Source organism: Henckelia pumila, chromosome 3 (assembly GCF_033568475.1).
Source record: "Henckelia pumila isolate YLH828 chromosome 3, ASM3356847v2, whole genome shotgun sequence".
Taxonomy (NCBI): Eukaryota; Viridiplantae; Streptophyta; class Magnoliopsida; order Lamiales; family Gesneriaceae; genus Henckelia; species Henckelia pumila.
In genome coordinates, this window is record NC_133122.1 from 29,433,266 (window position 1) to 29,505,354 (window position 72,089).

Genomic DNA, 72,089 nt, shown 5'->3' on the forward strand with positions numbered 1-72,089 from the left:
CATTTGGAGATATCCCAACTCATCTCTTCTCTCCTTTGCAAGCAATGTCTCACTATCAAAGTGTTTGTGTGATATATTTGAGAGTGTTTATAAAAATAGTTTGTGAGTTGGTTGTGCTATTGTTGTAAACGCTTGAGTGTGAAGCCAAGTGTGTTGTGCTATCATTGTAAGCACTTGAGTGTGAAGCCAAGTGTTTGTGTTGAGGCTATCCTTGAAACCCTTAAGGCCAAGAGTATCGAGTTGTATCGGTGCGGTGATCGTGTCAAGTTTTACGGCTATCCTTGGAGCCATCAAGCCCAAGAAGTTGAAGTGCTAGTGAATCCTTGGTTAATCGATCTTAACCAAGAAGGGGAGACATAGACGATTTATCGTCGAACTTTCATAAACATATCCTATCTCATTTATCGCTTTATTTCTTTTACGCATTTATTTACCGCATTTATTTTTGATTGTTTTAAGTCTTCCACTTGCGTATTTGCATAATCGCTTTAAATTGCTAAAGTTGCCAATAGAACCTAAATCCCCCCCCCCCCCAATTAGGTTCTAACAATATTTATTAAATATTTTTCAATTTATTTAGATTTTTGTTAATTAATACTATATAGTTCTAAATCGGAAAAGTAATATGCGTGAACTTATCATTTTTATTCAATATTTTGGTACTTTTAGATATTTAAATCTTTGTTTATGATACATGATAAATAAATTAGAAACACGAAGTGAATTTAATAAAATAATATTGGGATCGGTTGAAAGTTTAGCGGTGGGGGAGGGGGGTGAATACACACTTTTAAAACATTTTGAGCTACAATAGCTCGGTTCTTGAAATATTGAGCACCGATGAATTAAATCGAGTTTGGTTTTCAAACCAAGCGGAAGACACTCGAAATAATTTTTCGTAGAAACTAATTTAACATTTTGTAAATCATTTTAAAAAGATGCAAGTTAAAGTAATGAAAACGATTTAGTTGAAGCATTTTATCAAACACTTTGAATGCAATATTTGAGTATTTTATCAAACACATAAAATGTTTCAACAATGTAATCCAAAACAGTGGCAATTAATAAATGCAAGAAATAAAGAGACACGGATTTGTTTATGGATGTTCGGAGATTTCAACAACTCCTACGTCACCCCTTCTTCCTTCTCGGAATGATCCACTAGAATACTTTGATTTATACAAGCCATTTGTACAAACCCAATCCAAGACTAGGACTTACCATTGCTTATCTTAGAACTCCTAGCCACCACTCTATTGTAGGCCGCAACCTCACAATCTGCATATAGTTTTACGTCTTTATTCCAAGACTACAAATACAATCTTTAACGTCTATGTGTAAAAGACTCTCATTCAACTAATCTATGAAATACGTCTCTCTTTTATATGTGAGTGAGTTGGGTGTGAAGAACTTGACATTTCATGCTCAAGAATTTGGATGTGTTCTTCACACCTTGGGTTTTGCTCTCAGCTAGCTGATTTCTTCAAGTAGGCTGCCCATGCTTTTAATCTCCTTAAAAAGCTTGTGTTTGAACTCCAAGATGTTGTATTTATAGGCTCTAAGAGTGATATAGCCGTTAGACACAGAAATAGAGCCGTTAAAATATTTTTGTATTGTTTTTGTACTTTTTCTGGAGCTAAACTGAACTTCGGGGTACTGTAGCAGTTGAGCAAACTTCGGTTTGGGTAGGTAAACTGATCTTGACAAATTTCAGTTTAAAAAAGCGAGAATGATTTTGGAGCAGTTTAGTAATCATATAATCAGTTTAGTATCATATATCTTGATTCGTTGATTTCTAGGCAAAGTGATAAACATGAAAATTGTAGCCCTTGATCTTAGCTTTCCACGGAATCAAGAATCACTCCATTTAGAGTTTATATGCAAACGTTATGCTCAAAATACCAGAGCTGCTCAAACTTCGATTGAGCACAAAATCAGTTGAGTGCATATGATCAGTTTAGTGTTTTATCTCTTGATACGTTGATTTGTGGGCAAAGTCATAAGCATAAAAGTTGTAGCCCTTGTTTTTAGCTTTCCTGGGAATTAAGAATAACTCAATTCGGAGTTCATATGTGAAAGTTATGTTTAATAAACCAGACTGTTGCAGAATTTCACTTCCGCCCCACTAACTTCAACTCCGTTTAGCATCTACTTAGGATCCGATTCAGTTTTAAACTTGTGAATATGATTTGTAGATCATTCTCTTATCTTTCATGGTGAATCGTTCCATTCAGATAATTGAGCTGCAAGATATGGCCAATATACCAGAACTGTTTGAGGTAAACTGATGGTGCAGTTCACTTTGGTATTGCGACGTTAGTTTGGCCAAGATAACAACCGTTTTTGCTCAACTGGCGTGAAATACAATATGTTTCAAATTGAGTTTTCTTTGCATTTATGTTGGCGGATAATCATTAGCATCTTTGATCTATGAGATATCATCCAAAAAGTAGAGCTCGCCAGAGATTTAGTTTTGCTAACTTTGAGTTTTGGCTTTCAACTTGAGTTATCAACTTCACACTTAGAGTAAATATGTTAGAAACACAATAACAAGTTTTGATATCATCAAAATTAGGATTGCTTGTGTTCCAAAACCCAACAAATAATAATAGTAAGATGAAGTAATAATATTTTCTTTTAGAAACAATTAATTAAGAACAATAAATTTAAAATAAAAATTAACAAAATGAAAATTGTTGATAAATATTTTATAATTAGATTTAAATAAAAATTATTTATGAATAGAATTAAAAATTAAATTATCATGGGGTCAAGTATGTTTTTTAATATTTCACAAGGTTATATTTGATGAAAAAAAACTTCAAAATGTTTGTCAAGTCTTATGAGCACTGTGTGCTCAACCAATCACTCATATGACCCAAAAAAGTCTAGGCGCTAGGTGATGGGCCCGTGACCGCCCGCCTAGGGGTGATATACCGAATCAAAATACCACGTTTTTGGCATATCTTATCGAAATTTTTTCGATATATAAATATTTTTCAGTATATCGAATTTTTTTCAGTATCGATACGGTATCAATATGGATTTTTTTTTGTACCAAAATTTTAGAATTCACCATCGGTATCGGCATAAATTTTTTTCATACCAATATTTTTTATGTGCTATACCTAAAAACTATCTCCTACGCCCGCCTACCATCCAACGCTTTTTAAAACATTGGTTTTTAATAATTTAAAATTTTAAAGTAATGATTTAAAGTTTTTTTGTTACGAAGTTATAATGTTTTCTAAAGGATGGTTTTGAGGCCATTTATAGAGAGAAGTACCCTGAGCATGATAAACGTAAATCATGATTTGAACGATGAAAAACAATTTCTAGAAAGTATCGAAAAATTAAATATATTGGAGAACTTAATAAGTGAGATAAATTTTTACGTACTTTTAATTTTTAAAGATCACTTTTACAGTTTTACACTTTTACTACAGATTTGACACTTTTCAAATTCCAGCACTTTTATTATTGTAATAATTCTTTTTTAAATAGATCTTTAGCATGGTTTAACACTTTTGATCGCTAAAAGCAAATTTTAAGTTTTCGAAAAGAAAAAAATTTACTTTTTTATTATGAAATTATGGGCATTAACATAATATTATACATTTCATATTCATTGATTTTATTTCACTACTTTCAAATCTATATAAAGCCAAATAATTTGCAATTCTGTTACACAAGTGAAACGAGAATTATAAGAAAATGACCCAAAAAAATGTCTATTTGCTTATTGTTTCAATCTTCTTCATTGTCATTGCATTGAAATGTCATGCTCAGCAAAACTCTGTAAGTTGTTATTGGTTGACGACGATTTCTTGGTATAATATATTTTCTAAGCGCATATTTTTTTATCTTTTTATATATATAAGTAATCTCCTTTTTAGACACCACCTTTTCATTTTTCAAAATTATATTTATGTAATATAAATATTACACTTTTATTTTTATTTTCTTTTTGAAATTTTGATAATTAAATTTTCATATTTTTCTCAATTAAACATTATAAATAAGATAAATTGATAAATAAATTTTAAATTTATTTTTATATTATTTTATTAAATGAAAAAACTAAATTTAAATATTATGGAAAAAATAATATTTACACATAATATACAATATTAAATGATTTTATACACAAACAATATAATGCAAATATATTAAATATTATATAATATATAGGTTCAATTAGTGATATTCCTAATGAAAATTTTTATTTCAGTACTTTCCATGGTGTCAGGCATCCCCCGATGCCCCCTCCCAAGATTTGCTTGTATTTCTAAACCTCGTTTGTGTCTCGGACGTAGATTGTAACCCGATCAAGCCAGGTGGGTTAGCGGCGAAGCCATAAATATGACTAATTAATATTCATATTAATTTCGATAGCTCATCAAATAATTAAAAGATTTTAGATATTAATTTTTTAATTCGAGTAAAAAAATAATCTTTGTTTTATCTTTATAGGTGGCAAATGCTATATACCTAACACAGTGCACAATCATGCTTCGTTCGCTCTCAATTCCCTCTATCGTCGTACTGCTCAATGTTTGACCGGGCTTGGATTCAAAACTTTTTCAGATCCATGTAAATTAAATGTTTCTTTCTTTATAGATTTTGTCATTATCTTTACTATGTTATAATTGATAAACCCATTAAAGTAACTAACTTTGATCATTTTAATAGATTTCCAAATTTATCCTTATAATTTTTTCAAATATATTCAATGATTAAAAGATAAAAACGTAATTTAGGATTAAAAAGCTCTCACATCTTATCCCCACTATCCCACTATCTTAATTTTTAATTATTATTTTTATAAAATTATATTATGTGCACATGCAATGCATGTGCTTAGTGTACTAGTACATATTATTTTTATATAAAATATAAAAGCATATTGAAATAATTATAATATTTGGTACATAAGAAAATTTCAGACATTCTTTTAATAATAATTAATAACTCAATATTTTCAGTAATATTATATATTTATAAATTTTTCAAGAGAACCTAATTTTATTTTTATTTTGATGTTTTGCAGCTTATGGTGATTGCATGTTTGCATGACAGTGCGGTGGAAGCTGGAATGAAGAATTGATGTACAAAATGGGCCGCAAGTTATTTGCACATGTCAATAAAAACTCGTTCGATTATATTTGTTAAGATTAAGATAAACGAATAAATTTTCAAATTTTATAATATTCTATTTATTAGTACGTGAAAATATTCATAAGTAAAGCTCATGGGTATGCTATTAGAAAAAAAAACTATATTTTTAATATTTGGTTTATAAATTCTACACTTTAAATTATAATAATATAACAAAATACTAAAAAAATCTATTAAATTTATTTGATAGAATAAAGTTATAAATTTAAAAACAAAAAAAATTAGAGTTGTTTGCACCAATATGCTTGTGAAATATTAAAAATACACATTTTATTTTTGTGAAATTTTAATATGCATCTCAAATTCCGACCTTAAAATTAGCATATGTATCTCTTCATATACGTGATTGACTGAGAACGTACTACGTTTGCGACAAATTTTGCTTAAAAAATAGTTGAATGCATTACTTAATTTAATATAATGATAAACTTTACTGTTATAATATATTTTTTGTATAATTAATATTAAGATAAAATAAATAATATTTTTCATAGTTATTTAGTTAAAATTATATTATTTTATTTGATTAAATATAAAATTATTAACAAAACAATTTAAATATTTATTTAAATGGGTTAATTATCTATATTTTTTTATATTTCATCAACTCATGATATATAATTTTCTTTGGAACTAATTATAAAATATTTATTAAATATTTTCATTTTATTTAGATCTTTATTCAATAATACTATATAATTCTAAATCAAAAAAGTAATATGCTTGAACTTATTATTTTGGTTCAATATTTGAAAACACGAAAAGAGTTTAATAAAATAATGACAGAAAGATGAAGTAATAATATATTTTTCTTGTATAAACAAATTAAGTAATAATAATAAATTTAAAATAAAAATGTTGACAAATATTTTATAATTAGATTTGATAAGTGCATTTTATGCACTAAATTTACATATGATTTGACTTGGCTTTTGTGAAGTTTAAGATGTTTTAAAGTTGCTTTCAAAATTTCAGCTCGATCCGACGGCTAGAACTCAAGTTATGATTTTTTCAAGAATATTGCGTGTGTTGGATGCGCTGTAGCGCTCCCGCGCCCTGGACCAAAACAAACGCGGCGCACCTGCGCCCGAGACTAGCACACCCGCGCCTGATGTGTCGTATTTTCGAAAACTTTTAGTCTCGAACTTTAAAAGGACTCTTAAGCATTTATTAGTATTATCAAGGGTTTGCATCAGTTTTTGAAGGCTAGAGACCAAGGAGAAGGGAGAAGAAGCATTCTTGGCACGAAGACGGACGCTTCGACTACCGGAGACGGAGAAGCACCATCTGCCTTCGTTTTCTTTGGTAGCGCTAAGTCGTGTCACGCCCAAATTACCCAACTCAAATCAGATAACAAAATATGCAGTAGTGCGAGTAGGGATCGTTCCCACGAGAAAAGTAAAATCTAATGTGTTCTAAAATAAAATAAAGGGGGTTTGAGATTTGAAAATTATCTACTAAAAATTTAAAAGAAATATTTAATGAAATTCTATCAACTATAATGCAAGATTAAATTATAACGAAGAAATCAATGAAAAACAAGTCTTGGTATCGGTCGACTACACCCTTGAAATCATTCATTTGATCATCGATTACCTAAAAATAATTTGTTACGCCTTAAACGCATACAAATCTCGTGTAATGAGATTAATATTTTTAATGCATTAACAATTCTCATAATTAAATTGTTTTGATGATTACAAAACTCGGTTAATCGTTACTAACAGTTTAAAGTGAGAAATTTGCAGGTAATAATATTTTTGAGTATAGACAATATTGGAAGCAAGAACCGATAATCAAAAAATTGGGAATAAAAATTCAAAAGTTCGAATCTGTCCAGGTTCGAACGACCCGAAGACAACTTCGGATGCTCCGAAGTATTTCCAGAATTTAATAAAGATCGGAGGACAAGTTCGGAGACTTCGAAGACTACTTCGAACGATCCGAAGTGAGTTCGGACGACCCAAAGATTTTCCAGAAATTAAATAAAGATCGAAGGCACTCTCGGAGGCCACGAAATGACTACTTCGGATGACCCGAAGACAGGTTCGGACGACCCGAACTCCTTTACGGCCATGAAGATTTTGTCGGAAGAAAATTTGCCGGAATGAATTTAATGTCGCCGTTCGGATGACCCGAAGATGACTTCGGACCACCCGAACAGTACACCAGCCGTAAGAATTTAAATTTCAATCAGACAAGGTTCGGACGACCCGAAGGCCCGTTCGGACGACCCGAACCCGTTTGGATTGGCACCTATAAATACATGTCATTTGAAGCCTTCTCAACTCATCAATTCACTCTCAACTCTCTTTGCAAGCAAGTTCCTCTCCTACAAGATTTAAAAGAAATATTTGTGAGATATATATTCAAAATCGAGGGTTGTTTGTATAAGTTCATTCGTGAGTTGGTTGCTCGGTTATTGTAAACACTTGTGTGCGAAGTCAATTGTATTTACGAGTATTGTGGCTATCCTTGGAGCCCTTAAGGCCAAGTGTTGAGTTGTATCGGCGCGGCAATCATGTCAAGTTGTAAGGCTATCCTTGGAGCCATCAAAGCCAAGTTGTTCGAAGTGCTAGTGGATCCTTGGTTAATCGATCTTAACCAAGAAGGGGAGACGTAGACGATTTATCGTCGAACTTCCATAAACATCTCTTATCTCTTTTACTGTTTTATTTACATTACGCATTTATTTACCGCACTTATTATTAATTGCTTTAAGTCTTCCACTTGCGTATTTGTATAATCGCTTTAAATTGCTAAAATTGCCAATAGAACCTAAATCTCCCCCCCCCCCCCCAATTAGGTTCTAACAAGTGGTATCAGAGCCATCTTTTTCAAAATATTTTCAAAAATGTTCTTATGGCAAATCTAGCGAGCGACTATGCTCAAGGGCAATCAACAAATCGTCCTCCTCTTTTCAACGGCATAAACTACGGATATTGAAAAAACCTAATGTTCCTATATATCCAATCCGTAGATTATGATCTTTGGAAAGTAACCGTGAAAGGTCCCTATATACCTTTGAAAGAGGTTAAGGGAGTCAAAATTCCTAAGGGAATGGATGACTTTTCCAAGGAGGACATGCGATTAATTTCTCAAAATGCTAAAGCTATGAATATTCTTTATTGTTCCTTAGATATGAATGAGTACAACCGGATCTCAATGTGCTCATCCGCTAAAGAGATATGGGACAAGTTGGAGATATGCCATAAAGGGACTAATCAAGTCAAAGAAACGAAGATCGATCTACTCCAACTCAAATACGAAACATTCGAGATGGAATCAAATAAAGATGTAGATACTATGTTCCGAAGGCTTACTCAAATTATCAATGAGCTAGCCCAACTCAGGGAACAATATCCAACCAAACAAGTATGGAGGAGAGCTCTACGCGCCTTATCTAAGGAGAGGGATGCCAAGAGGACGGCTATCATAGAATCCAACAAAGGCGACACCGCTTCCTATGACCTTGATCAACTTCATGGGACTCTAAAAACCCATGAGTTGGAACTGTCAACAAGGAAGAAAATAAAGAAAGAAGATATCAAGGCAAAGGGGATTGCTCTATCTAGCCAATTCAAAGAAGATGAAGATGATGATATGGCACTCTTTGCAAGAAAATTCAAAATATTTATGCGAGGAAACAACTTCAAAAAGAAGACGGACAAAGAAGTTACCTGCTACAACTGTCAACAACAAGGCCACTATGCAAATGAGTGTCCTCTCAAGAAGAAATTTGACAAGGGAAAGAAGAAAGCACTCATAGCCACTTGGAGTGATAGCGACGATGACGAGGAGGAAGCAAACATCTGCCTCATGGCTAAAAGTGATGACATCGTCTTCGATGACGATGACGAGGTACCTTCCTATGACGAACTACTTCATGCATATAAAAACATGTTTGATATGGCTAAATCTCTTAGAAAAGAAAATAGAAAGCTCAAACATGAATTAGAGACTAAGAAGCATGAAAACCTAAGATTAAAGGATGACATAGCTCACTTAGAAAAATCGTTTGATAAGTTCAATGTTAGTAGTAATAATTTGAATAATTTACTTAGCATGTAGAAATGTAGTTTTGATAAGGGTGGACTAGGGTATGGTAAGAAATCAATTGACTTTACTAGCCTAATTGCTAAGGCAAAAATGAGATTACCCCCTACATATTCTTATTGTTGTAAAATAGGTCATGTTAGACATAAATGTAGATCTTTAAAATTTCAATGATCAAAAGAGCTATATGAAATAGAGGCCTAAGAGTACTTAACAACTCATTAGTCGGCATTATGAGATCATGATCCAAGGGAGTTCATCATAGACCGGTTTAAACTGCCTTGACTTGCGACTGGTCTTCCTGATGAACGCTGCTCTGTCCAAGAAAATAGGTTTTTAAAGAGGTCATAGCCCTACCTACTACTGGGAGCACTCTTGGAAAGTGGCGATGATGTCGCTATGAGAGACTGAACTCTTAGAAATCTATTTTGTATTTTTCTTTTCTAACTCTGTGGACCCAAAAGAACTAAAGGGTACCAAAATAAATTTTTGCAGGGAAATAGGAAAGCTGTTCTTCCAAGCATATGGTATCTAGACAGTGGATGTTCTAGACATATGATCGGGAACAAAGAGCTACTCCAATCCATCAAACCAAAGGAGAAAGGAACTGTCACATTTGGAGACAACAACAAAGGAGTTATCGAAGGAATCAGCTCAATAGGTATATCTGAATCCTGCTTGATTGATGATGTACTCCTAGTGAAAGGGCTTAAGCATAACTTACTAAGCATAAGTCAATTGTGCGATAGAGGTTATGAAGTCAAGTTCACTCCCCAACACTGCATTATATCACTCACAACTGACAAATCCATAAATTTTAAAGGATATAGAAGTGAAAATGTGTACAAGATTTCTTTAAACAATTTATCTTTATCAAATATTAAAAGCTTTGTATCCTTGAATGTTGATGACAACATTCTTTGGCATAGACGACTAGGTCATGTTGGTCCTAGTATCATAGAAAAACTTTTTAAACTTGATTTAGTTGTTGGTATGCAAAAACTCAATTTAAAATTAGATTCTGTTTGTGATGCGTGTCAACTTGGCAAACATACAAGAGAATTTTTTAAAAGCAAAAATTTTGTATCTACTTCTATGCCCCTTGAACTTTTTCACCTAGATCTATGTGGTCCCTCGAGGAACGCTAGTATAGGAGGAAAGCTTTATTCATTTGTCATTGTGGATGATTTCTCAGGTTACACGTGGACATTGTTTTTAGCCCACAAAAATGATGCCTTTGATTATTTTAAAACTTTTGCCAAACATGTTGAGAATGAGAAAAATCTTTCAATAAAGCAGATCCGTAGTGACCACGGAACTGAATTTCAAAATGAGAGTTTTACAAATTTTTGTGAAGAGAAAGGCATCGGTCACAATTTTTCTTGTCCTAGGACTCCTCAACAAAATGGGGTCGTTGAGAGGAAAAATAGGACACTTGTGGAGATTGCGAGGACCATGATATGTGAGCATTCTCTACCAAAATATTTTTGGGCTAAAGCAATGAACACTGCTTGTTACATCATCAATCGCGTATCAATAAGGCCAATTCTCAAGAAAACTCCATATGAATTATGGAGAGGGAGAAAGCCTAACATTTCTTACTTTTGAGCTTTCGGTTCCAAATGCTACATACATAATAACGGTAAGGACAACCTTGGCAAATTTGATGCCAAATCCGACAAAGGTATTTTTTTCGGATATTCTACCACAAGTAAGGCTTTCGAGTATTTAATAAACGCACTTTACTTGTTGAAGAATCTATGCATGGTATCTTTGATGAATCTATAGTTTTTCGTACTACTAACGATGATGTAGAAATTCTCAAAGAAGAGATGGCTTCCTCAAGTATAAATGATATAGATGTTTCTGTTGAGAAAACACCACTTCTGAAGGATTGGACGCTTCACAAAGATCATCCTATGGATCTTATCATTGGAAGTCCTTAGAAGGGAGTAGCCACTCGTTCTTCTCTTAATAATATTTGCAATCATCTTGCTTTTGTTTCGCATGTTGAACCTAAGTGTATTGATAATGATTTATTAGATGATTCTTGGATTATTGCTATGCAAGATGAGTTGAATGAGTTTAAACGCAATGATGTTTGGTATCTTGTTCCTAGGCCGCATGATAGATCTATTATTGGAACTAAATGGGTGTTTAGGAATAAACTTGATGAGCATGGCACTATTACTAGAAATAAAGCTAGGCTTGTAGCAAAAGGTTATAGTCAAGAAGAAGGCATTGATTATGATAAGACATATGCGCCTGTTGCTAGACTAGAATCCATTCGCATGCTACTTGCTTTTGCTTGCTCTAGAAATTTTAAGTTATTTCAAATGGATGTTAAGAGTGCATTTCTTAATGGTGAATTAAAAGAAGAAGTTTATATTGAACAACCTGATGGTTTTGTTGATGCTTTATTGCCTGATCATGTGTATAGATTAAACAAAGCTTTGTATGGATTGAAACAAGCTCCTAGAGCTTGGTATGAAAAACTATCAACTTTCCTTCTTTCAAATGATTTTTCGAGAGGAAAGATTGACATTACTTTATTTACCAAAAATGACAAAGATGATTTATTGATTGTGCAAATTTATGTTGATGACATAATTTTTGGTTCTACTAACGAAACTCTTTGTCAAGATTTCTCCAAGCTTATGCAGGAACACTTTGAGATGAGCATGATGGGGGAACTTAACTATTTCCTCGGATTGCAAATCAAACAGTGCAAGGATGGGTTCTTTGTGAACCAAAGCAAATACATCAAGGAGATTCTAAAGAAGTTTGGGATGGAGAACACAAAATCATCATCCACACCGATGAGCACAGCAACAGACTCGACAAGGATGAAAATGGTAAAACTGTAGATCAATCTTCCTTTCGTAGTATGATTGGCTCCTTATTATATGCTACTGCTAGTAGACCGGACATTATGTTTAGTGTTTGCTTGTGTGCACGATTTCAATCATGTCCAAAGGAATCACATTTGTTCGCCTTAAAACGCATTTTCAAATATCTTTCAAATACTCCAAATCTCGGCTTGTGGTATTCAAAAAATTCTTTCTTTGATTTAAAAGCTTACTGTGATGCCAACTTTGGTGGATATAAGGTGGACCGAAAAAGCACTAGTGGAACCTGTTTCTTTTTAAGAAACTGTTTAGTTTCTTGGTTTTCCAAAAAGCAAAACTGTATTGCGTTGTCAACGACCGAAGCCGAATATATGGATGCCGGTAGTTGTTGTGCGCAAATTCTTTGGATCAAGCATTAATTGCTCGACTATGGCGTCTCTTTTTTGAAAATCCCTATTTTCTGTGATAACACTAGCGCCATTTGTCTTACAAAGAATCCGATTCAACATTCGCGCACCAAACATATTGACATTCATCATCATTTTATTCATGACCATATCGAACGAAATGAAATTGAACTTCAATATGTTGACACGTCAAATCAAATTGCCGATATTTTTACAAAACCACTAGATGAAAATAATTTTATTCGTTTGCGTGGTGAACTTGGCATGATTGAGTTGTAAACACTTACGAACATAAATAAATTTAATTTCATATTAAGGGGGAGCTTAATATTAAAATCGAGCAAATTAATCTTGGATAATATAAATCAATTATATTTATTCAAAATTAAAAAGCTCACATTTTATGTGAATTATTTGATTTAATACTTAAAATTGCAAAATTTAATTTAAGGGTCATTTTTCGAATTTTTGAAACTTCGGCTGGTTCGGACCACCCGAACCATAGTTCGGATCGTCCGAACTGCCTCGCGCCCATTCAATTCAAGACGTTCAAAATTCCCTCCTGATTAGCCAGTTCGGGCCCTCCGAACCAAGCTTCGGATCGTCCGAACTATGGGCGGTAAAACTTTGAATTTTGACCGCCTCAGCTTCGGGCCCTCCGAAGAACTTCGGACGTCACGAACTTAAAAATGTACTGTTCGGACCATCCTAATATACTTCGGGTCCTCCGAACTTGAATTACAGACTGTCAATTTTATCTCCTCGGTAATCAGGTTCGGACCGTCCGAACCCAGTTCGGATCGTCCGAACCATCTGCTATATATACCCCCTCGGGCCATCCGATTTCTTCACCCCTAAAAACTTTCTTTTCTTCTCTCTCATCCAAAATCTAGCCTAAAAAATGCCTGCCAAACGCCGTCGTGATCAAGCTAGCTCTAGCCGCCCAATCCCTATCCATGATCCAAATTTACCAGCTATTTCTCGTCCTATCCCTGAGGATTATCCCACTCGATCGATTTTACCTGGTCGTATTCTCGATGTCACCTATCTTGCGACATCACATCTGATTTTATTGCCTCTCATTGCTGCCCAGCATTGGGAATCCTTTTTCTAGCCTTCCATTCCGGATGCCATCTTTCCAGAGTTACTTTACGAGTTCTACGCCAACCTGGAACTCGAACTTGGCGAGGAGCTTCATATCGCCACGATTGTCCAGGGTCGGCATATTCGCTTTTCTGTCTCCAACTTTGCCGAGTGGTTTGATCTTCCTTTGCTGGGACCCAACAACTATTTTGGTCAGGGATGGCCCACTTATGATTCTAATTTTGATCGAGATGAGGTTCTTTCTACCATTCTTGGTCGTCCAGCCACTGTTGCCGACGATCGTCTTTCTTTGAAACAACTCCGTCCCGACTACCAAATCATTCAGAAATTGATCACTACTTCCATCATTCCGTGCAGTGGAGACTCATCCACCTGCAAATATCTTGATCTTTATGTTCTCTACCATATTGTCTCTTCCCGTCCTTTCAACCTTCCTCGATTCATTATGCAGGCTATGCATAATGCGGCTAAAGCCACGAGAAAAGTTTCTCTACCTTTTGCTCGTTTCATCAACCGCATTTTGACTCATTTTGACATCTCTTTTGATGACCCAAATGCTCTTTCCATCTCTGATTTCCACACTTTTAACCATTTTTCGATTACCAATATGGAACTATCTTGGAATCTTGTCCTTTCTTGTTGGGTTAATGACCCAACTCGTGCCTTTAAAAAATATCTTCCGGACAAACATTTTTCACTCCTTATTCGAGTCTTTCACCCACTTCTCAAGCTAAGGGTTTTCCCAATGGGCCGCCTGCCGAAGAAGGAGGACCTTCTTCTTCTGGTTTTCATATTTTTCCAAGAAATCTTGGCGAGCTTCCATTTGAGCTACCCGAAGTTCCTGCGACCCCCGCTCCTCAGACTGATCGTCTTTTCGAGACTCTTCAGCGCATTGAAGGGAATCTAGCCAGCCACTTTGCATCTTCTACTGCCTCTATGGATGCATTGACTATGAGAGTTGCCTCGCTGGAGACTCGCTTCGATGACTTTTTCTCTCGCTATCCTCCGCCGCAGCACGATGATGACTCTTAGATTTTATTTTTGCATTTTAAGTTGTACTTGTTTATGCTTTTAATGTAAAATTTCTAAATTAGTTTAATGAAATTATTGTGTAATTTAATTTTTTTCGTCTTTTAATTGCTTTTTGATTATCGCAAAAAGGGGAAGGATTAATTTGGTTAAATAATTATTCATTAAATTGAGGGGGAGTTTTAATTATTATAGCTTAAACAATATTTGAGTAAATTTGTTTAATTATATTATTGCCTTATTTTATTTCTCCTATTTAACCAAGTTTTGTGATCATCAAAAAGGGGGAGATTGATACGCCTTAAACGCATACAAATCTCGTGTAATGAGATTAATGTTTTTAATGCATTAACAATTCTCATAATTAAATTGTTTTGATGATTACAAAACTCGGTTAATCGTTACTAACAGTTTAAAGTGAGAAATTTGCAGGTAATAATATTTTTGAGTATAGACAATATTGGAAGCAAGAACCGATAATCAAAAAATTGGGAATAAAAATTCAAAAGTTCGAATCTGTCCAGGTTCAGACGACCCGAAGACAACTTCGGTTGCTCCGAAGTATTTCCAGAATTTAATAAAGATCGGAGGACAAGTTCGGAGACTTCGAAGACTACTTCGGACGATCCGAAGTGAGTTCGGACGACCCGAAGATTTTCCAGGAATTAAATAAAGATCGGAGGCACTCTCGGAGGCCACGAAATGACTACTTTGGACGACCCGAAGACAGGTTAGGACGACCCGAACTCCTTTACGACCATGAAGATTTTGTCGAAAGAAAATTTGCCGGAATGAATTTAATGCCGCCGTTCGGACGACCCAAAGATGACTTCGGACCACCCGAACAGTACACCAGCCGTAAGAATTTGAATTTCAATCAGACAAGGTTTGGACGACCCGAAGGCCCGTTCGGACGACCCGAACCCGTTTGGATTGGCACCTATAAATACATGCCATTTGAAGCCTTCTCAACTCACCAATTCACTCTCAACTCTTTTTGCAAGCAAGTTCCTCTCCTACAAGAGTTAAAAGAAATATTTGTGAGATATATATTCAAAATCGAGGGTTGTTTGTATAAGTTCATTCGTGAGTTGGTTGCTCGGTTATTGTAAACACTTGTGTGTAAATTCAAGTGTATTTACGAGTGTTGTGGCTATCCTTGGAGCCCTTAAGGCCAAGTGTTGAGTTGTATCGGCGCGGTGATCGTGTTTAGTTGTAAGGCTATCCTTGGAGCCATCAAAGCCAAGTCGTTCGAAGTGCTAGTGGATCCTTGGTTAATCGATCTTAACCAAGAAGAGGAGACGTAGACGATTTATCGTCGAACTTTCATAAACATCTATTATCCCTTTTACTGCTTTATTTACATTACGCATTTATTTACCGCACTTATTATTAATTGTTTTAAGTCTTCCGCTTGCGTATTTGTATAATTGCTTTAAATTACTAAAGTTGCCAATAGAACCTAAATCCCCCCCCCCCCCCCATTAGGTTCTAACATAATTAATTCTATCAAATAATCATCATTGAAAATTAAATTTCTGTTTCACCTTAATCTTAGTTAACTAGACACAAGCGTTCTAAGTTAACTCTTACCAATGAATTAATCCAATACAAGTGATTAGATTTAAATCCACGATAGCATGCAAACTAGTAAAACTGACAAATCTAGACAACACATACACAAGCGGATGTATTTAATCTAGTCAATTGGTATCCCTACAATTTAATAAATTCACAAGCGGAAAATATCAATCGTAGTTGCTTCGCAAATTAGTTGATTCAAAAAATTACGGATTTGAATTCTAATTTAATTAGCAGTAGATTGTATAGCAAAATCCTAGGGTGATCAATCCGAAAATCTCACATACAAGCATAAAATAAATCAGAACAACTTTTGATACTCAATAATAATTAAACACTGAAAATTCGAATCTCACGAATAAACAAAATCAAGGGCTTGTCTTTCTCAACCAAGTTCTAGAAACTAGCCACAACGATTCATGAAAAACGAAAAAAAAAATCAAAAAGAAAAGAAGAATTCTTCAGAAGAGTTGAATAAAAACCTAGCCGCCAAGGGATACTTGGTCTCTAAGCTTCAAAGTCTGATAATCAAATCTAACAAAAACGGAATAAAGTCTTAATAAAAAGGCTAGAGTCCAAAATAAAAGAGTTTTCAAAATTAAAAATTTCTTCTCGAACAGCCCCGCTCGCTCGATCCATAAAGTTTTACGGATCGAACGAGAAATTCTCTGTCCCGATCTGTCTGCTTTTCTTCATACGGCCGCTCGATCAGTAGAAGTTTGCGGATCGAGCGGCCAAAGTTCTGTCTCGAATTATTCATCTCCTTCGCTCGATCGGTAAAGATTAACCGATCGAGCCATGAAAATTCTGTCCAAAAAGTTCTCCAAAATGTCATGTCCTATAAAATAACCCGGGAAGCATGTAATGAAGACACGATAAATAAAAATACAAACAAAATACTAAATTAAAACGCACAAATGCATGCAAAACAACAACATAATGGTGTTAAAATATGCAACACAAACACAACTATAATTTTTTCTCATAATTTTTGAACGATGTTCAAGAACATGTTTTGTTTGATTTTTATTTTCGTTATGAACTAATTCCTTTGTCTAGAGGAACGACGTAGCTTGACTTGAAACCATGTTTTTGATATTTTGATTGATATATTAGAATTCTTCATTCGGTTTATTTGTGTTTTCCTTAATTCATTGCGTTCAATTAACTGATCACTAGTTGAATTGTTATATTTATTTGAAATCTAGCAATCGAGAGAGGCGATTTTGAATAGGACTGTAGGAAAATACATCATTGGTGTTTATAAAGTTCGAGAGGCCTATTACTGTGTCATTTACCGGATTTAATAGTTGAACTTAGATAGAGATATTGAGTTTGCTATTGAATACGAATTTCTGCTTGACAGTCGAGAGAGGTAGTAGAAAATAATAGAAATTCTTGGCTAATAAACTAGAAGAATTTATAATTAAAGAATCATTAGAAATAAATTGTGGTGGACATCCAAGTTAAGTCGAACATCTAGCATTCATCTCGTATTGAATTTTCATCTTGCGAACTCATCGATATTTAATTTTAATTATTGCATATTTTAGTTTTATTAAGTTCAAACCCTTTTATCGTAGCTCTACATAAGATTAAGATTTGATTAGCTACAAATATTTAATATAATATCATTTTATTCATTCGATGTGGGATCGACTTGAACTTAATTCCTATATTATAACTTGACATCGTATGTTTGCGAGCGAAAAACACGCAACAGATTTTTAAATAAAAATTGTGTATGAATAAATTTAAAAATTATATTATCAAGGGATAGAATATGTTTTTAATATTTCATAAGGTTATTTGATGAAAAAAAATTCAAAACATTTGTCCAGTCGTATAAATAATGCGTGTTCAACCAATCTGTAATATGAAAAGACACGTATGCTAAGTCGTATAAGCAAATGCGTGCTCAACCAGTCACTGACATGAAATGACATGTATGCTAATTTTAAAAAAAAAATCAAGATTAAAGATGTTTACTAAAATTTGACAAGTGTGTATTTTCAATATACTACATAGATATTTGATATTTTCAATATTTTATAGATATATTTGGTACAAATTGCTCAAAAACATTATATCTTTTCCAAACATATAATTTAAATTTTAATAATGAATATTTTGTTTTTGAGGTAAAAAATACACAATCTCAGTTTTTTTTCTCCGACTCTTCGTTGTATAAGTTGAGCAGATATAGCCAAAGAAATGAATCGCTCATCGCAGAACACATCACGAAGGAGGAGATATCAGATATGAGTATGACCAAAGAAAACAATCGAAATTCATAAAAGAATAGGGATAATTACATACATTAAATGCTACAATCCTCAAAGAATAATTATCAACCACTAAAAAAAACAGAGCTTTCTCTCTTTTATACAATTTGTGCTTCCAATCCATCAATTAATGAATCATGTAGGTGATAGCCAAAGCAACCAGCATCAACACATAAGCCACTCCTTGATCAATCGACACCCCTACTACACAACAAACCCAAAACACAACCAAATCAATCCAAAGAATGAATTATTAGATCCAAAACCCAATTATTTCTTAAAGTTTTCGAAAAATATAACATACCATCATTTGAATTGGGTGCTGGTGCTGGTGCTGGCTGAGGAAATTGAGCATTAATTGCCGGAACAATAAAAGCCAAGAAAAGAGCCAAAATCGCCATTAAAGAGTACAATCTCAAAACCTCCATTCTAATCCTTTTTTTTTTTCCTTTTTTTGCTCTGAAAACTCAAGAATCTCGAAAACCCGGAGAAATTTTGATTGCTGGAACTCGAAAAATGGGAGCTTTATTTATAATCTGGAAGCACGGTGACGAACAAGGAATCTTCCTCCCTGTCAAAGTTTTGGCTACCAGATTATAAAGGCGACAGATCCATCCACAGCCGTCGATGGCGGACACGTGTAGGGCCAGAAATGGCCGCACGTTGTAGGTCCAGATGTTATGGAGCTGTGCAATGTGACTGATTCCAATTTTCCAGCCCACTTGTTTTAATATTCTTCTTCTTTTTTTTCTATTATTAGATTTTATTTTATTTTTAAAAAAAATAAAATTTGAATTTTGGGGATGGCTGACGTTTTTGACTGAGGGTTTCGAGTGTATATACAGAAGTTGGCGACTCATTAGAACATTCGAAGAAGAGCCATCAAAGAGTTGCTGTCGTAGAACTTTGACTATACTTTTCTCCCGGTGTCCTATAGTCGATCTTGTGTTTGCAATTGATCACGGCTCCCTTTTGAGCTTCTAGACTAGATATATACCTATCCTACAACTCTCGTGACTTTTTTGAAATATAAATATATATAAACAAATCGAATCTGGCTGAATCTAACGAAAAGTTTAAAGATTATATGAAGGTATTCAAGCTCGATCCAAGACACGGAATATTTAAAGTTTTTGGTTCGAGTTTGGTTTTAATCAAGATTTGGATTCGATTTCAGCTCGAAAGGTTTGGAAACATTCGCGAGTTATTCGAACTATTGCTTGTATGTTCCACCTTATGCGTTGTTGACTCAAAGATTTTAAATCAATGTTTTCGTAATCATATTGGTAATCAAACAAGACAATCCTTTTAAAACAATTCAAACCGAGAAAGTCCAACCGAATTGATGATATTATATTTATTTTATATGGCAAATATGTAGTAACTCGTATCTTATTTTTAATAACATATTAAACATGATTAAGTGGTTATTATCTAAATAAATCAAATGCTTAATTTGATTAAAATATGAATTCCAAGCTTCGGATTCACGAAGTGCAGTTCGGAAGCATCGAAACGGGCCTTGTCAAGTTCAGATGCAAGGCAAGTTCGGAAGGTCCGAACGTGTTTGGAAGCATAGTTCATGTTCATATGTAGATGGACTGTTTGGAAGGTCCGAACTAAGATCAGAAACGTCTTATCCCTAGCAGGACATGCAGGTAGTGAATTGTCGTTCGGATGCAGGACGCGTGGCATATCGGAACGTTCGAAGTCTCGGTCTGAGCTTCCGAAGACAGCTGTCCATGAGGTTTCCGGGCGTTGGTTACTCATCGTTTCATGCAAACTTCGGAATGTCCAAGAGGATCCGAACTCAAACACTCGGATACGTGTCACGCATGCAGAGTTCGGAACGTTCGAACTTCGCCTATAATTAATAGGGCTTCGAGGCTTCATTTCTGAATCACAATTCACAAATTTTCCCTATCAATTCATTCTACATATTGAGTTAGCCATACTAGTAAAGGTCGAACAATAGCAAGGCACTACTGAGATAACAGCAAAGTTGTGCCTAGAATCCAAGACCTTCGACATAAAAAGGCTAACGACGGACACAGGTATAGTCCGAGAATCCTATTTGAACATAAGAGTATCTATTAGCTTAGTTATGATTTTTTAAGATCATGATTAGTGATATGATAATCACTTGACTGTAAGCTTGGACCCTAGACCCTGATTGTACTCGACATGTTATATTATAGAGATACGTAACTAACTGAGATTGTCAACGAGTATGCATGCTTATATGTTGCAATTTATGTGTCATGATATATATTTTACTACTTTATATATATACTACAAGCATGCACACATATACGTTGAATTGTATCTCCCTTGATATAATCTTTCCAGTGGGATTGCTCAACTCTACACCTGTATATATGGTCTGACACCAAGAGCTACCGTGATGAAATAGACTGATGCTACGGTGATCTACATGAATGTGTGAGCTATCCCGCGATCGGATTCTCATATGGTGCTACAAACTCTTTAGCGCCTATAGTCTGAGCAAGACTTGATATTTGACTAGTCACTCGGTCATTAAACTTTATTATCAATGTTGAGCATCCAAATATCGAATCTGGCTCCCCTACAAATAAACATCATATTTCCAAAATTCAAATTACACATAACATGTGACCAAATATCGATAATATGTAAGTAAAATTTTGAAATTAATTTTTTCTTCTAATTAAATCAATTACCCAGGCGATTTTCGCCAATTTTACTGGTTTCCTGCAATTTTAACAGTTCGATCACTTTTTTGGATTTTAGTACATATCCAGACCAGTCAGGTCAATGGTTCTCGGTTCAATCTGTCTGGTCCAGTTCCAAAAATTACTCTAAACCTTTATTATGTTTTATTTGTTTTGTTTGAACACTTTATTTCAAATTATTCCATCAGTTCCACGGTTTATGTTTGTTTTCGCGCAACTTAAGAAAATGTTTGGAAATTTAAATTTGTAAAATAATTTTTTATTCTACCCTTATTTAATCAATATTTTAGTAGAGTAAAATAATTGTATAAAAAGGTAGTTATATTGATTTAACATGGCCATATTAGTAAAAGAGTATGAAATATAACATTACATATGAAAATGTAGACTAGATAATTGGGACCGATGAAAATAGAAATATAGTGTAAATGAGTGGAACGGAGAGAGTATTATGTGTTTTCGTATATTTGAAAAATAATTTTCAACACGTGTTTCATTAATTCAAAATTGTGGTTTTCAAAATAAAATTAGAATATTCAAGAGTCCCAAGTCCGAATTTCGAATGTTTATTTGTGTAGCATAGCTTCCAACATGTCACTTTTTCTCCACATGTTGCATTGTGAGAAAACTGTGTTTTTTAATTGTATTTGAAAGGGATGGGTTATTTTTAGGCATGTCGGCATTGCTGTGCTCTTTCTTCTTGGTCATGAATTCGGCGGTGTGTTGGAAAGTAGCAAAGAAATGTTCGTATCGAATGGCCTATACGGATGATATATATCGTATCGAAAATCATATATTGTATCGAAAATTATAGCATTTGAAAATTTGATATGAATATCGTATCAAATTTTCGGTACCGAAAGTATCGATACATATAACTATCGTATCGATTATATTAATATTTCAGTACGGTATCAATATATACCATATTATATCCAAAAAAAAAATTTATATTTTTAAAAATTATAAATTTATTGTTTAAAAATATTATATATTGTTTTGGTATTTCGGTATGTCATTATATAATGAAATTTTCAAATTTCATAACATTATGTTATCGAAAATTTTGGTATCTTTATCATATCGTACCGAAACCTTCAGTATATCGAGAATTCGTTAAATTCGATATTTTTTTGGTACGATAATCTCAAAATTCGATATTTTTTCTTATCCATAGACTACGGCCCAAGTGGAGTTTGGGTCATTTACCTCTATTTTATTTGGAAGCCGAATTGTTCTTATAGATTTGTTATTGTCATTGATATATCTAAGAAAAATTTCTCAAAATTATAATAAGAATCACGTATAGATGTGACGAATTACTTTCATTTTCAAGAACATAAACATAATAATGTTTATAGTCTTTAGAGTGGTTTGTTTTTACGGTGTCATGTCTTTTTCTTCACTCGTATGTGATTGTATTACATTATTATATATGAATTATTTGTCAATTTGTGATTTTGATTTTTTTTTTATATTATCAAATTTCAGTCTTAATTTTTATTATAAAATTTTTTTTGTTGATTTTAGTTATGTTTTCATGATAGGGTTAACGTGGCTAGCACATATCAATATTATATCTGTGTTACGTCAACATCACATTAGCAGAAAAATAGTCAAAATCGAAAAACAAAAAAAACGGATTAAAATTGAAACTCAACATAGAAAATCAAAATTGCAAAAGACAAACCATACATAAATAAGATTAATGCTAGTTTACCCACAAACAAAATTGAAAACGCTAACTGAAAATTCAATTCTACCTAATGTTTTTTCCCATCTTCCTAGATCCTCATAACAACACAATGCTAATTAAAAGAATGAAGCCAACATCCAACACTCGCGCACGGGACATGTTTCACTTTAAATAAAAGCAATGAATACATATATAAAAATTTACCCGAACCAATAAAGAAAAATGTTAAAGAAAAACGATCGAAATAATGACAAGATGCCTAATTTTCGATTAAATTAATTCAAACTATAATCTCTCATTCAATAACGTTAGGAGTTTTTCTTTACATTAGTAACCGATGTACACGCTCTACGTGTATGTAAATAATAATTTAATATCTAGATAAAATTATAATAAATATGAAATTTTAATATTTTGAAAATAATATGTTGATATTAAAGAAAAATACAATGAAATTAATTGAAATGAATCCTTAATTTTAGCAAGACGTAGATAGTGGGTGATTTTTGATAGTAGGAGTGAAAAATGCAACCATAGTTTTATCATTTTAATCAATAATCTATATGAAGTACAATGTATGTTTGAGGGTTAAAATTGTAAATTTATATTGGTGTCATCAAACACACCAAAATAATTTCTAAATGGGCCTCAACATTTATATAATAATAAAGATATTTAAATTAATGCACGTGTTTTAAATAAGATGTGTTTCCAATAATTCTTGTTAATATGAATGTCAATGTAAATCTATAACCCATGCATACTCGTACTCGTGTTCTGTGCTATAATTTAAACCAATTGAGTTACGCTCGCGATATCTTGATGAGTCATTTTTAAAAAAAAAAATTAAAAAAAAGAACTCTCTTATTTTATTTATTTTTTCTTTTTAAGTGAGTTTTTAGCAAAACTTATAAACTCTTGACAGGTCAGCTTATAAGATTTTTTTAAAAAAAGTATAATCACTCTTACTTTTTTTAAAAAAGATATATTTTTTCATATTTTACTTTTTTATATTATCCTTATATATTTTATTAAATTTTCTTTTTTTTTGAGAGGATTTTATTAAATTTTCACCATGCCCTCAATCCGATTTTTGTACATAATTTATCAAAAAAATTTCTAAATTAAAAGTAGTTTTATTTTTAAATATATGTTTGACATTTATAATAAATTTAAAACTATTTTTGTATATATATATATATATATTACTATTTATATCACTTTCATAATACTATATTATTTTGATAATTTTGACAACAAAAAGATCTTATAATATCAAACACGTCAATATTTTTAAGTTGTTTAAATAAATTCATCTAAACACTTTAACATTTTATTTTTAAAATAAGACATGACAGTTTATAAACTCTTAAAATAACTTATAAGCTCCTAGAATTTATAAACTGTTTTTAATAAACTTTGACAAACACCCTCTAAATTATTTTTTTGGAGAAAGAACACCCTCTAAATTATAAATTGCAAGAAAAAATTTAAATAATACTACCAGTTAATTGTGTTTGCGCATGGGAACCACGTGTAAGGGTCGAAATAAATCATGGTGAAATACACTATGGATTAATTGACGTTAAAATATGAAACATGGCAGTGTGGGCTTTACTTGAAATTTGCACCATTAATCGAAAATCAGTCGATGGAATAGATCAATATATGAATGGAATAGGTAGGAAATCTATGAATCATAGTGTCACACTTAAAGATTCACAACATACAAGAAGGTCCAGTTGGTTAACTCGCGAATTTAGAACAGCTGAGTCATTGATAGTTATGCCAAATGAAGTAAAACATTTGAAAATTTCGACATCCGGTGGCCATGTTACGCGCAGCTTGAAGATTTTTATCCTATATATGCAAATTAAATATTAACTTCAGGCATCTGATCTCCGATAGAGCTGATTGGAATAGTGGCAGGTAACTCCACATAATCAAAGTCATCAGTTACTCCTACCTATTCGACATAATGGAGAAATGTTTAGGTGTGCGGGGGCTAGAAAGTAGATGCAGCAGAGATAAAAGTCCAAAGATATGAAGTTCCATTTTTTTTTCCCTAGTTTTTGTACTTTGTTTGTTAGAGATAATGGGATTTATTCTTTGATTCAAGTGCCACTATGTGATTACGTACCTCGTTGTAAAGGTTATCAAGTTGCTCTTTTGCCTGAGGGAAATTTTTTGAACACCACTGTCGCAGAGTGAAGATGTTATCTGTAAAGTATAACATGAGCGTGATAGACAGGGAGACCAGGAAATAATTGAGGGGTATCAGTTATAAGAATCTCATAATAATTGAAAGGGCGTTGGATTATAATAATAACCTGTCCATCTGTTGGTTGCTGCAAGTGCTACTTCAATAGAATTTTCTGCAAACAGACATCCAAGTTAAGAACATGGGAAGCAGTAGAGTTATTGAGAACCGTGGTCACAAGAGATTCTAGTTTGAAATTTAGTCCGTAAAATTTTAATATTTCGAACACAGGATAGGATGATGATGCTCAACTCATTGCTTCAAAGGTAGCCGGATCATTGTCAGCATATTGTGCAATCTCATCCTGAGAAGAAAGGCCAACAAATGAACTTTGAGGTCAAAGTACTAGAAATGGAATCTCTCTCAATGAATTAATGAGACTCGACCTTAAGCTCATTATGTTTCTGTTCAATAGCTTTAAGCTCATCAAGTGCCTCATCTCGTTCATCCTAATATATTAATGGAGCTGATAAGGCATTGGATATGGCATGGAAATAAGTTATAACTATATGCGAAAGGATAAATGTAGAAACAATGCACTCACAGATTCCTCTCGTCCCTTTTTCAGAGAATTGCAGTGATCAACTTGTTCTGTGTAACGATTTTTACAACTTTGGAGTTCAGAGTCCAGCTTTTTGTGTATGTTTCTTAGCTGTAGACACAAACCAATGTATTGGCATACTCAGGTGATTGAAATATAGTTCTAGTTTCCAGATATGAATTGAACCGTTAGATCACCTGGTTGCCAGCACAGCTAGGAAGGCTCCAAAAATATACCTGAATTTCATTATGCTATGATTCAGGGACAGTTATTATGGAAACTTTTGCAAAGATACGTCAAGGGGAATAATATAATGCATAAACGAGTTCAGAAAAGATGCTCCCATCGACCGTCTGGATCAGTTAACTTACTGAAGTTCCTATCTTGTCCTTGAAAACAAGGTCATCATCCACCAAGCTTTGAATTACATCCTTTACTGACTGCAAGATGACACCTTTCTTTGGGCCCAACTTCTCAAGTTCCTTGAGCTTAAACAAAATTCGGTATGATTAATCATCATTAAAGGGGACCAGACAGCTCACAGCAGACTAAGCCAATGATGATGCCCCTTACGGAGGTTTAGATACATTATCGAAGTTCAATAAAATCATCTCGAAGACAATGGTGAAGTATATTCAAGGATATATCAAATGGATAAAATTTCCATAATAATCTACAACACTAAGCTATACTTGAAAAGTGAGCAACAGCAATCAACTGTAGCAGTAGTAGAAAACTGAGCTAGAAAATCTGAAGATACAGAAAACAATAGAGGTAAACAAAGAATCAAAAGAATGAACTTTTCACTAGAGCATAGTTTTGGCCATAAGCCATTTTCCAACATTCAATTCCTCTCACATACATAATTTCGCCAACACTTGGCAAGCTCCTATTGTATCTCATCTCAAATACAAAAAAGATAGAACCGGAAACCAGAACAAAGATCCAGCATTTTGTCGCTGAAAAGAGAAAGAAACTGCAACATATGCACAAGATGATATGTGAAATAGGAATCTCTGCGATCACAAAGAGGAAAGCATCTTGAACTGGAATATAAACAAGTCACTGGTACTTACAAGGAAGAAGTCCTGTGAATCATAGAAAATTTGCAGCATTTTCTCACGCTTTTCTTCCAATGAAAGTCCTCTTTTTTTAGACTGGCAATAAGCAACAGGAAGTTAGCACTTTCAAAGTAATGACTTATTCAGCCAAACACGGTACGATGGAACGCTTGTTGAGTGAACGGGATAGACATAACAGAACGGGAACAGCTGCTTGCCTGTTTCTGTTCCACAGTTTCATGCTTGTATAGATTGAGGTACAATAAACAGAGTGTGACTTGCTAACAAACAGAGAAAGGACCCTTATTTTGACATGAAACAGCATACATCAATGGAACAGGCATTGTTTCGATATGGAACAGATAATACTCATGAAATCATTTGTTCAGCAACACAGCTGGAATTCGATATTGTGTTTTTTACTATGATTCTATTTTTTTATATTTATCAATAGATACTCAATTGGAAAGGATAATGATCATGGGCAAAATAGAAAAAAGGGCATTAGATATAATAAACATGATTGCATATCTTTTGAAGTATTAACAGTACCGATTCTGAGTATTCTGACATGATTCCTTATTTTCTACAGTAATAATATACAAAATGTTTGATACGGTACTTATTGCAATATTTATTTTGAAGTTTTTAAAATTTATCTAGTTTTTAATGTAGTAGTCTTTGGAACAACCAAACAACCTAAATCTTTCCATGAATGGCCATGGAATTCTAACGGTGGTACTGCCACAACCACAGTGTCTGTTCTCGGGAACCATGAGCTCAAAAACATTGGTGGCATCAGTTGGAATCCAGAAATGGTAACTAATAACAGATTTAACACAACTAGAAGAGAGAAATTCATGATCTTCAAATGTCTCATAACTATGCTTTATTGAACAAACTCGATAATCAAGAAACATGATTTTCATATTCTACAGAAACAAGATCGCTTTTCAATCAAGAAAACCATTGAAAATACATAAATAAATATGACAGAGCACATAATAATGCGAGGTTTAAGTGAACCATCATAAGATGGTGAACAAAACGACATTGGAGTATAAGCATTGTGAAAAAAAACACGTGTAACAAGATGAAAAATGAAGCCTAAGAAAGTACTCTGACATTCAACCTTAATTTCACTGTTCTAAACAAAAATAATAATAATAATAAATTCCTTAGCTCTCCCAAAATCACGTGCTCGCCTATCTTACTCCCCAATTCACCGATCCAATACACCGCAGTGTGATTGAACTAACTAAACAATAATCTATAACGGGTACAGAAATGCAATCATTTACACGCAAATACACTCAATTCAGCTTCTAAACCTACTCGGAACCAAAAATTCAAATCAAATAAACATAAGCATTTGAACAAAAAAAAAGGTACCATTGCGAAATCGAAGCTGGAATCCGCGATATGAATATTGAACAGTATAGATTACACGATCAATTGGAGCTTCGAAATGGAACAAATATGAATTTGGCGCGATTTTAAATATCAAATGAGAATGTCAATAATATATCTTCCCCAGTACGCGTACTTCTTTGTTTTGGATCTGTGTCTGTCTCATTAATTCATTATACGCATAAATGGGCCTAGTAAGCATGACTGCCTTTGCTAGGCCCAAGTTAACGAGTTGGGGCAGGCCTTAAATTAGTCGGGAAAACAAAAGCATTTTAGATATTTTTATAGAAGTACAAAATTTTTATTTTAAAAATAAATAGAATTTCTAAAAAAGTTCTATAAAAAAAAAATTAGAGTTAGAAAATTGTTTGTAAACTATTTTATAAAACCTTATAATTATCTGTCATGATTGAATACGTGTGTAGAGAGGTGTATACACATTTTAAAATATTTTGAAAACTTTTGTGATAATTAAGCCGAGCTGCCAACTTGATTATCAAATTTTACTTAACAGAAAAATTGATACAAATACTGAGTCGATCAGTGTAAAAACTATTGCAATGCAAAGTTGAGCTGATCACCAAACAGATAGAAAATAGACAGTAAGGTGGGATAATACGGAGATCGTTTATAGAAGTTTGAAGGGGTGGGTTTTCGGTATACCGTGTCAATAATATTGACATGAAAAAAATTCATATCGGTACCGATATCGAAATTGTGAAATTTTGGTATGAAAAAAAAACCATATCGATACCATACAGATACCCAAAAAAAATTCAATATACCAAAAAAATGTCTATATATCGAAAAATTTTGGTACGGTATCCCGAGAAGTCGGTATTTTGGCTCGGTATCCAGCTTTGAAAAGGCAAGTTATCAGTATATTCACAATTGTCGATTAAAAAAGTCGTTCAAATCTTCATGTCCTTTCCAGTATTTATAGGTGTAGGGATCCAACATTACAAAATCTAATCGGTGCAATCTTGTTCCGAAAATAGCCAAAAGTAGAGTGTGTCACGTATCTTTGTCATCTTTCCAAATATAGTACAGTGCGATAAATTTTTGAATTTTAGCTAAATACAAAATCAATGGCATTATTTATTTTGTCTTATGTCCAACTACTTAGAGCAATTTTGAATATGTACGATTTTGTTCTTGTGGATCATTGTTCTGATCCGAAAAACTAAATTAGGCTGAAAGATCAAACTGATTCGAAAGATGGAACTGATCAGGATGACATTTGGACTGATCTGAGTATCTTATATAAAAGAAATGATGTGATAAGAGATTCTTTATCAATCATTCAATCTTGTTTATTCAAATCAATTTTTCCTTTTAGGTCATTTAATCGTGAGAGTCAATTAGGTTATATTGATTTAATCTGTAAGTTTAACTGTTTAAGTCCATCCGGTCTGATTGAGTAAATCGACCTGTCTTTTTGTCAATTATTTGTTTTTCCCTTTTTCATACCCAAAAGTTTTGTATGTTTGATTTAACATTCTCTTTTAAACCGTGTTTTTTATTATAAAAATATCTTATTTTCCCAATTATTTTTTAAAAACTATATTTATAATACACTTTTTTCAAAAAAAATTCAAAAACATTTTATAAAAATATTATCCAAACACATGTTTTATGTTTTTTTAATATATATAAATCATTAAAATATTTACAAAGTATTTTTTGAAACTTAATCTCTGTGTTTTTTTGAAAGAAAACTGATAAAACATTAGTCATCAAATCATTCATATCAGAATCATATCAAGTATTAAAAAAACACCTGGTGCCGCATGAGACCTTCCCAGGTTGCAGGTGAAGATCAACTCAAACACATTTACATTTTACCTATTTCTAAGGGTTTAGTGTCTGATTATAGAATATGAGGTCTTAAATTTAATTAATTTTAGGCACTGAGTTTTTCGCTTTTTTTTCGGGTTTTTTACTCAGGAGTGTTGATGCAATTTTCCCGCACAACTTCACAGTATCAAATTATCTATTAAGGTAAATATATTTTATTGCGATCAAATTATAATTAAATTAATTTTTTTTTCGAACTAGCAAGATATGTAAATATATGGATATGGCTCCAAATAACGACCAACATTAGTGGTGTGCATAAATTAAAGAGTAACATTCATGTGAGACGGTCTCATTCATAAAATGGGTCAACCCTACCCATATTTATAATAATAAGTAATACTTTTAACATAAATTGTATTACTATTTAATGGATAACTCATATAAGATATTTGTTTCATAAAAATGACCCTTGAGACCGTTTTATAGGAGTTTTTGCCTAAATTAAATCATAACATGTTAACGCATCATGACACATATGAAGTAGTTTTGTTTATTTAAATATATATGAAAGTCATTAATTGTTTTCAATTAATATGATAGAATAGAAAATTATATGTAAAAAACTTTTGTGATATATATATATATATTAAAATATTAAACAACATATAATATTTAAAATATATATTGTTGAACAACATAACTCAGATATCTCCATAATGGTATGATATTTTTCATTTTAGGCACAAATCCTCGTGATTTTTTTTATTTTTGGACTTCACCCAAAATGCATCATATAGAGATATCATTTTATATATTAACTCATAATCTTTCACTTATCTTTCAATGTAGAACTTTGATTGAAAACCCAACTCCTCCCCTCAAACGAAGTTCTACCATCATTCACATGATCAGAACCTCTCCTCGAGCCTATTCGTCCTCCAATCAAGATCACTTCTCTTCATTGTGTTGGTCCGGGCCTCCTCTCAAGCCCATCTTCCCTCCAATCGAGGTTACTCCCTCTCCATTGCATTAGAGTGCACGTCTTACATGAATTATCAGGACCACCTCGAGAGCTTATCACGGATTTATCGGGAGCCCTCACCTCCTTCGTTTAAGTTTCTCGAGAATTCCTCCCACATGGCTCGATCAAGAGCCCTCACCTCCTTAGTTTAAGTGTCCGACTCCGAGGATTTCTTCCACATAGCTCGATCAAGAGCCCTCACTCCTTCATTTAAGTTTTCGAGAATTCCTTCCACATGGCTCGATCAAATGAATTATCGGGAGCATCTTCCACCTCGAGAGCTTAGCACCGATTTATCGAGAGCTCTCACCTCTTTCGTTCAAGTCTCCGACTTCGAGGATTCGTCCCACATGGCTCGATCAGGAGCCCTCACCTCCTTCGTTTAAGTCTCCGAATATTCTTCCCACATGATGACTCTGATACCACTTGTTGCGCAACGAAACCCGGATATCTTCACAATTATATGATATTATCCATTTTGAGCACACGTCATCATGATTTTGCTTTTGGGTTCCACCCAAAGGACATCGTGATACCAATTGATATATCATTTCCATGTATTAACACATTATCTTTCTCTTGATCTTTCAACGTGTAACTTTATATATATAATCAATATAAAAAATTTATTTAATTTCTAAGGAAATATTCGAATCAATTTTCCAAATATTCCACCACAACTAAATTTTAACATTAGGATTTTTAGAGAATAAGTTTAGGTATTTGCCAAATAATCCACCACACCAGGATATTATAATACTCGCACAATCGAAAATAAAAGTGCTCTTACAAATAACATGCAATGCAACAACAAACAAAGCACCAACCATAGCCGCTTCGGCATGGAAATTAACCCTTGCATAAAATCAACAACAACTATTTCTTTTCCTTTCGTTTTTTTTTTTTTACAAGAAACTATTTCAAGCAGTGATTTTTTTTATATATAAACAATCTTCATACTTGCCAATTTCTTATATATACTAGTGATAAAAGCACACACGATACCTATATAATAACATAATAAATAAAAATTAAGTAAATAAAAAAATTGAGAAAAAAAAAAAGAATAAAACAATATATGGAGTGGAAAAAAGTTTGTAGGATTGAACGCTCGTCGCTTTATCAAAAGTTATAGTTGTTGATAACGATTCAACTCAAATCTTTTAAACCGCATAGTAACTCAAGTGGCATGGTTCGATTGCTGGCCAACAGAGACAATGATTGCACAGCAACAAAATTCATAAGTCATTCATTAAATTTTAAATTGGAGATGATAATGAATTCTTTCAAATAATAGAGAGAGAGAGTATGATTTTGATTTCAAAATTTTTGCCCTTTATCAATAGAAATGAATATTTATTTTGTATGCTAAATTTGTAATTTTACGATGGTATCACATTAACGGACTAAATCGGTTAGTAAAAGCACCCCAAACTTTATATATAACTAGTATCGAATTGCATGCAACAGTGCATCTTTGCATGCACATGTTGTGTGCTTGTACAATTTGTTTTTGCGTATACGTTGTGTGCTTGTATAATCCGTTTTTGTATTAAATAATTGTAAAAAATAAATAAAATTAAATAATTGTAAAAAAACAAGTTTGAAGAAAAAAATATGTCACACCAACATACCAATCTATTGTAGTCTCACACTTAATATATTTAATTAATAATATCTATAGATAATTTTTGTTTGAAAGGAATAATATAGATACTTAAGATAACCTACAACATTTTTTATTTGGGCTCACCACAAATCTGGGCCTGAGCCTTAGACCTCTTTAGCTTCCCCTGAGGTCCAAGCTTGTCATTTCTCATTAATTTTTTAAATAAAGCATCAGAGTAAACTAGTGATTCAAAATTAGAACTACAAGCATTACATTTAAATAAAAATAAATTTAATATTATTATATTTTATATAAAAAAATATTATATAAAAATAAATATCCATATTTTAGACAAAAAATTTAAATTACATGGACATGTCATGTGCGAATATTTACCGGTTGTTAATGAAAGAAGATACTTTTAGTGAAACTAATTTTGGTGTGTTTTGTGAAGTTTGTTTGAATTGCTGAAAATATTTCCATATATTTTTAAGTTCCACCCCTAATTTAAAAGAGCAAAGATAATGAATATTTCGAAAATAACTATAAGTTATAATTTTTTCACAATTTTGCTAAGATCCTAAAAAATAGGAATATAAATAAAAGCACATGGATGTATATTCACATTCTTTAATAAGACTATCTCATAGGTTAATTTTATGATATGATTTTTTATTTGACCAAACTTATATATAAAACAATCACTATTTATATAAAAATATTATTTTTCTAGATAGAGTTAGACTCATGTATGATATAGAGGGCATGACCCCCTCCTCAATTTTTATATAAATTATGATTGTATTTATTTAATAAATAAAAGATCATACAAGACGATTGTAAGTCACATTAATTAGTTTTATATATTGAAAATAATATATTTAACAACTTATCAAATGATCGATTATATCAAGAATTATCACAAGTTGATGCAAGATTTAACTTTTATGCTCGTGTCTTGATTATCACAAGTTGATGCATGATTTAACTTTTATGCTCGTGTTATATTATACATTTGTGATTTTATATTAATTGTGTCGAATATTGGATTGATTTTTTTTATTTTTGTTCCAACTAAAATTTTCTAAGCTCTTTATTTTTTATATGTCGAATTTTTATCTTTTTATTTTTCAAATTTTCACCGGACTATTGACAAATTGAACATATAAAAAGTAGGGAGAAAAATGGGCAACCTGAGCAGATCGAACAACACATGACTCCACTTTTTAATTGTGTAACCTGAAATCTGAATAAATTTTTTGAGTGTGCTTTTAACTACAAATACAAATGGAGTCGATTGTAAATCCTTTTCACATAAACGGGATAATTCCAAAATATATCCTTCTAGTTTTGTTATTGAGCCAATTATATCCCTTTTGTTTTTCGTATCCTGAAAATATCCCTTTTCAATTAAAAAGTGTCTCGAACATGTCCTTGAAACTAAAAAATATCTATTATGTCCTTTATTTCCCAATTTTATTAAAGTTATGCATAAGTCCATCATGCTTCCGTAAAATTAATTAAAATTAAATATCTCTTTGACCATAGTGTCGTCGGGTCATACCTGCCGAGTTTTACGAAGTGCTCCTCACACTCAACCACGCAGTCGCAACAGATGGTTTCTGCACAAGCTCCTTCAACGACACCCAGCACAACCTTAATTCGTTTTTTACCTTAAGGCGTATGGTATATAAAATTAATTATAAAAAATAAGCATAGATGAACAAGAGACTTAGAAAATTTATTCAGACAACATATTATTACATAAATCAACCTCCTTTGAAGAGGAGGAGATAACTAGTTTAGCTACTCATAGTAGACTTGTTCTTGAAATACATAAAACAGAATTTTAACACAAACTCAGAAAAAGAAATATTACAATAATTTTTATTTCGTAAGAAAACTGAAGGGAATGATCGATGTCTTCAGCTTTATCAAAATCCTGTATTTATAGCCGAAGTTTCACTCGTTTCACCGAGAAACTTCAAGGAATCTTACAGCTGTTTTGAATTCATTATGCCATTATTGATGACATCTTTTGCTAGTGGGAGAGTCACATGCCCGATGGCATCTTTTACTAGTGGAGGAGTCATATGCTTGACCTTTTCTTTTGGATTTATTCTCCTCACATGCCTTCTTTATTGTTGTCGGGGCATCTTTTGCTTTTGCAGTGGGCCCCTGGGAAAACGCGGTTTTGGTGGTCCATCTTTGCTTGTCTCGGAAAAATCTTTTCGATCCGTTCGGGATTTGAAGGTTTTTCCAAATTCTGGCTCCTTCTGGTTTGGACATTCTGGGCAGATATTCTCTGACCATCTTCCGATATGAGTCATGTTACAAAATTTTCGGCGAGTTTCTTTACTTCCCGTTAGCTTGTTGTTTCACAAAAAGTTCCTCTTCTTTTCGAAGAGTTCTTCTGCAAAAGCCGTAGTTTTTCCTGTCATTGTGTTTAAGAGGAATGATCCGTTCACAGAATTTTGATAAAATTTGAACGGAAACTTGACCTTATCCATCTCGGTGAGACAAACCCAAATGCCCCATGCCCTTCTGGTTGAGATTTCATTTTCTTCAAAAGTGGACACCAATGGTATTTCTTCAGATATAGGATCCTTGATAAATCTTTGATTATTCATGTCAGGTCTCCTTAGCTTGATGAAATGAAAGGGCTCGTGTGATCCTTTTCCTATTGGTTCTGGAGCTGCACTAAAGAAGTATAACTCGAGCACCATCTCCTCTGGACAAATGATTATTATTTGACCATGTTTCTTGGACTGCTTCCTGAATCCATTTTGGTAGTTGTGATATTTCCTGAAAGCCTGGTGAAGTTGTATAAACTAAGGCTAGAGCCCCAAATTCATACCATAGCTTTACATCCTTATGATTGACATTGTTTTTTATCCAAACCCTTGGATATATTCCCGCAACATCAACCCTGCAAGTGATCGGGTTGATTTCACTTCTTGTGCTTAATTTCTCCCATCTTTGTTGATAAACCTGAAATGGAGAAATGACAGCTGGGTTAGTATCGATCTTAGATTTGCCCTTGTCAGTGTGGGGCCTAAGATTGATCTCTTTCTCTTTTACCCCAGAGGCGGAGGGTTGACTTGATGAGTTATCATCATCAATTGTTGCTTTATCTAGATCATCAAAAGCTGATGATATATTAGCGCTTGTTTCTTGAGTATTAGAATCCTCAACATATTGTTTTACAACCGGTGGCTGTATTTCTTGTTCTTGTAAAACCAATGGTTTTAACATTTCTGGTTTTTGAGAAACCAGTGGTTTTTCTATGGCACGCATAATTGGCCCTTGAATAGCAGCACATAGTTGAGTTTGAGCTTGCATACATCCTGTGATTCGATTGGATACTTTGATCCGATCAGCTTGTTGTAACCTGTCCGCCATATCGGCACTTAGGACAAGCTGGTTGGGCTCGGTTTGAAGCAGCCCAAGGTGTTCCCTAAGATGCCTCTGCATTTTCATGATGGAATCTACATCACTTCCTTTCATCTCTTGTTAAGAAATCTGCAAGAATATTTTCATGAGATTTAATAATAACAATATCAAAAATATAATTTTGACATAAAGCTTGCCATCTTAATAACCTAGCTTTCTCAGGTTTAGATTCAATCTTATTCCTTAGAAAAACTTTTACCTGAGTGTTATCAACCTTCAAAGTGAATTTTTTAGCAAGTAAAAATAATGGTCATTTTTCGAAAGCCCTTTTAACTGCATAAAATTCCTTTTCATTGATATGTCGTCTGATAGCTTCAGATTTTAAAAAAAGACCGCTACAGTATCTGCATGGTATTTCTCCATCCGGAGTGATCTTAGTAAGCACTGCTGCCCACCATTCATCACTAGCATCCGTAAATAACACCAGATCATCTTCATCCACGGGTATAGCCAATTTTGGGAGATTTTTACATATCTCCTTTAATTGGTTCACCCCTTTAGTATGGTCATCGGTCCATATAAACCTTGCATCCTTTTTTAACAAAGGGCTGAACACCTTTTTGTACATTGCCAGATTGTTTATGAACATCCCTGCAAAATTAACTACTCCTAGAAAACTTTGGAGTTGTTTTACATCTTTGAGTTTTTCTGAAAAATTCTTTACATTTTTCACAATATGGGGTTGTAGAATTATTCCAGTTTCATCAATCTCAATCCCAAGGAATTCAAATTTTCTTGTGGCTATGACTGCTTTCTTTTCAGATAAAACCAGTCCTTCTTGTTTACAAATTTTAGAGAAAATCTCTAAATGTTTAACATGTTCATCTATGTTTTTTGATGCTATAAGAATATCATCAATATAAACAAACATGAAGTTGAAATAATCTTTAAAAAGATTATCCATTTTTTCTTTGAAATATTTGGGGTGCATTAGCCAATCCCATAGACATAACTTCCCAAATATAATGTCCTTGTGGTGTAGAGAAGACTGTGAATTTCTTACTGCCTTTCTCCATTCGAATCTGGTAGAATCTAGGCTTACAATCAAATTTTGAGAACACTTTAGCATTTCGTACACAACTAATTAGATGTTCTCTACTGGGTATGAAGTACCCATCAAACTCCAGGATTTTATTAATACCTTGGTAGTTAATAACTAACCTGAGTTTCCCTCTTTTTATTTCATCATGATTTCTGACCAGAAAACCTGGGCTGCTATATGGTGAAACTCCTTCTTTGATTAGAACAAGGTCCAAATGTTCCTAGATAATCATTCTCATATCCCTTTGATCTGTTATGTTCATTGTGATAGACTTATATCTGACAAATTCATACTATTTGCCTTCCTTTAGAGTAAGACTAACTTTGAGTTGATTTATATCCCACCATCCCAAAGGATGCTCATTGTAACTTTATTTGATCCTCTTTTTGACATCTTCAAGAGATACCTTATTTTCTAACTCTATATCTCTGTGATTTAGAGTTACTTTGAGAAGCTCCATATCCTCTATTTGGAGTTCTTGTTCTCTTGTTATTTTTAACATGGTCTCTCCAAACCTTCTTGGATCTTTTATTTTTGGGTGAAAAAGTTGTCCTTTATCACCACGCTGGTTGCGAAATATTATCGGTAATTGTCGATAAAAAGCAACCTTGACTCTTTGAACGATAATTTTATGGTCACAAATTATAGTGAACATAAGTCTTCTTGACTCGTTGTCTTGTGTGTACTTCTTAAACATTTGTAAGAAGTTATTTCCTAACAGGATGTCTGCTCCTGTATCATGGAAATAGATTAGTGGTGTTTTTACCTTGTACCAAGGTGTTTGACCTGCTCCTCCCACAAGGATCTCTGCTTGTTTTATTTCTTTGCAAAGAACTAAAATTCTTCGAGAGAAATCTCGTCCAGCAATTTTTGGCAATTCTTCTTCACATTCTTCAGGGAAGACTCCCTTTTTTGATGTACAAATTCCTGCTCCCGAATCAATATAAGCTGCAAAGTATTCAGCCTTATATTTTTCATACAACACACCAATCGAAATGTATATGGAGAAAGGACTTGTCATCATTTTTTAAAGGGATTACTAAATGGCCCCGCCATTTTTAACAGACTATGTTGTACCTTAGCAATCCGATTAAGACTATTCACCTTTAGTTTTCCTAAGGCTTCAGAAGGTAGAGTATGGTTACTCTTTTCTACTTCCTCAATGCGTTCTAGTAAATCATGTTCATGACTTACTAATTTCAACAATTGCTTCTTCCTCTGTTTGTGAACAGAGTTTTCGAATCTGATTAAGGGATTGTCCCTTATCCAATTGTCTTGGTTTTTTATCTCGTAGAATTCTTATTGAATCCTCCAAGTCTTTTCTTTTGCCATAAACTCTATTCTTTTTTCAAGGCGTTTCCATGGTTTATGGTCCTCCAGAAACTCTAGGCCAAGAATGAGCTGATCCACTTATTTTCCTGGAATTCCACAGATTTGAACTTCCAATTCTCCAATATTTATTAATGCTTGGTAAGTTCCTGTTACCTGCTGCTCTAAATAGAAAATCGAATTACAAGGAAATTGGTTCCTGTGACTTGTAATTTCGAATACCATTTTGTTTTCTTTTCATCCTTCTGGAGATCTAAGTTTTCCTATTATCGAATACTCCTTTTCTTCTGGTGGAATTTCCTGAATAAGAGATTTTTCCCACCTTCGACTTGTCATTCGGTCACCTTGGAAAGATAACCTACGGGGTTCTATTTTAAGATCTCTGTATAGAACCTGTTTATCTTGTATTTGAATGTCTGTTTCTTGAATTAAAGGAAACTCGATTCTTTCCGGGTATATTGCTTGAGCAACTTTCCCAAAGATTTCTGGAATTTCAATAAACTCATTTCTAATAAATAATTCAGAATGATGAGTATTAGAAAGAGCATATGAAATTTGATAAGTAATAGAATATGGTCTATTACCTTCCTTCATTAATCTTTTTTCCTTGAAGTTTTGATGCAACGTCAAGGCTCGACTAAAGTCTCTGTCAGCTAAATTGTAGGCTATTCTTGGATAAATAACTCCTAAAATTTTCCCTGCACATAGATTTCCTGAGATCGTACCCAGAACAACATCTTGGATATTTCCCATTCTTTTATCACATACTACGATATCAATGGGTGAATCTATTCCTTCTTTAAAAGTTGTCTTGATCATTATTTGGATTGCTCCAATATGAATCCAAGACATCGTTCTTGCTACCTCACTTTTCAGCTTCTGCAATTCCTCTCTTACTTCTTCAAAAGGAATTAATTGCATCTCTATTTGATTACTTGTTAACTCCATAGGGATTGTCATTTCCCTTCTAGATACTATGTAAATCAAATGATGTCTTCTTTGTCTAAGCCTTAGGTTGCCTAAGAATCTTTCTACTTGTCCTGCCGAAAATCCTTGGTACTTTTGTAATATTGGATTTTCTCTCATAATCCTTTGGACAATATTATGAGATATCATGGTTTGAATAAAAAACCCAGCCAAACTCTAATGTGTTTCGTGTCGAAACACTTCTTCTTTATTCTGATTCTGATTCATCTTGGTTAAACAATATCTCTTCTTCGTATATACTTTCATCTGAGAGATATCCTCAAATTGATATACTTGGACTAGATCTTGAAAGAAGACCGCATCATCCATATCTGGTGTTGCTTCAAAGAGTTTAACTCATTTCTCTCGTTTTCTGAATAGTTTGTAGATATATGGCATCTAGCTCCACATGTCCAGCAATTGCAATCCTTAAAACTTTCACTTGCTCTCGTACGAGTTCTTCTGAAAGTTCTTCTAGATGGTGTTCTTCCCCTGCTTTGTGATGAGTTTGTTGCTGGGGATGCTCATGTAGGTCCACTTCTTCTACCAGATCTATAGGCTCTGGCCTTTTGTTTGGACCAAAATGTTCTTGGTTTCCAAGAACTTTTCATTCTTTTATTGTAGGGATTATTTCTGAATTTCTTCCTCTTAAATCCCTGTGATCTATTCCCTATAACCGTAGGGAGATCATTTTCTCAACAACATAGAGGAGTATGCTTATTAATATCCCTTATTTTCTTGTGGTTCTTCTGTAATGCTGCCATATGGCACCATTCCGCCAATTTACCTTTCAAAAAGGAGGCGCGTCTTGCCAATGTATCAAGATTACCTGGAACGTATTCTTTTATCAGCATTTTTGTGGGGATCTCGGGTTGCTAATCTCATCTTAGGGCAACTAATGATTAATTAAACAATTAATCAAACAATTAAAGAATAATAAATCAAGAGCAGAAATTTTTTTCTTTTTTTTTTAAAAAAATTCGGAGCCTCGCTCGATCGGTCAAACTTCATCGATCGAGCGAGCTATAAACATCAAACTCTCGGGTCTGCATCAATCTTGGTCTCGCTCGATCGGTCAAATCTTGCCGATCGAGCGAGCAGGAAAAATCAAGGTTTCTGCCTGATAAGAACAGGCCTCGCTCGATCGGTAACATTTACTCGATCGAGCGGGAGCCATTTCCAGAAAATGAGTTTGCTGTCAAACTTTGGAACATTGGCAAGATCCTTCAAATGAATTCAAGTTTATACGTGATATATCATCTGAGAACATGTATATATTAATATACGAAGTCTCTAGCATCAAAACATGCGTTGAATACATCAATTCAAATAACATAATAGACATTAACCGAGCAAGCTACACAAAGACTCAAATGTGAGCTTGAAGTCTCTAAGTTCATATCAAGTTTGATGCTATCTCACTACCATTCTTCATCTTAAAACCCGAGTCCACACTTGCTAATTCTCGCTTCCGAGCTATCATCGTCATCTCAGACTAGCTCCTGCCCCATCTGTTGTAATGCACATATACAAAACAAAACAACAGCCGGATAAACTCCGGTGAGAAATCATTCTCAGTATAATCAACATATAAATGCGTTAAATAAATCCATATCTACTCTAAACATGTCAACTCAAGAATAGAGTAAAAATATCGCATATATCGACTCAAATTTCAAATCAAGACTTCAATTTATATAGCGCGCTTATCTCAAGAATTGATTCGTCTCAAATCATTGCCATCAAGATTCGTATCCGATCTTGACATGGATATCCATCTATCGTATCCATTACGGGCTAGAAAATAAGGTTAACCGCAACCTTGGCATAGAATCAATTTAATATACAATCATATCAAAAGCAATAAAGATCCACTACCTGTGGTGGATCGACAATAACATAAGTTCTACCTCAAGAACAAGTATTTAAACAAGTATGTGATTTGTTTGGGATAACTCAAGAATCATCATTCTCGAGTATCGAATCCCTGACTCTCGATGTCATCTTATACCTTTCATTCTCGAGTTTGTCATGTTCCACATCTGGATAGGAAGTACAACAACTCCTAAAAGAATCTGATCATTCAAACTTCAATCAATCTTTAATCAAATTCACTTCAATCTTGATCACTTCTTCTTCAATTTCAAGTTGAGGTTCTTGAGTCAATAGTCTCCTATTACACTCTGAAACATATCATCAAAACATGCATATCAAACTTCATTCTATTCAATCATTTCAGAATCGAGTCAAAATCATCAATATAAATTCAATCAACATCATTTCAAACTTCAACTTCTTCTTATTCGGTACAACTCGGAGTCGTGAATTGTTAGCCTTCGAAACTCAACTAAAATTGAGAAATAAAAATGCCATAACATTCATAACATCTAAACAACTATCTCAACTCAGTTATAGGCCATAAAAATGATGTCAAAACATCAACCGGCGGCGTAGCGATTGGAAATCGGGAACCGACTCGGTATCAACTTCATTTCCATATTATTATCAACAATAATCATTCCATATCAGCTACTTAACATCATATTCCCAGCATATCAGCAATATAAAGTTGAGATACATGATGTAAGACTTCATTCAAATTCATAAGACTTCAAATAACCAATTCGACGTCGATACGGAAAGATATAAACCATCAAACATTGAAATTCGAACTCCACGTCTGATCTTTCCAATAACCTGATTTCGAAACATAACAGAAACCTCATAATACTTACTTCAAATCGAAGTCCTTGTCGCAAGGATTTCAGAACATCTTTCGAAATTGAAATCGGAAAACCGACGCAAAAGTTACGGCGATTTAAAAATCGAAAAGCAAATGAAAAGAAAGAGGCTCCTCTGTTCGAATTTCCAAATTCTGAAGTTTTCTTACAACATATGCACGTGTATATGCTTACAAATCTGATTAAATCGGATATGTATTGCATAAATTGCAATTTAGCCCCTCAAGTCTTCATTAATTGCAATTCAGTCCCCGGCCTTCTTTTTAATTCAATTTCAATCCAAAATAATGTAAGAATATTAGAATTAAAATCAAAACTCTAAATATTTCCAAATTAAATATACTTGGATTAAAATTAAATAAATTTGGATTAATTAAATAATCCTGGCCTTTTGCACTTTAGCCCTACAAACTTTGATATTTGCAAATCAGTCCCTGATCGGGTTTCATCTTCAAAATTAATCTTTTTTAATTCTCAAAACATGGAATTTAATCTTAAATCCCATAATTATACAAATCGAATATTTATTCTATGAATTTAAGAATTTTCGGAATTTAATTCGCAAAATCCGTAAATTCTCAAATTAAATATTTTCTGTTCGAAAATTAAATCTATCATTTCCATAACTTCTCAAATCATTATTAGCCCATAATATGGAATTTAATTCTCAAATCCCATAATTAATAATTTAATATTTTCGGGCCTTACAATTCCTCCCTTCTAAGAAATGATTTCGTTCTCGAAATCGTAGTCAATCCAAATATCAAGTCTGATAAACTGAATGATTATCTGAAGTTATTCTTACTTCAATCATTCAATTCTAATCTTCGTATCTCATCTCTTCATCTCTTATCAGATTATTTCTACGAATTTGTTTTTTTTTCGTGTACTTTAATTAACCGATAAGAATTCTTTTTGAGTGGTTTCTTTCCTCAATCAAGGATCTGTCGAATAATTGACTTAACTCAGAATCTTTTCAATATCTATTCTGATTAAAGTACATAGGAAAAATCGAATTGCTACTTCCTTCACTTAAATATGTGGAACAAATCAGATCCATCATATCAAGCTGAAAGAAATTAAGCTTTCAATCAAATCATCAATTCGGTATAACATCTCAGTCAATGAAATTCAGCTTCAGTGATGACTTGTTTCTTTCTCTATATCAGTCAATGTTCTGCATACAACATATATCAAGTCTATACTGTCGTTCAGTTCATCACTTCAAGATCAGTATTCAACTTCATATTTGAATCTGTAAATTCAACTCTGCTCTTTCTCTATTCTGAATTGAATGATGTTTCAAGAATAACTTTTCTACTTAACAAATCAGTTTCAGCTTCAAAAGTTATATTTATCATTCAATTACTAATTCTAATTCTTCTTCTCTGTTTTCATTTCATACACATTCATCTTCAACATCTTTGTGTTCTCAAATCAAATCTGATCTGATGTTATATATTTCAGTAGTATCATTTCAACACAAAAAAATCGGATTTCTTTTCATCATATCATCATAGCATTATCTCAAAATCAACTCATATCTGTTACAGGAATTGTAATCATCAAGTGGCAACACATCAAGACAAGTAATACCGAATCAGGTATTAAATTTCTGAAAATAATCTCAATATCTGGAAAATCAACTCAGATAATCCATCCATCGAATTATGGTATAATGCAATCACATATAACCACCTCTCAGAACATCAATCAATCAATCGATGCCACATTCTATCGAATAAATCTAAAGTCTTAATCCTGACAATAGATTTTTATCATTCCTGTAATTTCATCATATCTCTTTCTTCTTCACAGATCTGAATAGATAGCTGTTATTCATATCTCATACAGTGTATTCTACAAATCTGATTAGTCTATTTGGACTATCTAGTAATCAGAGTATATGCTGTATTCACAGATTTCAAAGTATTCAGATATGTTGATAATCGGTATCACGACAGATAAAGTTCATTTTCGCACTTCGATTCATCTTCTCTGACTATTCTTCCAATTCAACAATAATATTTTGTACCTTTACCTCAAAAAGTACTCAAAGTCTTCTGATTATTTGTATTACAATTTCATAGTAAACCCAATGTTTCAATCTGAAACATTATTTCGTGGCTTACTGTTCTTATTGCAACGAATCTAATCATAATTCAGTGATTTGCTTATACAGACAGATCATCGTAGACAGTAATTTCCATCAATCTGTTCATAACTACACCTGTTTACATTATCTATACTATTTCATCATGGTAGTTTCGCAAAATATTATTTCAAATCACAATCTCGTAACAATTCTGGAGTTTCTAAACTATCACTGAACTCATCTGGTCAACGATTTTCAAATTCATCGAAAACTCTCTGTATGTTTAACTTCGAAAACGTACTAATTCTGTTACTTCTATTTGCTTTATCGTCTGATAAAACAATTATCGAATGAATATTGAATTCATTGTTGTGCAATTCTTCAAATTCTGATATCTTTTTTCGGAAATATCAGGCACAATCAAATAATCAATCATAATAGAATTCATTCATTCTGATCTGAGGCTTCAATTCATATCTCTATATTGCATTCTGTATTGAATTCTCATCACTTCAGTTTACTTTCTATGTTTATTTTATCTTCTGAACAGTTATGGCTTACTTTCAATTGCAAATCATTCTGATTGGTGATATATTCGTCTGAATATTCAAACCAGAATACACAAAAATCTGAAATCAATTGATTGAATACCTGTTTCATTCTTCATTTCTATTTCTCAATTGAATTCCAATCACTTGATCTCATCTCAATGTGCTTTCATCATTCCAAATAAATTCTCACTTCATTTGGATTACAGCAATTCTGACTGTTTTAGTATCTATCTCGATACTCAAGCACATAAATTCAAAGATCATTCAATCACATATTCATCTCGTTTCTTCGTTCTATTTCCCAATTCGTAACAAATCATATCATCAACCCAAAACTTTTACCAAGAATTGAATTAAAATTTCTATCAGTTACGAGCCAAAAATATTATAATATACTGAATATATACATCAAACAATCAGTAACTCTTGAAATTCATAATCAGGGAAACTCACTTAAGTCAAGATCATCCACAGAACAATAATATGAATGACAATATGCTAAGTGAAAACAACTCACTAGCATCTCAACTCAATACAAGTAGATCAAATCAGACTCTATCAAAGAATAAGAGTCAATCAAATCGATTGAGGTCGAATATCAAAACCTCATAATCGATATCATGAATTTCAAAAATTATGATTTTATGATGTAATAACTTCAGTAGAATCAAATAAAGACTCATCTGTAACTGATTTTCATATCATCATCTATTTTGTAAACCTCAAAAGCAATATTCAATTCATAAACTCATGAATTCGCAATTAAATTCCAGTTCACAACTTAAACTAACATCGAAAAGCTTACTGGAATATATCTGTAATCTCTATTCATTAGCATACTTATCAATGCTAATTAGATCTTGAACATATCTAGTGGATCGAATATACTGATTTCGGAATATTTCTGTAATTAAACATCATATATCAAACCGATATCACAGAATCTGAATTCGAGATTCTATATCATATCGTCATATTCATATGCACATTATGTTTTTGCTGATCTAATTTTATCGCTTCTTATCTTCAATTCTTCTACTAATATGTATTCGATTATTGCTTCATCATCTATCATGCAACATAAACAGATATCTCAAATACGAACTAAATCATTTTCAGTTTTAGTTCATCGAAGCATTAGTTCCATTCTTCATTTCAATTCTCACAGTCTCTTTTCTGATACAGAAGTGATCATATAATAAGCTTTCAGCTATCATGAATCTATTGCACCAATAATAGACAGGTCAAAACAAAATAAATCTGTTACCTGAAATTTCATTCTCAGGTGCAATTTCATTCTGATTCTTTGTATACTTCTGGAATAGAAATTGTAGCTAAATATGTGTTTCTCTCACACACTATAGCATCTTTACAATTTCAGTCATTTTGCTTCATCATTCAGCTTCAGTTCTATTAAACAAGACTATGTCTTTCATAACATGTTTCAGTCATCAACATTTATTCAGACATATTCTTCGAATTCAAGCCATAATTAAACAACTCAATCTTGAGTTTTTTCATCATCTTCAATTCAAAGAATTATAATAGGCTTGAAAATCTAATAAAACATTCTTCAATACTCAAAATATTCAGCTTCTAAAAGGTATATTTGTCTTTCTGATCATTTCTATCTGTTGTGGCAAAGAACTATAAACAAAAATCATGTTCTAAGCACTTACCAACAAATTAATATACCTCTGTTCTTTCATCATTTCTTCATCAAAATTCATCAGTTGATTGCTAGGTTTCGAAGTTGGTATTCAATCAATCTGATACGTCATTCATCTGTATCTTTCAGGTATCTGAACGATTGATCAAGTTCTTCAGGCCAACTTCCACCTGCAATAACATCTATTCATTGGCTGATATGCTGTTATGTTCTGTTCAATCAGAGATACTTCTTTCAGCAGAGCAATAATACAGTTTTGTTCAATCTGACCATACCATTCTGTTCAGTCTGGCCATACTATACTGTCAGTCTGGGGTGCTTACATCACCCAAAGAACACTGTTCTCTTCGATTCTGGGTGCTTACATCACCCGGAAAAATTCTTATAATAACATCGATAAGAATTTGAAAATTTACAAATCAGTAAATTAATCAATTCAATTTCAAAAGTAGATCAAGAGCACATGCAATTCATTAAATCATCGAATCAAATATTGCATACTCATGCAATACTATAAATGCATGTGACTCACTCTATCCCGCTCAGCTTCTATCTCAGTCCAGAACCTACGCTCTGATACCACCTGTTGTGGGGACCTCGGGTTGCTAATCTCATCTTAGGGCAACTAATGATTAATTAAATAATTAATCAAACAATTAAATAATAATAAATCAAGAGCAGAAATTTTTTTCTTTTTTTTTAAAAAATTCGGAGCCTCGCTCGATCGGTCAAACTTCACCGATCGAGCGAGCTATAAACATCAAACTCTCGGGTCTGCATCAATCTTGGTCTCGCTCGATCGGTCAAATCTTGCCGATCGAGCGAGCAGGAAAAATCAAGGTTTCTGCCTGATAAGAACAGGCCTCGCTCGATCGATAACATTTACCCGATCGAGCGGGATCCATTTCCAGAAAATGAGTTTGCTGTCAAACTTTGGAACATTGGCAAGATCCTTCAAATGAATTCAAGTTTATACGTGATATAACATCTGAGAACATGTATATATTAATATACGAAGTCTCTAGCATCAAAACATGCGTTGAATATATCAATTCAAATAACATAATAGACATTAACCGAGCAAGCTACACAAAGACTCAAATGTGAGCTTCAAGTCTCTAAGTTCATATCAAGTTTGATGCTATCGCACTACCATTCTTCATCTTAAAACCCGAGTCCACACTTGCTAATTCTCGCTCCCGAGCTATCATCGTCATCTCAGACTAGCTCCTGCCCCATCTGTTGTAATGCACACATACAAAACAAAACAACAGCCGGATAAACTCCGATGAGAAATCATTCTCAGTATAATCAACATATAAATGCGTTAAATAAATCCATATCTACTCTAAACATGTCAACTCAAGAATAGAGAAAAAATAACGCATATATCGACTCAAATTTCAAATCAAGACTTCAATTTATATAGCGCGCTTATCTCAAGAATTGATTCGTCTCAAATCATTACCATCAAGAGTCGTATCCGATCTTGACATGGATATCCATCTATCGTAGCCATTCCGGGCTAGAAAATAAGGTTAACCGCAACCTTGGCATAGAATCAATTCAATATACAATCATATCAAAAGCAATAAAGATCCACTACCTGTGATGGATCGACAATAACATAAGTTCTACCTCAAGAACAAGTATTTAAACAAGTATGTGATTTGTTTGGGATAACTCAAGAATCATCATTCTCGAGTATCGAATCCCTGACTCTCGATGTCATCTTATACCTTTCATTCTCGAGTTTGTCATGTTCCACATCTGGATAGGAAGTATAACAACTCCTACAAGAATCTGATTATTCAAACTTCAATCAATCTTTAATCAAATTCACTTCAATCTTGATCACTTCTTCTTCGGTTTCAAGTTGAGGTTCTTGAGTCAATAGTCTCCTATTACACTCTGAAACATATCATCAAAACATGCATATCAAACTTCATTCTATTCAATTATTTCATAATCGAGTCAAAATCATCAATATAAATTCAATCAACATCATTTCAAACTTCAACTTCTTCTTATTCGATACAACTCGGAGTCGTGAATCGTTAGCCTTCGAAACTCAACTGAAATCGAGAAATAAAAATGCCATAACATTCATAACATCTAAACAACTATCTCAACTCAGTTATAGGCCATAAAAATGATGTCAAAACATCAACCGACGGCGTAGCGATTGGAAATCGGGAACCGACTCGGTATCAACTTCATTTCCATATTATTATCAACAATAATCATTCCATATCAGCTACTTAACATCATATTCCCAGCATATCAGCAATATAAAGTCTAGATACATGATGTAAGACTTCATTCAAATTCATACGACTTCAAATAACCAATTCGATGTCGATACGAAAAGATATAAACCATCAAACATTGAAATTCGAACTCCACGTCTGATCTTTCCAATAACCTGATTTCGAAACATAACAGAAACCTCATAATACTTACTTCAAATCGAAGTCCTTGTCGCAAGGATTCCAGAACATCTTTCGGAATCGAAATCGGACAACCGACGCAAAAGTTACGGCGATTTAAAAATCGAAAAGCAAATGAAAAGAAAGAGGTTCGAGCTCCTTTGTTCGAATTTCCAAATTCTGAAGTTTTCTTACAACATATGCACGTGTATATGCTTACAAATCTGATTAAATCGGATATGTATTGCATAAATTATAATTTAGCCCTTCAAATCGTCATTAATTGCAATTCAGTCCTCGGCCTTCTTTTTAATTCAATTTCAATCCAAAATAATTTAAGAATATTAGAATTAAAATCAAAACTCTAAATATTCCCAAATTAAATATACTCGAATTAAAATTAAATAAATTCGAATTAATTAAATAATCCTGGCATTTTGCACTTTAGCCCTTCAAACTTCGATATTTGCAAATCAGTCTCTGATCGGGTTTCATCTTCAAAATTAATCTTCTTTAATTTCTGAAACATGAAATTTAATCTTAAATCCCATAATTATACAAATCGAATATTTATTCTATGAATTTAAGAATTCTCGAAATTTAATTCGCAAAATCCGTAAATTCTCAAATTAAATATTTTAGGTTCGGAAATTAAATCTATCATTTTCATAACTTCTCAAATCATTATTACCCCATAACATGGAATTTAATTCTCAAATTCCATAATTAATAATTTAATATTTTCGGGCCTTACAATTTCATTTCAGGGGCTTGGCATTTTTTGCGAAAAATAGCTGAATGGCTATATTTTCTTCAACTCACGAATTCCATCTGTATTTGGTGAATAACATAATATATTCATCAACTAAACAAATATCATGTAACTCGAGGTTATACAAAGCTTGAGTATATCTTCTCTTTTTCTCAGTATCTTGATTATTGAAATAGTCTACCCCTATGAATTTTGCTTTAAAAAGGGTGGTCATTCTTCCTCCAATCTCGCTAAGTGATTCTCCTGCTAAAATTGATTCCTTGGTTTCTGGCATGGTCATTTCCCAAGCTATCTTGACAGATCCCATTAGACTCATTTTCAGAAGTTTGATAAATCCTTCTTTATTGAGATCTAAAGTTCCTGCTGCTATTCTCATAGCTGATGTCCAATCATCTATAAGATCTTCTCTGTTTTTGAAGTCCAAAACATCCAGTTTTAACATAACCCCATAAGGATGTATAGGGTCTAAAACAGTTTTTCCATAAGGAGTTTGATGTATTGGTATATTACTTCTTCTTGATCTGGTTCCGGCTGGATGTGAATTTTCTCCAACATGAAACTCACTATGTGGTTCTTCTGTTTTAACCACATATCTAGGGGGATTCCCTATGGGTTGTTCACCCTCAGGAGAATTCATTTTTAGATCTACTACTTTGAGATTCGCAAAAGAATCCGCAAGATCTTGTAGATCCTCGAGATTTAATCTTTGTAAAGTATTCATCAGATAGTGTTTTTCTCTGATACTTCCTTTATAAGATTAATCATTATTTCATCATCAGTTAAAGGTTTTTGAACCATTTTGATTTTACCTTTATGATGTAACAGAGGTTCGGTACTAAACGAGAGTGGTAACCTTCCTCCTGTATTTTCCTTTCTAGAACTAGAAGTGTGTTCTAGATTTACGATTTTGGTTTGAAGATCCTTTATAGTTACAAGAATTTTTTCTTGTTTCTTAAGGATTTCTCCAATCTGCCGAGGTATTTCGTACAGCTGATTATTGTAATATTGTACCGTCTTTTGAATTTCTCTAAGATCTCTGAAGAGTTTAGAGGAATCTAGTGTGATCTCTAGAAATTGAGAATTAGAAATTAATCATATTTCTTAATCTTTTCAGAGAGTATATAAGACCTAAGTCTCTTTAAGTTTTGTAAATAATCTATTTTAAATAGATTCACTTGTTGTTGGGATTTCATATAAATGAAATCCTTCTGGTTCAAACTCTTGTTTGAAATCATGGTTTGTTGAAAATCTCTTCCTCAACAAAGAAAAGTATGATTTAATGAATAATATAAAGTTTGAATAAAATTACCTAGGCTCTGATATCATTTTTAGCTATTGGGAAATAAACATCAGCCATTGGGAAATATTGGGAAATGTTTATACAAAATATTAATATAAAATATTAATATAAGGGTAGTATAGGAAATTTTTAGTTTGGAAGACATATCAGGAAAACTTTTTATAAAAAGAGGGACGTAATTGGCCCCAAAAAAAGTGTTAGTATATTTTTGATAAAGTTAAGAAACTTTAGGGACATAATCATTAATTATCCCCACATAAACCTATTCATAATTTATTTGTATTATTCATTATATTTTAATTTTATTGTTCCTATAATACTTAATGCAATATATGATAAAAATAAGATAAAAATTGTAAACAGGTTGACCCCGAAGAGAACCACATCTTACATGAGTCAAAGGTTATGGTTGACCCAGAAGGGAACCACATCTTACATGAGTCAGATGTTCATTAATTCGTGCGAGGGTTAAATTGAGGAATGTGCACGAGCGACAAGAATCTGAAAGAGAGAACATGACCAATTCCCAGATCATACCTCCACAATATTTTAGCATAGAATATGCTGCTCACAAAAATCAAACTTGCAATGCTAAAATTTTTTTTCCTACATTATTTTAGGTCTTACCAACTAAACTATGCCGGTGAGGATAAGATAATAATCATAACCAAATCTCGTGCACACAAACAGTTCCAAAAGTGGTGGAATTAATTAATGTTTTTTTTATAAAAAAAAAAAAGTAATATCCTCTTCCCTAAAAGAATAATGCCCGTACACTTTTCCCTATCTCTGTAGTTCCAGTAGATATACGCAAAGAGACGAGACACGCGTATGCCACTTGTATGTCTCCATGCAGGGGGCTTGACCAATTCATCCACTTTTATTTTTTATTATTCATTCAATTATTAAATTAAATATATATAAAAACTCTACTTCCCACCTCATACACTTACCTATATTATTTTTAAAATCACATTCTCTCTCCTGGTGTTAGACTACGTCTAAAAGAAACATATCCCCATCTTTCAGGTAGTCATGCTATATGTTTGCGTGTGTATTATTATATTATATTATATTATATAAATTTATATTAAAAACATTATGTTAATGTCTTTTGAATGTACAAGTTAATACATTACACACTTTAATCTTGTGATATGCTTGGAAGTTGGAAATAAACTAAACTACATGTCGTCCGATCCCCTTTAGTTACAAAATATCTTATATATTTAATGAAAAAAAATACCAACAAATTATTTTCCAAGGCATCATCACCTAGCCAACACGTTTCATGCATAGACTGAAACCTCATGTCCGAGATTCATGATAACAAATTTTATTTCTTTTCCAAAATTTAATGTTGACATTATTATATATTTTCTTTTCAAATCATTTTTCTTAAATCAAAGTGTGACAACGCAAGATAGGACGATTAGTATTTAGTATGCATTTGTCCACATTACGATCATTGTCATAGGTTATAGATAATTAGATGCGTACCATATGCATCTAATTTATTCACCTTATCTCAACAAACTTATATCAATTTTTGAGTAAAAATCGCCACAAATTACGCAAACACATCATAAAGAAACACCAAATACATATACTCTGAAATTTGAACAACTTCAAACTCAAATCACTTTAAAACAAGGGAAATCATGCATTACAATGATATTATTAATATTTACAACAAAGTGCAACATTTTATACTAATAATAATAATAATAAAAACAAGCTTAATAAATAAAACTCATCTTCTTCTTCACAAGAATTTCAGTTACTCTTTTCAGATTTCATCAATTAGTATTAATTATTATTATATTGATTTTCAGAGTAAATCAAACACTCATTTCTAGTATGTGTCTTCAAATGTTACCTGCGAAAAGACCAGAATGCCCCTCTCCCCACACCAACTTTCTTGGGAGCCACTATTCACAAAATTCAGCAAAGGGAAATGGGCTATAGCTACTTCACCAGCTCTGACACCCAACCCAGTTCAGGGATCGGGTCCGGCTGCGGATCCGGGTCGACCCGTTCCAGAGGATTATCCTTGCTCAGCTTCTCGAACATTTTGGCTCTCAGGCTTCTCCCAGATTCCACCCTCTCCATCAGCGGCGGCTCCGGATCTTCGGAAACAGAGAAGTCCCAGGGGTCCAAGGAGCCGATCGCGGGCCGGGTCGGGGTGGTGGGGAGGCTCAAGTACCCGTTTCGGGCCATCATCATCCTGGGAGGAGAGCCCGCGCCGCCCACCCAAGAAGAAGAAGACATGGACTTCACTTTGTTCAGCTGCAGCTGGCGGAGGGAAAGCACCAGATCGGCGACGGAGCCGCCCATCATCGGGCTCATAGGCGGCGAGTCGATCGGGGAGCTGGAGACCGTCTCGGCGCGTGGGCTCATCACGCGGAGCTGGTCCGGAGAGTGGGCGAAGAAGCACACCCTCCGCTTGCAGTTCATGCCGTCCTTGCATGGCTGCGTGCGGTAGCGGGCTGGGTGGAGCCAACACTCGAACACCCCGTGGGCGAACTCGCAGGAGTCGGCTCTGAAGCAGCTCCCCTTGCGGAAATCCGGGCAGGGGGTGGCCGTGTAGTGGAACTTCTTCGGGTCCCTCCGCCGCGCCTTCTCCCCCGGATGAGCGAACGGGCAGTCGGTCCAGTCGTGCGCCTTCCCACGCGCGCACTTCTTCACCTTGAACTCGAACATCCGGAACTGGTCGCAAGAGTGCGCGTCCACCGGAAAGTCCCCTCCGCCGCCGTTCTCCGGCTCCGCTTCAATGTTGTTGGAAGGGAGATACACCTGCAGAGCCTTCAAACCGTCGTAGTAATCGTCGGTGTTGGAAGCAAAGGAGTTAGCGGCCATAGTTGGGCTGAGAGAGATGGAGATGGGATCTTCCGCCGCGTAGGGCCACGGCGGAGCAACAACATAGCTTCGTTCTCCGAGCATCATTTGATCATTCACTCACTTGCAGAAGATTTTGGGATGGAAACTGTGATTGAAATGGATGTCTGTATGCGTATATAAACTGGTGGGAGAAGTGGGGTCTTAACCATGGTTAGGTTGGGGGAGTTGACCATGGTTAGGTGAAGAGAGTAAAAACTTCGAATTCAAATAAATTTGGGCTTTCCTTTGCTTTATTGCGTATTATTATTATTATTATTATTTTTGTTGTTATTTTAACCGACGGCTTTAGGATGGCAAAGCGACAGAATAAGTGAATGCTAGTGATAAATAATGTGGGGGGAAGTGAGTTATGTGATTGGATGGTGATTAATAATGTGGGGAAGTAATTTATTTGATTGGCATACAAAATGAATCCAATTTTAAGAGTGATTTTTTTTTAATTTGCCAAAATAAAAAATTATAACCGATGATTTTATGGCTCATTTGCATCCATATCCGTAATTTGAATTGAAGTGTTAAGGTTTAAGAAAAAATGTTAGATGTACACTTTGTTTGATTTTTTTTATCAATACTTTTTCGAATAAATTTTGTTATATAGGATTCGTCCAGTGTATTTCATCTGAGTAAACATGATTTCCATACGATTGCTTTGTCTTGGAGGTTTATCTAGTATACAAGTAGCGGATATAGTTTCATTATCATTTAAAAAAAAACACAAACACAAAATTTTTAAAAATATAAGATTGACTTTAATTTTTTTTAATTATTATTATTTTTATTTTTTAGGAAATCAGATTGACTTTTAAGTTAAGGACACAAGTGATCAAGTAGAAGCCCGGGTCTATGCTGTCATTCGGAGCCACTGGGCAGTGTTCGAAGGGCAATTGAACGGACCCAATCTCTTGCAGATCAATCGGTTTGATCTGCAAGAGTGATCGGTCTGTTGATGCTGACAGACAGGATAGTACCCGTCTATCAGCATAGACCGATCTCAAGTAGAGTCTTAGTTAAATTCTATTTGATGGGAAAGAAAAAATATCGTTATAGCCTGGATTCGAAAGAAGATTTGTGTGTGTCTCAAGGGGTGTTTAAGTTGATGGAGTAGGTAAACTCTTGGCCAGAGGTCAGGAGTTTAATTCCCCCAATCAACAATTTCTTGGACTAGTCTGTCACACAGGGTTTGTCTAATATAATTTACCTGACTAGCATAGTTTGCAGACTATTGCGTTAGTCCGGAAGTTTATCCAGTGTATACCGAAAAATAGCGATTGCGGGTTTTCAGGTCATTAAAAAAAAGAAGATTTGTGCTGTTTTTTTGATAAATCGATTTGATTTTATTGGAATAATTTGATTGGAAAAATATTTCAAATTTGGATTCATTTACATATACCTCTTTATACATTTGAAAATTTTATAATTACTTATACGGTAGAAGTTCTTTCCCCCCTTTTCTGAGATTAATACAAAACAAGCTCTTAAACGACACAAAAATTGTTATGAGATAGGTCTCAATTCTCATAGATAAATTTTGTAAGATAAATTTCTTAATTTGATCAGATATGTTGAAATATTATTTTTATGTCAAAATGAATATTTATTTTATTGTAAATATGAGTAATAATGAATAATGATACCATAAGACATTCTTACAAAATATTTACTCCTCAAACTAATATTATCCAAGTCAGAAAAATAAATTCGATATCAATGATTTTAAAATTTCAAGATAAACATTTAAATCAATTTGAGCATGTGTGTATCAACTATGTGTATGCGTTCGTGTGTGTGTGTGTTTTTAAACGATAATTTTTACGAAAATTATAAGCTTTAATTTGGTAAGTGAGTTGTATATTTTGTCATTATTATTATTATTATTATTATTATTATTATTATTATTATTATTATTATTATTATTTCCAATTTCACAGAATAATCTTTAGTTGGTAACTTGCTATTAAAACATGCATTGATTAAAACAACGAAATAAAATAATGATTAAGGATAATAAATATGAAAATTAAACAAATACAACTTATATATTATACGATCCAAACTCGAGTTTGTGTTCAACGCGAACACTCATGCAGTAATGCATGGTGATTCTTTTTTTCCCTCACTATAACTTGTTTTTATTTTTGTTGGATATCAATTTCTCCCCTCTTGGGATCCAGAATGGATCCTCAGTTTGCTGTAAAAATCATGGAATCTATGGAAGCCTCCTAGCTAGGACCTAGCTAGAGCACATTGTTCTTGGCAATTTGGCATCCTTTTGCTTCTTGATGTCAACATAATATGTCACCCATATTCAAAGATACGTCGATTCGACTATTAATTGATGCACTGGCTCACAAAGTTCATTTGCTCGAGTTGGTTATATATACGGATAGTACGTGAGGTGGATAGCTATCGATTAGTAATTATAATTAAATCAATTTTTCTTATCTTTTTCTTAAGTGAGTCTGTCACATGACTTGTCTAGTGCTGTTTAAATTGTTATAGCGTGGTTTGATGACTACTGCATGAGCTCGGGAATTTATTCGCACGAAGGATACCAACTACTTATTTAAAATTTATAAAAAAATAAGGATATGTTAAACCTATTCACAAACATAGCAATATTTTTTTGTTACATACCCAAGAACATTAATATCCAAATTATCAATATCTATTAGTAAAACAATGATATATATTTCACTATAGGAATATCAATTATACATCACATGTATTTTACCAATTATGATGGCAAAGAGATTATTCCAGTATCAATGGATTGGAATATTTTGCGATTTTAGATATTTCCAATTCTTGTTTGTTTTTTCCTTATATCCAGTAGTGTAATTTCCTTGTTGCATTATATATGCATATCCTTTTCTTTACAAAAATTTTATTCCATTACATATTATTTTTGTTCACCATATTATGTGTGTGTGTGTGTATATTCATATATATATGATAGGTTCATTTTCATTGTTTTGTGCACACACAATCTTCTCGTATCCAACCTTCACAAGAATAGAACACAGTAGTTGCTCTCGTTGTGTACTGCCACTTTGGCTTCATTCTGGGTCTGTTTTAAATATAAAATTATTCTTCAAAATCAATTTTAATGATCTGTTATATTTTTAAAAATATTTTTTTTAAAAAATAGTTTTATTTTATTGTTTAGATTCAACAACGAACACTATATAGCTTTTGTTTTTCGTGTATTAAGGAAAACTAAAACGTACGGAAGCGAAGAGACTACATATTATTTTATTTCAGATATATTTTTGAAGCCCTCTGAAAAATGTATTTTCAATATATATATGCATGATTTTTCAGTTTTAGTAGGAGGTACGTACTATTTCCATTTATTTCACAATCCATCAAAAATTTCTCATGAATAATGTAAACTTCTCCATTCAAATTCTACTGGTTTTGTTTATTTTTTTTAAAAAAAGAGTAAACAACTATTCATGAGAAATTTTTTTGATTGATCGTGAAATAACTGGAAATATCAGCTCCTACTGAAAATGAAAAATCATGCATAAAATGAAATTCATTAGCACTCTACGACGAAAAAAAATTAATAGTAGTGATCTTTTATATTTGTCTTTATATGATTTTGGTATTTTACGTTGTTAAATTTTAATCTTAATCTGTTATTTTTTACTTTATGCTTGCAATCTTGATTTTTTCTTCCCCGGTGTGGTGCTCATGTTGTCATGCAACACTACATCATTCTGACATGAAGTTAACGTGTGTAATGTCAGTTCAACACTTCCGATGAAAAATATTAAAATTGTCAGAAATTGAAAAATACAGGTGTAAGATTGAAATTGTACAATATATATGCCTAAAATATATATAAAAAAAAGAAACCCATATATTGTAAAACTTGGAATTTTCAATGATTAATCTATGTTATATTATAAAAGAAGAGAATTTAAATTAACTAACTTTGATTTCTTTATTATAACATATTTTATTCACTTTTAAAAAATATTTTAAACTTATAAAATGTTTATTTATTTAGATATAAATCAATTAAATTTTTAAATATCATCCATAGTAAAATAAAAACATTTAAACCAACAAAGTGTTTATATATAAATCATTAAATTTTTAGAGATAATTCACAATTAAAAAAATATGAAATCATCAATGATAATATATTCTAAGTGGTGGTATATTGTACTGTATCATAATTGTAACGTCCGAAATTATTTAATTTTAATTCGAGAATATTTAATTTGGGAATATTTGGAGTTTTGAGTTAAATTCTAATATTTTTAAATTATTTAGGATTGAAATTGAGTTAAATGATTGATTGAGGACTGAATTGCACAGAAGCAAGAATTGGAGGACTAAAGTGCAAAATCCTTAACTTAATGGAACACTTGTTTCATGTATGCATATTCACGTGTATGCTATCCAAATCCATCAGAAAAATCAGAGAAAAACCGAGAGAACAAGAACAAAAAAATCTCAAGTTTATTCTTCATCTTGTAATTGCCGTATCTTGTGTTTCGGTTATCCGAATTCGATTTCGAAAAGTGTTCTGGACTTCTTGCAAGAAGAGCTTCGATTTGATGTAAGTTTTATTTTAGTTCATCATGGTTTGAGAATTCGAAAATGGCAGAGATCAGTACGTTGGTTTTTGTTTGAAGTTTTTGAAGAGTTGTATCGTTTATTTTCAAAACCGAATCGACGAATGTCTATCGATTGTGTTCTTATGATTCCAGCTTATTATTCGATAGTATACCTGCTGATATGTTGAGGAATTATTGCTGGTTTTGATGGATATGAGATGTATATGATTGTTAGACTTGTTGTAGTTGAGTTTCGGATTGCCGACTTTAACCGTTACGCCGCCGAACTTAGGATTCGGGACTGTTTTGCTAGTTTGTAGTGAGATGTGTTTCCATGAATTCTTGGCTGAAGATCTTAGCTTATATAACTTCATTTCAGGTTGTGTTTAAAGACCATCGAGCTCGAGAACATCGCCTTCGAACCGATAGAGATTGAAGCAAGGTTTGAAGTTATTCTACAATGGAGTTTGAATGGTTTTAAGTGCAGATTTTGAGACAAGGCTTATGGTTGTTTATTGTACAGATTTGGACAGCTAGAAGACACCATAAACATCACATTTGAAAGGTAAAAGTGGACTATTACTTGAATGAGATTATAACTCGAGATGGTTTGTATCGAGTTCCCTAAATCACATACTTCTTTGCTTGTTTGCTTTTACGTGCTCTTATATGAATTGTTGAATGAGTCTATGATGTTAGTGAATGCTATATCGATGTTATATGTTGCATTCATCTTGTGAGACTTGTTCTTTGATTTTGAAATGAACGGAAACGTTCGAATAGACGATTTGAGGAACTATATGTGTATGGCCTGGGTGGTTGAGATAGCTTAGCGTCTGATTTACATGTATGATGGCTTCAAAGTCTAGAGAAGAAAGATAAGTAGCACCACCTCGATCGGGAGTATCGGTGGTTAGTTATGATATCTTTTTCTCGGGATCCCAACCGAAGAAACGAGAGAATTTTTGAGAGCAACCTGTTTTTAAAGCATGCATTGTCTTTTATCTTATATCATGAAATTGATATATATGAATTGCTTTGCATATTAGTTGCTTTTACTGGGAAATACGTTTCTCACCGGTGTTATCCGGCTATTGTTGTGTTGTATGTGTCATGGCAATAGGCGGGATTGGAACAGGGCACAAGCGAGTTTGAAGAACGAAGAATGAGAGATTAAAGTGATGATCCGGTGTAGTTGTTAGTTGCTGTCAAATTTTGTTGGTACAAGAACATTGATCTTGTAGTTGTTAGACTTGAACTTTTAGTCTATAGATTCTACTACTTTGAGATGTATAACACATGATCTTGTTGGGTTTGAGTTTTTGATGTTATCACCTTCTCTTGTACATTTGGTTTTGTTGGAAGAGGTTATATAGTATAAATCTTCATTGTACAGCAGAAAATCAGAGTTTTTAGCAGCTGGACAGAGTGCATCTCGCTCGAGCGGAACCCAAGGCTCGCTCGAGCGAGCCAAGGGGGGGGTCTTGGACCCGAGCAGCTCTCGCTCGAGCGAGGGGTGAGGCTCGCTCGAGCGAGCCACATTGATTAAAAAAAAAAATTCTTTTGGTTTTGGCTTTGATGCTTGGCCTTAATTCATGAACCTTAGATTATTATTTGATTCGAGAGATTTTTTTTTATTTTGGTTTTGGCTTTGATGCTTGGCCTTAATTCATGAACCTTAGATTATTATTTAATTCGAGAGATTAAGAACCGGGTCGTCACAACAGGTGGTATCAGAGAAAAAAAATTCTGGACTTAGATAGATAGCGAGCGGGGTAGATTGAGTTGTCTTCCTTGCTTACTTATTTTATTATGCTATGATTTATTACATGCTTGAATTACATGTTGTAAATGCTAGTATGTTTTACTTTCAAGTATTCGATTATATGATTTTGTAATTTTATTTGAAAGTATGGTGTACGATTGTTAAAGACGCATGCTTACTGGAATATCTGAAATGATTGGAGGCATGTGTTCTGTTTTTTTTGACATGCTTACCCGACTATCTTAATTGATTGGAAGCATGTTTGATATCCGTATATTGATTCTTTATTTAAGATTGAATCAGAACCGAGTCTTGATCAGAGGTAAGATGATCAGAGGAGGACTGAGATATATTTGGTATCCTAACCATTTTGATAATCAGATATGTCTCGACAACCAGGACGACCACCTTTTAGACAGCAAGCTCCTACTCCTTTGCCAGAACAGATAGTTGTAGCACCGACAGTGCCACCAACTACAGAAATTCATAGCAATGAACAAGGAAGTATCTCTAGAGAAATGACAGATATGATCGCTACTCCGATGGAAACATTACTGAAAAGATTTCAATCCTATAAGCCGCCAACCCTAAAAAGTACGGAGAATGCAGTTGAATGTGAAGGATGACTCGATGATATGGAGATGTTATTTGATTCACTTGATTATGGGGATGAGCGGAGAGTCAGACTCATTGGACATCAGTTGCATGAGGTTGCAAAGAGTTGGTGGTTCACAACAAAGAAAGCTTTGGAGCGTAGAGGGACTGTACTTACTTGGAATGTCTTCAAAATTGAGTTTTACCAACGCTTCTTTCCGGTGTCTTACCGCAAAGACAAGGGTGCTGAATTTGCTAATTTGAAGCAGGGAAATTTAAACATTGAAGAGTATGTTGCAAAATTTTCTACCTTGCTACGTTTTGCTCCACATGTTGCTGAATGTGACGAGGCAATGGCTGATCAGTTCATTAATGGACTGAATCCAGACGTCTTTACTTTGGTGAACACAAAGAGACCGAATACTTTTGCTGAGGTTTTGAATAATGCTAAAGGAGCGAAAGCTGGATTGATACAGCAGCGAGGAGCTTCGTATGCTGCTCAGCCTCTGAGACAGTCACAACCCCCAGCACCAACTTCACAACAACCTCCTCGATTTGATAGTGGTGGTAGTAGCAGTGGTAAGAAGAAATTTTGGCAAGCTCGAGGAAAACATTTTAAGAGATCAGGGAGCAGTTCATCGAGTTCTAGTGGTTCAAAACCGAAGTCTGGAATGTTTTGTAACAGTTGTGGTGGAAGTCATCCGACCGATCAGTGCCGAGGTATATTTGGGAGTTGCCATATATGTCATCAGCCGGGCCATTTTTCGAGGGTGTGTCCTCAAAGAGGTTCTGGACAGTCACGAGGTACAGAGTCATCACGATTAGTGGCTCAACCTACGAGACAAGCCTCCTCTGTCCATTCCTTCCAACAATCACAACCACAACAACAGACAAGGCCAGGAGGGAGTCAGACAGGTAGTCATCCTTCGAGACAACAGGCTCATGTCTTTGCACTGACAGAAGAACAGGTAACTGTTCTCTTTATGGTGTGATTGCAGGTAACTGTTCTCTTTATGATGTGATTGCAGGTAACTGTTCTCTTTATGGTTATCCTGCCTATGTATTGATAGATACAGGTGCATCTCATACGTTTATCTCTGAACGATTTGCATTATTACATGCTTTGCCTGTTGAATCATTACCTGTTGTAGTATTTGTCTCTTCACCTTTGGGGAGAGGTCTTATATCCATGCAGATAGTTAAGAATTGTTTGCTACAGTTTGATGGTAATGGGATAGAGATAGATTGTATTGTGCTTGGTTTGTCTGATTTTGACTGCATTATTGGGATTGATATGCTAACCAAGTACAGAGCTACCGTAGACTGTTTTCAAAAAGTAGTGAGGTTCAGACCTGAGATGGCTGGAGAATGGAAATTCTATGGTAAGGGTTCTCGTGCTAAGATTCCTCTGATTTCAGTATTATCTATGACTCGACTTTTGCAGAAAGGAGCAGAGGGATTTATTGTTTATACAGTTGATGTTCTGAAAACTACCCCGAACCTGGCTGATTTTCCAGTGGTTAGTGAATTTGCGGACGTCTTTCCGGATGACATTCCTGGATTACCTCTGTATCGTGAAATTGATTTCAATATAGAACTGTTTCCAGGTACTGCACCAATTTCTAAAGCACCTTATCGAATGGCACCAGTAGAATTGAAAGAGTTGAAAGATCAGTTGGAAGATTTACTGGCCAAGGGATACATTCGACCCAGTGTTTCTCCTTGGGGAGCTCCAGTATTATTTGTTAGAAAGAAAGATGGTTCCATGAGACTTTGTATCGACTAGCGGCAACTGAACAAGGCAACGGTAAAGAACAAATATCCTTTGCCTCGTATTGATGATTTATTTGATCAGTTGCAGGGTTCTTCTGTGTATTCCAAGATCGATCTGAGATCTGGCTACCATCAGTTGAGAGTAAGAGATTCTGATATTCCGAAAACTGCTTTCAGAACCAGGTATGACCACTATGAGTTTATAGTTATGCCGTTTGGTCTAACGAATGCTCCAGCAGTGTTTATGGCTTTGATGAACCGTGTGTTTCAGAAATATCTCGATGACTTCGTTATAATATTTATTGATGATATTCTGATATATTCGAAGAATTTGATTGATCATTCTGAACATTTGAGAACTGTGTTGAAGACTCTAAGAACTGAGAAATTGTATGCTAAACTATCGAAATGTGAGTTTTGGCTTAAACAGGTTATTTTTCTTGGTCATATCATATCCGGAGATGGTATATCTGTTGATCCAAGTAAAGTCGAGGCAGTGATCAGTTGGTCTAGACCCACATCTGTTCCTGAAATTCGTAGTTTCATGGGTTTGGCTGGGTATTATCGCCGTTTTATTAAAGATTTTTCTAGCATTGCGAAACCGATTACTCAGTTAACTCAGAAGAATGCTCCATTTATCTGGTCTGAAGCTTGTGAATCCAGTTTTCTTGAGTTGAAGAAACGACTGACCAGTGCACCAGTCTTGATGATTCCTTCAAGTACTGGTGGTTTCACTATTTATTCTGATGCATCTCATCGAGGCTTGGGATGTGTATTGATGCAGCGAGGACATGTGATTGCTTATGCCTCGAGACAGTTGAACCCTCACGAGACTAGATATCCGATTCATGATCTTGAATTGGCCGCCATTGTATTTGCTTTGAAGATTTGGCGACACTATTTGTATAGGGAACAGTTTGAGATTTATTCTGATCACAAGAGTCTGAAATATTTATTTTCACAGTCAGAACTAAATATGAGGCAGCGTAGATGGCTTGATTTACTTAAAGATTTTGATTGTGAGATTAAATACTATCCGGAAAAATCTAATGCAGCTGCTGATGCACTGATTCGAAAGGTATGTTCCTTGTCTTTATCGACGATTGGTGTATCAAATTTGATTGAAGAATGTTGTCTTTCTGGATTAGTATTTGACACGAATTGTCAGCCTCTTCGACTTTATCAAATGCAAGTTGAACCAGCGTTATTGTTGCGAATTAAAGATGCTCAGAAACTTGATCAGAATGTGCAGAATTCGATTGAGAAAGTCCGATCAGGGCATGTATCTGAATACCAGGTTCGAGATGATCTTTTATATGTAAACAATCGCCTTGTAGTGCCTGATATTTCTGATGTGCGACAACAACTACTGGAAGAGGCGCATTGTAGCCGTTATAGCATTCATCCTGGTGGTAGGAAGATGTACAATGATTTGAAGGCTCAATATTGGTGGAAACCAATGAAGTCAAATATCACTGATTTTTTTTCTCGATGTCTTAATTGCCAACAGGTGAAGGCTGAAAGGAAGAAACCTCCTGGTTTGTTACAGAGTTTATCAGTGCCTGAATGGAAATGAGATCATATTTTCATGGACTTTGTGACGAAGTTACCTCGATCTTCTAGAGGTTGCGATGCTATTTGGGTGATTATTGACAGATTGACGAAGTCAGCGTGTTTTATTCCTTATCGCATGACATATAGACACGACCAGATTGCAGACATTTATGTCCGAGAGGTTGTTAGATTGCATGGAGTGCCGAAGTCTATTATATGATGTGATTGCAGGTAACTTATCGCATGACATATAGACACGAAGTCAGCGTATCTTAGTGGGGGGATAATTGTAACGCCCGAAATTATTTAATTTTAATCTGAGAATATTTAATTTGGGAATATTTGGAGTTTTGAGTTAAATTCTAATATTCTTAAATTATTTAGGATTGGAATTGAGTTAAATGATTGATTGAGGACTGAATTGCACAGAAGCAAGAATTGGAGGACTAAATTGCAAAATCCTTAACATAGTGGGACACTTGTTTCATGTATGCATATTCACGTGTATGCTATCCAATTCCATCAGAAAAATCAGAGAAAAATCGAGATAACAAGAACAAAGAAATCTCAAGTTTATTCTTCATCTTGTAATTGCCGTATCTTGTGTTTCGGTTATCCGAATTCGATTCCGAAAAGTGTTCTGGACTCCTTGCAAGAAGAGCTTCGATTTTATGTAAGTTTTATTTTAGTTCATCATGGTTTGAGAATTCGAAAATGGCAGAGATCAGTACGTTGGTTTTTGTTTGAAGTTTTTGAAGAATTGTATCGTTTATTTTCAAAAGCGAATCGACGAATGTCTATCGATTGTGTTCTTATGATTCCAGCTTATTATTCGATAGTATACCTGCTGATATGTTGAGGAATTATTGCTGGTTTTGATGGATATGAGATGTATATGATTGTTAGACTTGTTGTAGTTGAGTTTCGGATTGCCGACTTTAACCGTTACGCCGCCAAACTTAGGATTCGGGACTGTTTTACTAGTTTGTAGTGAGTTGTGTTTCCATGAATTCTTGGCTGAAGATCTTAGCTTATATAACTTCATTTCAGATTGTGTTTAAAGACCATCGAGCTCGAGAACATCGCCTTCGAACCGATAGAGATTGAAGCAAGGTTTGAAGTTATTCTACAATGGAGTTTGAATGGTTTTAAGTGCAGATTTTGAGACAAGGATTATGGTTGTTTATTGTACAGATTTGGACAGCTAGAAGACACCATAAACATCACATTTGAAAGATAAAAGTGGACTATTACTTGAATGGGTTTATAACTCGAGATGGTTTGTATCGAGTTCCCTAAATCACATACTTCTTTGCTTGTTTGCTTTTACGTGCTCTTATATGAATTTTTGAATGAGTCTATGATGTTAGTGAATGCTATATCGATGTTATATGTTGCATTCATCTTGTGAGACTTGTTCTTTGATTTTGAAATGAACGGAAACGTTCGAATAGACGATTTGAGGAACTATATGTGTATGGCCTGGGTGGTTGAGATAGCCTAGCGTCTGATTTACATGTATGGTGGCTTCAAAGTCTAGAGAAGCAAGATAAGTAGCCCCACCTCGATCGGGAGTGTCGGTGGTTAGTTATGATATCTTCTTCTCGGGATCCCAACCGAAGAAACGAGAGAATTTTTTAGAGCAACCTGTTTTTAAAGCATGCATTGTCTTTTATCTTATATCATGAGATTGATATATATGAATTGCTTTGCATATTAGTTGCTTTTACTGGGAAATACGTTTCTCACCGGTGTTATTCGGCTATTGTTGTGTTGTATATGTCATGGCAATAGGCGGGATTGGAACAGGGCACAAGCGAGTTTGAAGAACGAAGAATGAGAGATTAAAGTGATGATCCGGTGTAGTTGTTAGTTGCTGTCAAACTTTGTTGGTACAAGAACATTGATCTTGTAGTTGTTAGACTTGAACTTTTAGTCTAGAGATTCTACTACTATGAGATGTATAACACATGATCTTGTTGGGTTTGAGTTTATGATGTTATCACCTTCTCTTGTACATTTGGTTTTGTTGGAAGAGGTTATATAGTATAAATCTTCATTGTACAGCAGAAAATCAGAGTTTTTAGCAGCTGGACAGAGTGCAGCTCGCTCGAGCGGAACCCGAGGCTCGCTCGATCGAGCCAAGGGGGGTCTTGGACCCGAGCAGCTCTCGCTCGAGCGAGGGTGAGGCTCGCTCGCTCGAGCCACATTGATTAAATTTTTTTTTTCTTTTGGTTTTGGCTTTGATGCTTGGCCTTAATTCATGAACCTTAGATTATTATTTGATTCGAGAGATTTTTTTTCTTTTGGTTTTGGCTTTGATGCTTGGCCTTAATTCATGAACCTTATATTATTATTTGATTCGAGAGATTAAGAACCGGGTCGTCACAATAATTAAAATCGTATATCATATATTGTACACCATATCAAAAGTTATGGTATAAAAAATATATATATTGATATTGTACTGAATCTGACTCGGTATATCAAAATTTTGCTATGTGTAAATATAATAGAAGTCGGAATTTGCATGGAAATTAGTACAATACTTGGTATATTATCGGCATAGATTTTTTAGTATTCCGTATTTATGTCCGAAATTTGAGTTTTTGAGCAACTCATATATTTACAACTTCTTGTAGGAAAAAATTTGAAAATCGGAGCTCAAAAAGGCATATAACGGAGACCCGGATAGAACATTTTTCGCCTAGGCAGAACAGTGGCACCCCAGTGCCGTGAAAGAGCAGGGGCAGCGCCCCTGCGTTTCACTAGGGCGCACATGCGCCCTGAGAGAAAAAAAAGGGGCACCTAGGCGCGATGCGCAGAAAAATAGGAAAAATTTATTTCGAAATTTTAAAGTTTTGATTTTTGGGCTTTATTTGACGGGCTTTGAAGGACATAAAAAGGATAGAAAAAAATGCGTAGAGGGATTTTTGGATGGCTGAATTGAGGAGATATGCGGTCATCAAGCCAAGAGAGGAGAGCAAGAAAAGGGAGACAATGTGAAAAACTCGAGAAAGAACAACAACCGCAAAAACTAGTTTTTTTCTTCTCTCTTTTATTTTGTTGGGATTTAGGGGATTCTACTTCCAAAACTATGTTTGATTTTTTTTCGAAGATTGGATTTGGTTTTTATGCATTCTTGATTATATTATTGTGTTTATTGAATCTTTGGAGATTGATCAACTTCGAAGTAATTTAATATGTTATAATTGATATCGAAAAAACTTTTTATAACATGATAGAATAATATAATCTATGAATCTACAAATTGCAAAGATATATCATATATGAGGTTGAGTACATGTTGATAATCATAGTCCAATAGATTAAAAGCTAGAGGATTTCATGGGTCATTAATGCGATTGCAATTGTTCAATAACACAAGGACACTTAGTTATTACACTTTGTTAATTAGATTAATATAGCTCGGCATAATATATTGATAGATTAGAGAATTTCGTCAAAAACATGAGTTGAAAATTAAAATTCAATCGTTAGAGAATATTAAAGTGTAGGTAACCAATATCCTAACAATCGTTTATTTATTTTTTGAATTTAATTCCTATATTTTGCCATTGTTTTATCCTATTTTTCTCGTTCATTAATTTATTTTTCATCTCATCTTAATTAACTAAAGAATAATGCTTGATATAATTTTGTCATAAATTAATATATGTGGATCGATTCTCGTACTTTGTACGCTATATTATTATTTGACGCGTGCACTTGTGATTTATTTGACCTTAATTGATATATATATATATATATATAAAATTTGATTTTATGTGATAGTATTTGCTCGATCAAAATAACGTACCAATATATTATAACAAAATTTTTAGTATACCAAAATTTCGATACGGTATCAGTATATACTATTTTATACCAAAAAAACCTTTTATATTTTTACTTTATGACTTTATTATTTAAAATTTATAAATATTTTAATTTATATATATATATATTTTTTGGTACGATATGTACCAAAATTTTCAAATTTTATATCGTTACCGTACCTAAAAGTTAAGTATCTTTACTGTAACTTATCGAAATATTCGACATACCGAACATGTATTTAAATTCGGTATTTTTGGATATAATAAACTCGATATACCGAACATTACAGTATTTTTTCCACCTATAATTATCTATACTATTAATTAAAGTTAAACCGTTTATACTAACTAATTTTGGGTATGTTGGTAAAACTTTTTCATAATTCTTTAAATGTCGTTTAATCACTCAGTTCCAATTTCACAAATCTATTTCCTCGCATCTTTTATTTCAATGACAAAAATTGATTATTTAATTTAATTTATTTTTAAAAAAAATTCTATGTATTTTTTTTACCAATCACATGCATCACGTGTGTCATAATGTGCTAGTTCCATTGATGTAATGGTTGGTGATTTCAGTACAATGAAAGATCCCATGTTGAAAATGATAGATGATATTTGAAAAACCAAAAAAAACTAAAAGAAACCAATGAACCAAAGTGAAAGGAATCAGAACTGAAGAAATCAGGAACTCGATGCATCATGACGTGAACAATTGCTTCTGTTGATGGAGTTCTTCGGTCATGAAATGAACAGAGACTGACATCCATTCATGTTTTGGCGGTTTTCTATGATTCAAACGAATATCATAAAAAAAGTGTCATATGGTAAGAAATAATTCAACTATTATATATATTGAATCAATAATCATGTTCAAAGACAACAAATTTCTGAAGCGTGAGAAATAATTCTGCACATTGGTTTTTCACCGTTTTCAGCAAAAAATAATTTCTTCAAAATACTTGTGGTTTGGATATTGTTTATTGCAGAAATAATATTATACAAACATTCGATTATCAAGTTCGAATAAATCTATTGTATTTGGGGTTGTTTTCGATTGTGCACTTTAGGAAGAACATCATTAGGAATTCATTGTAACATGGAGTTATAACATTTGCCTAATCCGAGTGCATCATCGTGGTAGGAGCAAATAGTTTCTTAATTAAGTAAAACACAATGTTCTAAAAAGCGCTAGGCGGTAGCCGGGCGGTGACCCACTTTCTAGCGCCTCGCCTAGGCGGTTTTTTTTTTAAAAAAACCTAAATAATAAATAACTGGAATATTCATGAGTTTTACTATAAAATATAATTTTATATCTTATGTTTTTTTAATTTTTTTTACCAAACTCTTATAAAATAATAATAACAATAATAATAATAATAATAATAATAATAATAACAACAACAACAACATAGATATTAATAGATATCAACTCTTCGTATGTAATATGAGATTTAATTTTGAAAAAATTGTATATATCACCCTTGTGAAATCCCGGGTTTGCTGATAACCCCCTATGAAAAGTTTTTAAGCTAATAACCCCCCGTGATACTAGATTTGTCTCATACACACCCATTTCAGCTAAAAAATGTCGAAAATACCTCTACTTAAATAAATAATTAAATTAATTTTGTTTTATAATTCTATATTTAATTGAATAAAATAATCAAATTTTAATTAAAAAACTATGAAAATTATATATAATTATTTTTATTAATATTTGTTATACATAAAATATTTTTTAATAGTAAATTTCATTATTACATTAAATTATGTAATAAGTTTAATTATTTTTTAAATACAATTTAATATTTAAATTAATTAAAGTGATTGTATAAATGAACTTAATTGAAAATATAAGTTAATGCATTGGTGTTTTTATTTAAATCTTCAATAAAAGGTGATAAATTAAAGAGTTCATAAAATTCAAAGGGCATTTTTGCCAATTTTTAGCCGTAAGGGGTGTGTATGCTACAGATCTAGAATCACAGGGGACTACTAGCTCAAAAAAACTTTCATAGGGCCGGAGTTATCAGCAAACCCGAGATTTCACAGGGGGGTGATATATGTCATTTCCCCTTTAATTTTTTGTTTGACTTTATTTTCTGCGATTCTTTTTTTTTTTTTTTTTTGTTTGTTTCTCGCGTTGCGTCTCTCTCTTTTAGTTTTTGATTTTTAATTTTTTTTTATAAAAAATAGTAACCATTTAGGTGGATTTAGGAATGACAGCGGGTCGGGTTCAGGGCGGGTTTGCGCAAACCCGAGACCCGACCCGCCTCCCCTTGGACCCGCCCCACCCCGTAAACCCGGCGGGTCCAATTCGGTTTAGACCCGTTGGACCCGCCAAATTTTATATAATTTAAATTTTATTAAATAAAAAATTTAAATAAGTTAAAAAATTAATAAAAAAATCATTAAATTTATTTTTCAAATTTATATTAACAATATTTAGGACAAAAAATATTCTCACAAGTTAAAATTTATTATTTTTTATTTAATTAATAATTAAAAACTAAAAAAAATTTATAATATAATATATTTTTATATTAAAATTATTTCAACCCAAAAATATTATAAACTCAAATTATGAATAAAGTATTGATTATTTAATATAAAAATATAATTATATATTATTAATATATATATACATATATATTTTATATTTATATATTAATGTATATTTTAGGCGGGGCGGGTCCGGGCGGGTCCGGCCAAACCAGGGACCCGCTTCGGACCCGCATATGAACCCACTTGGCCGGGTCTAGACCCGCCCCGCCGGGCCGGGTTCGATGCGGGGCCGGGTTTAGACCCGACCCATTGCCATCATTAAGTGGATTTCTGCCAGTCTAGGCGATTTGAGCGTCGTCTAGGCGAAAGATTAGGCGAAAAAATCCTAGAGGCATAGCCTAACAAGAAAGTCAGTCGATGGGCAACCGCCTAGCACCTAGATGGCGCCTCTTAGAACACTGGCAAAACGAGTGAATGCGCCTTGAATTCGACCTATATATAATTTTATAGCAGAAGGAGAATTCGTACAGTTTCTTGATAACATAAGTTTACAAGGAAAGTTCTCGGACAACAACAGAATTGCAAGAGGAGTTTTTGACAGAAGCTGAATCGAAGAATGCATACCCCCAATGGTAAGCATGCATTGTATGCAGCAAAAAATACATATATCCTGCTCACAGGGGCATAGGCGAGTTGGTAAGGCTTGAGGTGACGTGGTAAGAAATTCTCCAGCGTTGCGGGTTCGATCCTCGTGTGGAGCATATTTCCTGCTGAAATATTGTGGGGATATGCTATGGGGATTGGGCCATGTGCTCCCTCCTTCAGGTCCCTGTCGCTCGTGCACATCCCTCGATTTACCCTTCGCATGAGCCAATGTGCCTCTGACTCATGTAAAATAAGGTCCCCTTCGAGGTCAACTTTTTTTTTTTTTTTAAAAAATACATATATCCTACCAACAGTGAGAACACATCATATGCACTCATGGACGAATCCAGCACAGCCCATTTTTTTTTGGTTATATATATATATATATATATATATATATAATTTCAAAAATAATTAATAGTGTAGTAAATTTTAAATTTTGTATATGCTTGTTGTTTAAATTTTTTTTATAAAATTCAGCTTATGACTTCGACTTTTCAAGTCTTAAATACAAATAAAAATGAATGTTTTTTTTTTGTTTCAGATTAATTTTTAAAATTATAATAGTTGTATGATATTAATGTATTAAAAAATGATATTTTTTGTAATTTGAGAGAAAAATTTATTACTTGAATAATGAAATTATTTTTTGTTGCATTAAAATAAATTGTAGTGGTTGAAAAAAATGAAAATTTTGGGTCTTATTTATTGTTATATTACTCTAAATTCATGAAATTTTCAAATTAGTTTAAAATATATTATAAATAAAATATATTATGTTTTCTTATAATACTATATAATTTATAAAATTAAATTCAAGCCCACCCTAATTATAATTCCTGGATCCGTCCTGTATGCACTGAAACAATAGTTAATTGGAAAAATTCGTACGATGAGATCGATTTTGGTAAAATATTGCTGCCTTATTTTACGTCTTCATCTCTGAAGTACACGAGTAAATTTGTGGAAAAATATGCAGGTAAACAAGTAA

General features: G+C 33.5%; 2 protein-coding genes and 2 long non-coding RNA genes across 7 annotated transcripts; 1 reads left to right on the forward strand and 3 right to left on the reverse strand.

The window, feature by feature from the left end:
- Positions 1-18,472: 18,472 nt before the first annotated feature.
- LOC140892890 (uncharacterized) lies at positions 18,473-18,934 on the reverse strand. The gene is made up of 2 exons (XR_012152932.1): positions 18,794-18,934; positions 18,473-18,693 (listed from the first exon to the last, which is right to left on the reverse strand). It is a non-coding gene; the product is annotated as an uncharacterized lncRNA (long non-coding RNA).
- A 5,607-nt stretch (positions 18,935-24,541) lies between these two features.
- LOC140892458 (meiotic nuclear division protein 1 homolog) lies at positions 24,542-28,283 on the reverse strand. Of its 4 annotated transcripts, none has more exons than XM_073301348.1 (10): positions 28,154-28,283; positions 26,777-26,857; positions 26,072-26,188; positions 25,898-25,936; positions 25,704-25,811; positions 25,546-25,608; positions 25,412-25,463; positions 25,230-25,274; positions 25,040-25,119; positions 24,542-24,759 (listed from the first exon to the last, which is right to left on the reverse strand). In XM_073301348.1, the coding sequence occupies exons 1-10, from the start codon at positions 28,154-28,156 to the stop codon at positions 24,673-24,675; spliced, it is 675 nt and encodes a 224-aa protein (XP_073157449.1). In that variant the 5' UTR covers positions 28,157-28,283; the 3' UTR covers positions 24,542-24,672. The 4 variants fall into 4 exon arrangements, with proteins under 4 accessions (XP_073157449.1, XP_073157447.1, XP_073157446.1 ...); XM_073301346.1 differs by having other exon boundaries at positions 24,636-24,865; positions 26,072-26,182; XM_073301345.1 differs by having other exon boundaries at positions 24,636-24,865.
- Positions 28,284-52,565: 24,282 nt separating this feature from the next.
- On the reverse strand, positions 52,566-53,950 carry LOC140891650 (zinc finger CCCH domain-containing protein 20-like). The gene has a single exon (XM_073300248.1). The coding sequence runs from the start codon at positions 53,892-53,894 to the stop codon at positions 52,917-52,919; it is 978 nt and encodes a 325-aa protein (XP_073156349.1). The 5' UTR covers positions 53,895-53,950; the 3' UTR covers positions 52,566-52,916.
- Positions 53,951-58,285: 4,335 nt separating this feature from the next.
- On the forward strand, positions 58,286-59,760 carry LOC140886485 (uncharacterized). The gene is made up of 4 exons (XR_012151570.1): positions 58,286-58,422; positions 58,800-58,862; positions 58,944-58,985; positions 59,544-59,760. It is a non-coding gene; the product is annotated as an uncharacterized lncRNA (long non-coding RNA).
- The last annotated feature ends 12,329 nt before the right edge of the window (positions 59,761-72,089 follow it).

Coding starts and splice junctions, on each gene's coding strand:
- LOC140891650 (XM_073300248.1), bottom strand. CDS start 53,894: ATGATGCTCGGAGAACGAAGCTATGTTGTTGCTCCGCCGTGGCCCTAC.
- LOC140892458 (XM_073301345.1), bottom strand. Junction 25,464..25,545: donor AGAAACATAATGAGCTTAAG/GTCGAGTCTCAT, acceptor CTTTCTTCTCAG/GATGAGATTGCACAATATGC. Junction 25,120..25,229: donor AGCAACCAACAGATGGACAG/GTTATTATTATA, acceptor TATACTTTACAG/ATAACATCTTCACTCTGCGA.